Raw genomic sequence first — 72,089 nt, forward strand, 5'->3', positions numbered from 1 at the left:
GAATTTAGTGTTTTAATGAGAAGAAAAAAAATTATTATGTAAAAAAGAATGGATGAAAATGGGGAAGAAATGGCTTTAAATATTTTTGTTATTTACTCTTTCAGTACGAACTTTCTTGTAGAACCCCTTATTTACGTGTGGTAATAAAAATTCATTTAGACAGAATTAAGCACATTTAAAATTACGTGAACCTTAGCAACCCTCTCCTGCTGATAAATTCAAACTAAATGATTAATAACATTTATGACTTTGAAAATTATTTAAATTACATTTTTACGTATTTCGGCCTTGGCACACATTTTCTAGATGCAGTGGTTTTTTTTAAATATTTACTGAATTCTTTCCCGGCGTTAGCTATGGAAAACAAGACTGTCTCTGTTAGCATAAAATGGTTAAATATTGCCAAGCCGACCTGAACGTTTAATTATCATTGAGAAAACACATTTCACTATACGTTTAAGTTATTTGCTTTAGAAATTGAAAGAACCAACAGATTAACAACATCAACGTTAATTATCCGCCTATGAATGCACATATGTAAAACCAGTAATAAAGCCAATCAGCCTCAGGATCGCTGTAAAAGAAAAATATTTCGTAATTCACTGCTAATTTTACCTGCTCCCGATTTACGGGTTTGGTTAATTTTATAGCGGAACAATTTTTTAAATGTGCCGTCGCTGCAAATCGTTCGGTCGCGGCACAGCCCAGCAACACCAACGACAATTGCTAAAAGTGCTCAAAATTATGTAAAGAAATATTATAGATGACATGGGAAAGCTAATTTACATTAGTAATACACAATTTTGATAAATTATAATGTATTTAGACCATAACAATAATTAAAATTACACACCTTTATAATTTCTCCTCTAATGGTGGCTAAAGATAGATACAGACAAAAGAAGTCTACTCATTCATATAATGCTACATCACAGGTTCCTCTCTCTCTCAGCTGTCCAGGGAGACGACAAAGAATGCACATTATGTAGTTCTTTTTATAGTATTGCTGATAACGAATATCTCTTTGTAATCTTACAACGTTATTTTCCTCTGTGGCTATATTTTACATTTTTTCATCGCAGATATTAACATATTTCGTAATTACATTATGAGTATAGAAATATTACAATCGTAAATACATCGAGAATGTTATTACAGAAAATATTGCAAAAATAACCAACGTCCTTTATACAAAATTAAATAATATTTTTTGTTAAACAATTACAGTACATACGAATTGCTTTTTGTTGATATGAGTTGTACGTAGTGTTCTCATTACCGTACACGTTCCTAACAGGCGTGCCACAGTTGTTGTTAAGCAAATGCAAATGTGCACCCTCGAATTCAGCAATTCTGTGTGTCATTTCATTTTAATAATAGTGTGTGTGCTGCCAGGGAACGTTAGAGTGTGCACATACGGCAATCCTTGGAACAAAAATTAAAATGCGATGGATCAGTACTATAATATATTATACTCTTAATGAGAGTAGAATCTGGAGACTCACATCGCATCCATAGATTGTCAAAAGGCGTTCCCTGGAGAAAACAGAAGCAAGCTTTTGGGAATCATGGAAAAACGAGAGTACCTGAGATAGTTAATAAAGTAAAAAAGAATATGTATGGGCACAAAGGAATTCTAATAATACAGGGAAACAGATGAAACAATCAATAAAGATCAACAGTCGAGTCAGGCGAGGGTGTAGCTCTCCATCTACAATTTTCAGAATATACATAGACGTCATAGTTAAAGAAAGAGTCAGTACAATACCAACACACAAACATACCAAAAATACTCTGACGCTCGCCGATCACTAAGTAAATATTCAGAACACGCAGAATTAATCAGTTTCGTAAAATAACATCCAAATGAAATACCAAAGAATACCTTCAAATTTTAGTAAAGAAGCTGAAGTACTGGCATTCAACGGAAAATTTCCGTTACCATCTAAAACAGTATTAGGTGAATAGTCAATAGAATTGAGATTACGTTTACAGTTGTTACGCTGCTACATTAGCTATGAATATGAAAACGACGACAGTGATGGATTATGAATGTACATGTAACACAACACATGGAGCACTGGGTGACAAGGTAAGTTAGAAAAAGAAATTAAAATTGGACAAATTGACGGCCATATCTATGCTAAAGCGCTTCTAGTTAAAATAACTGTTCTTTTTACACACAGAACTACTCAACAGCATAAACTACAATGAATTGAAGTAAGGCTGCGCGGACAATAGACATATAATGAAGAGACTAACTACTCCATGCGTAAGGGTATTTTCAACGGAATCAGAATTTCACCGCATCAGTTACAGCAACATACTATTTCCACTCGCATGACAACTTCGAGGTGTTCCTTTGGGAAGCACATTGTACGATCAGAACGTGTAGTTCGTTGGTTTGACTGGTGATATTCTGCAGATTTGATGACTGCAGTTGCATGATTACTTGAAGTTGACGTGGATGAACTGGGATCCATATTATTCAGCAGGAATGCTCGCTGGAGTTCGTCGGAGGAGATGTGAGTGTTCCAGAGGTAGTCAATCGCAGATAGTTTGGAGAAGTTTTCTCTGTGCAGCGTGGTTTATAATACATGTGAAGATATTATATGTTCAGGATGGATGAAGACAGAGTTGTAGCGGGACATCAAATATTTCTTGATTTAAGTTACACATGTACTGCATCAAGCTGAAAAAGAAAGTAGGAATGACTCACTCCACTGGTGTAGTACCATAGAAACCAGCTCTTCTTCTAGTTGTCACGCTGTAAAACTTTTATTGTGTGGTGGTCTTACATTAAGGGGTTTATACGGGGTGTTCAAAAAGACTCTTCGCAGTGCAATATGATTGTTAGCCGCACGTGACGTGTGATTGTTCTCCTGCCTGGGTTACTTCCCTTCAAGTAGACTCTCCGAACATCCCACTGTTTCCTTATCTCAGTAAAAATGAATTATCAATAAATTAATAACTTGTATTTCACTGAGTTTCATTTCGGTATATTGACTGCGGCATACGGCAGGCGCAGCTAACTATCGTACGGCACTGCGAAGAGAATTTTTGAACACCCCCACTACGCCTTTGCCGCAAGGATGAACCAACTCATATAAGATTCGTTGTTGGTAGGATGGACGAACTTATGGTTTGAATTCAATTGTAGAATTGACACAAAGTAATTGTGATCCTTTACATATCAGTATTGTTATAAATACTAAGGACTGAATTCTTCACTTCGCCCAATATGGTCATTACTGTATGCATTGGCAATACATACTTATCATCAACATGTATCAGCAGGAATATTCCCCCCTCTAGGTAGCTAACGAATATCTGCGGTGAACTGTTTGAAAAATTTCAGGTTGCACAGTTTACCGTTCATGGCATTCCGACTTTCTTTAAAGGCAAATGACAATAATTTATTGTCTGCTGTATTGTGATTATCTGCCTTCCAGAAAATAAAGAAAATGTCTGACTGAGGTATATACTGGAACAGTTCACGATCGTAAGTACTATAGTTGTGCTGCATGCTTTTGAGGGACCTGGAGAAGAAGGTAGGTGCTTCAGCTGTTCCTTCTCGAAACTGATGCATGGAAGCATCTCGAGCGTAGCTTGATGTATCTCATAAGAATTAAGGAAAGGTCTGTTGTTAGATGAGGTAGCTGAGTTGCATTAGCTACTTCTTCTTTTAATTTCTTGATTCATTTGTCGGCTGTGTGAGTCGACGAGATAGGGCGATTAGCCATGCTCTCGGCATTTGAGCATCTTGAGCATGTTAAAGAAAAATTTTTGGATCTCTGCGGTATTTGGTAACAACCGTCTGAAGGAAATCATAGGTCCTAGAAAATAGCGTAGTGCTGCTGCTGTTTTGAGAAGAAGGAAGTCTAGGAATATTTTCGGTTTTCCCTCTGACTGTGAAATTTATTGATGTGACACACGTCAACATAAGAATGATAACTTTTCCTCTCCTAAATTTAATTTTTCCAAGCTAGAGATATGGTGATATTTAGCCAGATGTTCAAGAAGCTGCTGAAGTATTATATAAGGACATGCTGAAAAGTAACGTCTACGAATTTTTTATGTGAAAACTGATATGTTCTTAAATGAAAGAAATGTTATTAAGAATATAAATTTTTAGTCCTCACACCTACGTATTTGCAGCCTTCTGCCGCTAGAAAGCTCAGAATTGTAGCGTCTAACATGACGGGGTGCACCGTAACTACGTCGGTATGTGAGAAACAGCGTGCTGTAATCGAGTTTAGAACTCGAAGAGTTCGTCCACACACAGTGCACCCTCTCCTTCAGCGTCAAAACGACAGAACACACACGAGAACTGCGACATCTGCAGCAATCCGAAGCCCAGGGTTCGCTGTCGTCGATCAACCTCCATCCTCCATCCTGATTTGGCGCCGTTCGATTTTTATCTTTTTCCAGGACTTAAAGAACACATTTGAGGACTTTTTTTTATTGTGAAGGTGTAGTGTAACTAGAGGTAAGGTTGTGGCCCCATCAAAAAGTCAGTCATTCTACAGTGACAGTATCACAAAGTGCTCTCTCTTTGAAAGGAAGGTGTCGACAAATAATAACGCAGACATGAAGACTGAAAATGAAAAATTTTAATAATGTTGTTTTATTTCGAAAGCTCCGAGAGTTGTGACATAAAAATTTTGAAGACCTTACTTTTCAGCAACCCATCCTATGTTCTTAATCCGATGATGAATGTACGTGAATATCATCTAAGTTTAAATATACGAGAGGCACTTCTTTTAAAATGTTTGGATTTAATCGCTGAAATGCTCTAATGCTGAAGGCCAAATGACATTTTAAAACTTCAAGGAGTCCAAATGGTGTCATCACACCTCCTGAAGCACTGGATAGCGCTCTAGCACTATGATAGTATTTAAAACTCCATAATCCCCAAAGGGACGTCACGTTCCATCATTCGAGACTACAAGACCTGCAGCTTTTACAAGAACAGCATATTCCAAGGTAGATCACCACTTCAAATGCAACTTTTGCCTGAGCTAATTTTTCTGGTGCCAACGTGTTGCCCGTGCATGCACTGGAGATCCCGTAGTTGCGACAGTGTGTTGCATGTTATCTTCAGGACAATCTCAATCAGGTGTCTTCGTGATAATGTTAGGACATTTCTTTGACAAGTCTCGATTTTTTTCTATGAGATATCAAGAGAATTAAACTGTCAGTAGGTACTCGTACTTATGCAGAGCCTGCATCAGCGATTATAGATTGACAGTCAAGCAACGTTTAAGACTTAACGTCATGCACCTAACCGTAATGGTTCATATAAACGGCACCAACAACTGGGTGGCGTATATTGCCTCACGAAAGGCCTATGGAAATCCTCTTCGATTTCCGTTTCGAGTGTCAGTAATTTTTTACCATACCTCTGTATTACGGAAACGGTTGCAGTTGGGGTTTATTGTTTCAGAACGTTTTCACGATCTGGTACTGTTAGTGGAAGTACGAGAACGTCTGCTCAGGAATCAACCAGAAATCAAAGATCCAAGTTGCTATCAGTTGTGAACAGACGACGAGGTGATTTAGACCTTTCGCACTGTGCCGCGCCACGTTGGAAGCGTACTAATTTCCCACTGAGAGTTAACGGACTATTTAAATGCAAATGAACATGATGTACGCTATTCTCAGTGCTCTGCTTAACGTTAAACGATAAAGTACATAGCATGTGTCTGTGCACCCCGCGGTAATTTCGTTCAGTTTCTCGATCGTGTCCAAGCTCTTAGCTAATGAATGTGACTCGTTTGTTTTGAAAGCTGCTATTCCAAGTGGGAACGTCTATCATCTAGCGATGACGACGAAATAGTTTCAGCGCTATATACGAACCGACTGGACGTCTTGAAAGATTTTGTCAGCGATAGTAACCATTGCATACAGACTTACATCTTGAATAGCTACTAGTACGCGCATTGGTCAGTAGTCGTAGAAGGAATATGCTTTTTAAGAAATTGTCAACGAATTGCGTCTCAGCACGAGCGTACATACCTCTGAGCTTGATATATGGTCTTTTGCCTTCTTGTTCTTCTTCAGTTAGCAATCATTTCTTTCTATTTTTTGTGATTTTGATTACTGAAAGGCATTTTTTTAAGTCTGCATGTAGAGAAGCTGCTAAGGGTGCGCATAATAAATCCGAAATTAACTCAACAACGTCACTAACAGTGATCTCAAAACGTAATGATATTCAGTCACGTAATTGTTTGTAACTGCAGTAACAAACTGAGATTCCAGTCATCATTTTTCTATTTTTTTTTCTCAGGTAAGGTGGTGTTTTCGCAGCCATTCGTGATATTTCCATATCGGTGTCGTATGATGGTGGGTTTGCCATGAACTCTCATATTTGAATCGACGCAGTAATAGTGGAATAAACTTTTTACTTTTGTGTGTACTCAATCACGTCGCGGGGTCACCAGTGGAGGTTCTGTTTATTTAGCATACAGAACTTCGCAACCACGCAATACTACAATTCATGCTCGTACATTTTTACATTGATGTAGCAGTGGCTATGATAAACATTTATCACTTTTTATTCATCGTAAATGATATTAATGGAAAGACCGCAACTGTCCTACTCTTGATTTAAATGATGAAACACCACACCATTTACATATTGTCTTACGCTTAGCACGACGCGTTTCGAGAATTTATTTTCACTTAACGTCATGCACCTAACCGTAATGGTTCATATAAACGGCACCAACAACTGGGTGGCGTATATTGCCTCACGAAAGGCCTATGGAAATCCTCTTCGATTTCCGTTTCGAGTGTCAGTAATTTTTTACCATACCTCTGTATTACGGAAACGGTTGCAGTTGGGGTTTATTGTTTCAGAACGTTTTCACGATCTGGTACTGTTAGTGGAAGTACGAGAACGTCTGCTCAGGAATCAACCAGAAATCAAAGATCCAAGTTGCTATCAGTTGTGAACAGACGACGAGGTGATTTAGACATTGATGTAGCAGTGGCTATGATAAACATTTATCACTTTTTATTCATCGTAAATGATATTAATGGAAAGACCGCAACTGTCCTACTCTTGATTTAAATGATGAAACACCACACCATTTACATATTGTCTTACGCTTAGCACGACGCGTTTCGAGAATTTATTTTCACTTAATAATCAGAATGATTTGTCGAAACGTCTCGTGATAAGAGTTAAAAGTTCGTAACTGATGCAGTCTTTGAGTATTTAAATCCTATTTCAGTCTATTGTATTGACCTCAAATACTTCCGTCTGCAGCGACATCGTTAACAGGTGTTGTATTCCAGTTTATCAGTGACACCTACACTAACATAACGAAGTGGGTTTTGGACTTTAAGAAAGACAGAAGAAATAGAAATGTACAGGCGACTGCAATTGAATCTTTAAGGAAAGTTAGATAATGTACCCTCACACAGGAAATACGAAACCACATTATCATAGCAGAACTTAGTATATACTTGTAGGAGTAACACACAATTCTGATAGAGTGGTGAGTAACGCTAAGGCTGCCCAGCTGACAATGCATTTTATACATGTGTGATGTTCTCTGTTAATGAATACTAAAATGATATAAGTGGCTGTACAGCTAAAAAGCAATGTAATTATTAGTAATGCACTAACGGAAAAAAATCGCTGCAGCAAAAGGTAATTAATGTAGAGGAATGAATTTATCGAAATACATTTTTCTTGGTCACATATTTCAGTGATGAACTTTGAAACATCACAGATTAATGTAAGCACGAGATGAACCAGTGCAAGCCAAATGCTGGTACATTAATAACTGGTTTAACCACCAGAACGTTGAATGCAAGCATCCAAATGTGCGTGCACTGCTTTGTGCAGTTGCCGGATGTTAGTTTTTGGGACGAAGTTCCATGCCTCTTGCACTAGGTCGTTCAATAGGGGCACGGTTAATGCTGTTTATCGGTGGCGCTGGAGTTGTCGTCCGATGATGTTCAAGATCTACGCTATTGGAGAGAGATGTCGTGATGAGCAGGCCAAGGCAACATGTCGACGCTCTGTAGAGCTTGTTGAGTTACCAAAGTGGTGTGTGGGAGAACGTCATCCTGCTGGAAAACACCCCTTGGAATGCTGTTCGTGAAAGCCAGCACAACATATTGAATCATCAGATTGACGTACGAACTTGCAGTCATGGCGCGTGGGGTAGCGACGACAGTGTTCCTGTTATCATAAGAAATCGCATTCCTGACTTAATTCCAGTTGCCGGTCGAGTGCGTCTAGCACGCAGACAGGTTGACCGCTCAACTCTCCTGCTTCTAACCATCATACGACCGTCACTGGCACCGAGGAAGAACCAGCTTTCATTAGAAAAGGGAAAATATCTAAACGCTGCACTCCAAAGAGCTCTCGCTTGACACTGCTGAAGTCGCAAATGGCGGTGGTTTGGGGTCAGTGGAATGCACATTACTGGGCGTCTGGCTCGAAGCTGTCGTTGAAGTAACTGGTCTGTAGCAGGTCGTTGTATCACTGTCGTGCCAACTGCTGCTGAAACTACCGCAGCAGATGCAGTAAGATGATTCAAAGCCATACGCCGAACACGATAGTCTTCCCGCTCGGTAATGCCATGTGGCCATCCTGAGCCCGTCTTCTGCGACTCTACGTTCTTGTTACCAACGCTGTCAGTAATCATGTACTGTGGCTACAACCCTGAAAATTCTTTATGCATTATTGGTGAATGAACATCCATCTTCTCGTAGCCCTATTACACTACCTCGTTCAGTACCACTGAGGTGCTGATAATGGTGTATTTGTTGCCTTAAAGGCATTCCTGACTAATATCATCTCAGCACGTCCAATCTCAAAGGTATCTAACACGTGCTATCGTTGCAGAGTGTATTTAAAGCAAACCTGATTGGTATCCTCACCGTGGTGCTACTGGCGTCATTCGTAAACGACTGGTGCTAAATTTGAATGAACATCATGCTTTCGATGCAAAATATTCCTACCAACTTTCGTTTATGTCGCATAGCTCTCCCTAGATGTTGTGATCTTTTTCCGTCAGTGTAGTAGAAATACATTGTCTTACTTCGTAGAGAGTTGAAATAACTTGCATAATTCTCATATTCCAAGTGCGAGGAAATCGCTCTGGTGACAAAGTCAAAATGTGCGGTGCCGACGCGGCCTAGCAAAGAATGTTTATTAAATGTGCAGTTTAGAGCTTCAGGATGGCAACAAATCCAAGTCTCAACATACATGTAAATACCCGTACATTTCAAAGTGGGAACACTGAAATTAAACAAATAATAACTTCAAGAGAGTAGATTCACCGATTCGGAGACATCAGACTACAACAACTACCGCATCAATAAAAGCAAAACAGACAGGAAAATTCGCAAATGGTCTTTATTGTGAATAAGGACACCCTTGACTCTGTTACTGAAGTAAATCAAATCAGAAACAGAATAAGGACCTTGCGAACTAAGCACACCAACGAGACACATACTATTATTAATGTTCCCACACCTATTAACAACGAAAATAAAAAAGAACCTGATAAAACAGAAAAAAAATTGTGAAAAATGTGAAATGGAAACGTCCAAAATTCCGAAGGAGGACATATAAATTCTTCTTGATGATTTCAACGCATTAATTTTCAAAGAGAGTATATATAAAAAAAATAGTCGGCAATTAACCTGCACACAAATTCAAGGGCAAGAATTGCGTCATGCTCATCGAGTTATACTAACAAAGTAACCTAAAGATCTTGTTAACATCACTTCGAAAGAATCCTATGAAGCAAACAACGTTGCCATCCCCAGTCTTTCAGCTAGGTGAATTTCAGATAGACCGTGTTGCGATCTCATATGATTTCCATAAACAAATACACGATGTTCAAGTCCGAAGAGGGCCAAATATAGATTCTGACCACTACCTTATCAAAGCCAAGATTAAATTCACACCAAGAAGGAAATGCCGGAAGGAAACGTCACTAATTCCCTAATGTGGTTTGAAAAAAATCCAAGAATGAAAAATTACAGAAGTATGGTGAAAACAACCTACAAACAGCTGGAAATATTTCTTGACAAAAATTATACAGAAACCAAGAGAACTGAGACAAAAATTATACAGAAAGCTAGGACCTGATCCTATTAAAGAAAAATCCAAGCACCCATGGTGGAATTCAAATTGTGATAGTGCAATAGCAGATAGACAACGAGCCCTCTTAAACTATAACTGCAACAAATCAGAAATCCCACAAGAGAAATTTTTTGAAGTTAGAAACCAAACAGCTAAAATATTTAGACAAACTAAAAGAAAATATCTTAATGCACAACTAATCTCAAATGAAGATGACTTTAAGAACCACAAAACACACGAATTTTGTTAAACGTTTGCAAATCAATTCAAAGCACACACAACACGAAACATCTGTTTCAGAAAACAAAATGGAAATTGGCACTAACAAAGAAAATTTTCAAGAAGTTGCCAAACATTCTCAAAACCTCTAAATTCTCCAGATTACAAACAGAACGCTCGAATGAAAACTGCCAACTCAAGAAGAAATTTGTAGTCACATTAAAAAGCTCAAATATAATAAGTCATCGGGGGAAAATGGAATTGTACCTGAACTACTGAAGAACCTTGGTTCAGATACCTTAAAAGAGATCAGTCAAATCATTCAAGAAATTAAGCAGACAGGAAAATTCCAGAGTATTGGAAATGTGCATTAATTCATCTACTGCACAGAAAGGGAGATAAACAGATGCAAACAACTACACAGGCATTTCACATTGCCCGGTCTTAGATAATTTTATTCGTATGTATTCTAAAGAGAGCACAAGATCAGCTAAAGCACACAATTTCAGATGAACAAGTAGGCTTTCGATCTAATAGATCGCACCCGGAACAGATCTTCGGTCTTAAGACAATTTTAAAAATTAAAGCAATCAGGTCGAAACCAACTGTCTGCATATTTGTTGGTTTTGAAAAAAGCGTAAGAATCTGTAGATAGACAATACCTATGCGAAATACCAGGAGAACGCGGACTAAACACCAAAACTCCAAAGCTGATTTAAGAAACACTGGCAGAAGCCAAATAAGAAATTAAATTCATTGATGAAATTTCGGAGCCATTCTTGGTTAAAACATGAGTAAGACAAGGAGACGGGATCTCGCCACTACTATTCAACGTTGTTTTAAGCAAAGAAATGAAAGACTGGGAAATGGAACTAAGAAAACAAAACTTTTGGAAGCCAATCGAATTAGGAAGAGGGCAAGGAAAACTGAACTTTCGGTTCTTAGCGTTTGCAGATGACTTGGCGACTGAAAACGACAGTAAAGAAACAGCAGTGAAATAAATTGCGATGCTCAAAGAATGTGCAGAGAAGGTTAGCATGCAAATCTCCTTTGAGAAGACAGAATTCATGTGTTCAAAGTTAGATATTGCTAAGCTTAAAACAAATTATGGTGAAATCACCAGAGTCAAATACTTTAAGTACATCGGTGAAATTTCTGAGCTAACAGGACTTGAAAAAACGGCACAAGAAACAAAGATTGCAGAAAATCAACAAAGCGTCAGGACTTGTTTCAAATTTGTATAGCAAAAAATGCCTCTCAGAAGGCACTAAAATCAGACACTACAACACAGTAATCAAATCGACAGACACATGCATAAATCTCATTGAATCGAAAACTAGATTTACAAGAAATTAAGAAGGCAGAGAGAAAGATTATTAGAAAAATCCTGGACCACAACACACACAAATGGATAGTGACTGCAAACCATCTAGACAAGAGAAAAAGTATGAAACATCGAAATGTACATCAGAAAAAGACGAAAGAAGTTCTACGGACAACTAGACAAATTGTCTGTTAACAGACTAACTAAACGTCTATTGGACTGTGTGACATCCCTTGATGCATCATTATGTTGGGTAACTGAATTTAAGAAGGATCAGGCCAAAGCAAATTTGAAGTAACATACACATCAGACAAGGATACAATCAGAAGAAAAACTGACAACTGGAAGTTTATTCCTGAGATGGAACCAAAACCATACCGACCAAAGTGGACTGAAGAATGAAAGAAGACCTTCGGGGAGAAAATGAAGAAGCGTTGGGAAAATAAGAAGAACGCTATGAAAGATTGAAAATGACCTGCTAATCGTCCTCCAATGGGGACATTTGCTAATAATAAAAATAATAATAATAATAATAATAATACATATAGGCCAAGGATTGATAATACGGGAATCACATATCATCAGAATGGGAGAAGATGAATTTGTGAACCAGTCGTCAACTAGAAACAAGTAGAAAGACGGGTGTAGACTACCGACAAACATATGGCTTCAGTGAAGACATAACAGGCTGTAAGGCTATTGTATAAAGTGAAGGAAACGAAGTCTGTAATCCTTTTCAAGTCTTTGTTTGGGACTGTGCTACCACAACTGATTTTACGTCAAGTTCCCATGTCATCATCCTCTTTGATACAACTTATTAAAAACAGAAAATTATGTGAAAAACAAAAAAAAACATCAGAAATTATTTGGTTTATATCACCGGTGAACTTCAAAATATGCAATCATTGTTATTATCATGGGCAATTTAACTTTATTATGAGGAATCCTGGGGAAACAAGCAGTTCGCTCTGTCTTACATGACCGCTAAAACAAATTGTATGCTAAGAAGTTGCTGTAAGCCAATAAATAGATATAGATTCTTCTTACAAACTGTCAATGGCAGGTAGTAGCGATAGCAAAAATTAAAATTACTCCTGGTTTAGGAAAGCGAGTAGACCTACAGCGTGTCCAAAATAAAAGCAGCCGGCTGGAGTGGCAGTGCGGTTCTAGGCACTACAGTCTGGAGCCGAGCGACCGCTACGGTCGCAGGTTCAAATCCTGCCTCGGGCATGGAGGTGTGCGATGTCCTTAGATTAGTTAGGTTTAATTAGTTTTAAGTCCTAGGCGACTGATGACCTCAGAAGTTAAGTCACATAGTGCTCAGAGCCATTTGAACCATCAGCCAAAGTAAAAGCAGCTCTGTCCTGTATTCAAAAGGTTGTGAATTTAGCTCTTTCCTTAATAAACGTAAACATGGGCCGTAGTACGCTGTAACGTGATTTTTATTTAATCGTACGATTAGCTACTTTCGACTACTTGTCGCTACTGCACAAATTTCTTACAAGCACATAGCGCAGTAATGTCTTATCTGAATGTGAGATGTGTAAAGTGTTAGTTCTACAAGCGATGCATGTACACAATGTTGTGCTTTTCCATTTTGGTTTTACAAGTGCTTGAGAATGTGTAGTAGTCGAAATTAGCTAAACGCATGATCAAACAAAAATCATGTTACAGCCTACTATGGGCCGTGTTTACGTTTATTGAGCATCTAGAGGCTGTGGATCTCCACAAATACAAAATTTTAATGGTTTTTTTCCTGTTCTCTCGATCTTCCTATCACGTGGCGGACGTGTTTAATGTCGTTGCTTGAAAGTCGTTGCTTGAAAGGTCTGTGGACGGCCTTTCGTTGTTCTTTAAGACATTCAGCAAGAGTTTCCGGTATTCTGTAATGGTGCGTATAGACGGAGCTTACATTCCAGCTGGTTCATTTAAGCAGACGTGGCTTTTCACGAACAGTTCCCGAACACTAGTACTCCTTCAAAACCAAATGGTGGTCCATAATTCTTCAGTTCGCACTCCGAAAGCCGTTGCTATCTTTTGGCAGACACACAATCTGATCAAATGTATGAAGACACTCTAGCGTAACGGGTAATTGATCAGTAGGTGCTACTAAAGATAGACTCGTCAACATAAAAGGAAGCAGAGAGCATTACTTTGTCTGTAAAGAAGCACCGTCAGCAGAATCGGTCGCTCAGCGAAGTTGATCTACTACTTATTGGATGTCATTGGAGAAATAAATCTGTCAGGAAAAATTTCAGCTCTATGGAAATCCGGTGGAAGGGTTTGCGTTTGCCAATGCTTGGAGGACTTTGTCTGCCGCCCTGCTCAGTGCCAATAATGAAGCACGGGGATGTTTTCCCGATCAGGGTGTCGTCCCGCCATCGCGATTAATGAAACTCTGAATGTTGAAGTATAGGAACAAATGTTACATCATTGTGTACTGAGTTCCATAGAGGGAACAGTTCGTAGTCGATGACTGTTTCAGTATGGCAATGCACCCTGTTCTAAAGTAATATATGTGAGGTTTGTTGTCAGTAACATTGCAGAAACGGACAAAATGCTGTGACCAGCGCAGATTCTTGGGCTGAACCCAAAGGAACACGTCAGCAATGAGTTAGAACATCGACTTCAGAACCTAGCGTCCAAAAACAGTACCGTGTCAGGTTTTAGCTTTTGTCATTAGTCGACAGACATTTAAACACCGTACTGAAGGTGTCGCCAGAAGAGTCCCAACCGCCATAAAGGGTAAGAGTGAACATACCTCACATGAATGTCCACTAGCAGGTGTCGAGATACCTTCGATCAGATCGGGTACCTACTGCGATCTCGTAAAAGTCTCAGGCATCTTTCACAGCAAGTGGGCGTTTATCGTTTATTTTCTCATCCCATCCTTCTTCACATCTGGAGTTTTATGACGTTTCATGCTTTCAGTCATTATTTGCAAGAGTCAGGAAAAATAGCTAATAATTGTGAGTGGTTTCTTAAAGGCACCGACTGGCCACCGTATCATCCTCAGCCCACAGGCGTCACTGGATACGAATATGGGGAGGCATGTGGTCAGCACACCGCTCTCTCGGTCGTATGTCAGTTTCCGAGACCAGAGCAGCCACTTCTCAATCACGCAGCTCCTCAGTTGGCCTCACAAAGGCTGAGTGCACCCCGTTTGCCAACAGCGCTCGGCAGACCAGATGGTCCGACGTCATAAATGAAACGGTTCAAATGACTCTGAGCACTATGGGACTTAACTTCTGAGGTCATCAGTCCCCTAGAACTTAGAACTACTTAAACCTAACTAACTCAAGGACATGACAGACACCCATGCCCGAGGCAGGATTCGAACCTGCGACCGTAGCGGTCGCGCGGTTCCAGACTGTAGCGCCTAGAACCGCTCGGCCACCCCGGCCGGCTTCGACGTTATACTATGGTTGTATAAAATGTAGTGCTAACACTACCGTAACATAAAGGATGTGCGTCGGAATGCATGCACGTTTTCTGTAACAGATTGCAGAAGGTAAATTGAAGTAGAATAGTGAACGACGAAGGGTCAGTTGCAGTGTGTACTGTCTCAAATGCGGGACGTCAGTTGAAGCGCCCTAACGAACTACCACTACAGCCTACTGCAGCAGTTTTTGCGACATCGTATCTCGCAATTAGAAGAAAGCGATGGCACCTTCTGGCACTCCATCTCATCACCCTTCACGACAATACGCGATACCATATGGTGAAAACTCGAGGAGGAGCTCCTGAGTACGAGAGTGTGCTAGGTACTGGAACATTCATCGCATTCACTCCTACGACGCTATTACGGTGTATTCGCCTGTTCGTGGCACGCGCTACAACGCGACAGAAATGTTCCGTGCCACATGGCGGTCATTGCGAGAATCGACAGAGATGGACGCAATGACGATACGCGACGCCTTCCATCTGCGTGTGTCATCGAGATGAGTGGCGATTATATCAAGCGAATGTAGTACGGTGAAAGTCTGTCAATAAAGTCTGGTATAAATTATAACAGCGTTGCCACCACTTTTTATCCAACCCATGTAATTCAGCGTGAAATGAGTTGGCATGTGATGTCACTATCAGAAAAATGCATCGGGAATCAGGGTAATCTATAATTTCTTTTAATTTTTACAAACCATCTGTGCCTCGGTAGTCCTACACACGCCTTTCTACTTATTTATAAAATGTTCAAATGTGAGTATATTCCTAAGGGACCAAACTGCTGAGGTCATCGCTCCCTATCCTTGCACACTACTTAAACTAACTAATGCTAAGAAGAAAACATACGCCTTTTCCCGAGGGATGAGTCGAACCTCCAGAGGGAAGGGCCGCGCAGTCCGTGACATGGCACCTCAAACCCCGCGGCCACTCCGCGGGGAACTGGTTCACAGTTGACTACTAGTTCAAAAATCCATCTTCCACCATTCTGACTATATGTGGCTCCCGTATTATAAATTCTTGGCCTAAATTAATATTTATTTCGTTTCAGTGGTCCCACTTTCAAATTTAGGAGTATTGATATGTGTGTTGCCATCTTGAAACTCTAAGGTGTTTAATTTTATACTATTTTGTAGGCTTTGATAATCTTGATATTACTTAATCGTTGTACTCGTTTCTACTTATTGCAGTTGGACTGTCTAATTAAAGTGTTAATCCATAATGGATGTGTATGATAAGATCCTTAATAACACTCCTGTAGATTATTTGTAAACTCTTGGCGCCAAGTTCCCTGTTAAATCTGACCTGTTTTGATAACGTGTATTTATTCTGTACCCTTGTATATGTAGCCGACATATCGGCTGCATTAATGATAAGAAAATAACAAGAAAACTACCTGTAAAGTAATCTAGCGCAACAAATTACAACACGCACACTGTATATTAAGCTTTTTTTTTTCTCACGATGGCATATACTAAATTTAAGATCAGCCAGTACTCCGCATCTACATCTACATGGTTAATCTGCAGTTCACGTTCAAACATTTGTCAGAGGGTACGAAACTCTTCCACTGGTCTACTATCAAATAGCATGTAAGAAAAGTTCTAATTACTGTTGATTTATCACGGTTTCATTTCTGACGTTGTAGATGCAAGCCAGCAAAATAATTTGACACTTGAAAGAAAAATTTGGTGACTTAAACTTCGTGATAGTATTTCGCTGCAGCGAATACTGCCTTTGTTTCAGTATCATTGAGATTCACTTATTTTGCCCGTGACAGTCACTCCTCTATTTAGTAACAAAAAATGAGCAGCCCTTCCTTGAAGAGTACCGACGTCCTCTGTCAGTGCTATCAGCTAAGAATCCCATACCCCATAGCAGTACTTCAAAAGAGGACGGACAAGCGCAGTGTAGAAAGTCTATAAACACAAGTGACTTACGAGTAGTTTCGAAACGTGCAAGATAAGCGTAACTTGAATTTAGATGAAATATACGATGTATATGTATTAAAATAAGGATAAGTCAGCCATGTGTCGAGACCCCCATTGGTTGTTAGCCATGTTAATGTTCTCGAAATCCAACTAATCGAAACTCTGCGACCATAATACGCCCTCAATACAGCTTCAGACTTTTTTATTCATAAAACTATTAGTAGGAATTATCAAAAGCCTCTCGCGAAACACGTTACCTCACGATAGTGCGGGTTCACACAAGGAGTTGTACCTGCATTTCCGCTCATCCGGAGTTATCTCTACATTCTCTGTTCCATCTTAAGAAAATCTATATGACACACCTGTCTTGTGCTCAAACAGTTTTCTGCTCCAAGATTGTATATCCTGTCAGGGTTTCGTCGCTGGAGTACATTTTTCGCCTCCAGAAGACGGATGAATATAGCGTAATGAATATTTATTTCTGTATATAAAGACGAGGAAGTCAGTTGGAAAATTCGGAACGCTGCTTGGCACAATGAAATCCTATATTAAAAATATGGGCTTCGGTAGGACTTCGAAAACATCTCCTAAGCCAAGGATTTAAATCACCATTAATTTTGGTAAATCAGTGTAAAATGATGTTTTCCTTTTTATTAGTAATGTTCACTGTCTGACGAAAAACTAAGGCATGAAGAAGGGGAGGAGGAAACTGAAAGAAACTTCACGGATTGTAAGGGTATGTGAAGTTGTTGCAGTGATTACAAATTCGTGCCAGATTTACGAAGATCTTGTCAGTACGAGACAGTACGTCAGTACGGCGTTTCACCTACTCTGGGCAGGATGCATGCTATTATGCGTTCGAAAATGGTCTCATAGAGCCAAAGTGTTCTCTCCAGAGTAAAGCTGATACCATGGACACTGGCATTGATACCTAGTTGACGTCAAATATGGTTCCACACTTGTCCTGTCGGGTACAGATATGGGAAGCTTGCTGTCTTATCAGAAGTAATAAATGAGGACGTAGGATGTTGTGACGTACCGTTATGCCGTTAGTTTCCCTCTATAATTACCTGCCACGACCTACAGTCACACCAAATGACTACCAACACAACTGACTCCAGGACTGTCACCACTGTGCGTCTCTACAACGCTGGGAGAAAGGGACCACTGCCCAGATCGTCGTCATAGTCGTCGTCGACGGTCACCCGATCTAGTGCAGCATCGTCGTTCGCCGCTGAACGCACAGCGACGCCAGTCAGCAGCACTCACGGCACGACACTAGATGCAGCTGTTTGTGTTATGGTGTTAACGCCAGGTTTCGCTTGGTCGCTTGGGTAATTTCCTGATCTGGTTGCTGCTCACCCCCAACCCGTTACTCTACGCGGTGACACAGAATGCTGCAGAACGTCCACTACTTGATCTTGGAAGGCACTCATGTGAAGGTGTTACAGCAGAACAGCCATCCTCCCTTGTTGTAGCCAGCCGTGGTCGATCAGAATTTTGACGATAAGTATGCCTTAGCCCACGTTCCAACGTTTCATAAAATCTGGTCGTTGTTCATTCGAATGCCCCACAAAAATGAATACTGTACGTTTCGATCACTCATCAGAATGTAAACCAATACCGAGGCTACCCGACGGCTTTTCGGAAACAGTCACGAAACGTATGTAAATGCATATTAAAAGACCCATTTGATTGGAATATTTTAATGATGCTGAGAAATACGACAAACAGCAATACTCCTCGTTTTCGGTACTTGACTAACGCAACCTTACTTTTCTTGATTCGGATTCGCAAGTCTTGTGGAAGAGGAAGGTGCTGACGCATTACGAGCGAAAATATCATGTGGATCGCCAGGGATAGTAGAACTGGCAGCCACCACTACAGGCAGTCCCCATGCTGAGGAAGAGGTCATCGTCAATAGTCTTCCAGCCATTGAAGAAGCATTTGTAGTGCAACACGGGGGCGTTCTGATTTGTTCTGAAGAAACACAGACAGGTTCTCCCCCGAAGCAGACCTTTAGCTAAAACATTATAGATCCTGGGCGTGGAGTGAGAAGGTTCACTTATTAACAGAATGCACTGTTGTGCCAATATGTGTAAAGTTAACTGTTTCTCCAGAAAGCACCGGAAACCAGAAACCAACAGCAGGAAGATGGATTGGTGCACCGCATTTCAGAATCTGAAAACGTGAGATACTGCTGACTGGATTGACTCTGCTAAAAACAAATGTTTGCACAATGTAAGAACCACAAGCATTGACTAACGTATAAACTCGAGGTTTTAGAAAGAAATGGGACGGCAATGTTGATCACAGCCTCATTGGTCACAGGCACACCCACGCACGCACAGACACACACACACACACACACACACACACACACACACACACACACACACACACAGAGTGAGAGAGAGAGAGAGAGAAGTGACCTTTCTCTTTGAAAGGCGATATGACAAACGTTATTGAATAACCAGTTACAGAAAGTGAACTAGTGTATCATAAGGAGAATCTTTATCGTTCGGTGTTCGGAAGATCCGGAACCTAGCCAATCTGATTTTAGTAAGAAATGTAAAGTGGGGAAATGCGTGACTTCTTTCAGATCAACTTTTGATCAGAGATCGCATCATCTCCATCTCGATCTTTTGGAGCCTCCATAGTCAGGCATCCACAATGAGAGCTGTCATAGACACGTTGTGTGAGCTGATGTAGTGGGGACACGGAGAAATTTCGAGCTGATCAGCATTTAGCCACTGATGAGGGTCGGTGATTCGGCCAGCGACTCATTTTTCAGACACTTTAGCTTCCATGTGAAATACAATGGTCAGATCGAGCGGCAACCACGAGACTATGTGTGGGGCTACTTCACGTTTCACTCTGAAGACATCTACACACATCAAAAAAAGTTTCGCATCACCCCGTTTCCCAGAACTCTTGAAGACAGAAGATGACTGTGGGTAATTGTATCACAGATACAGTCACTTTCACTGTGCAGAGATATCACTAAAACCGCCCAAAGAATTAAACAAGCATGCATGAGCAATGCCTATTAGACGGTGGGGTTCCGACAGCCGATCATTTCCAAACGTTCCACCAGGAAGGAGCTACACGGCTGGTGTTGTCTGTAGTTCAACCATGGCTAGACGGTCAATACCGCGGTTTGATCGCGTCCGTATTGTTACTTTGTGCCAGGAAGGGCTCTCAACAAGGGACGTGTCCAGGCGTCTTGCAGTGACCCAAAGCGATGTTGTTCGGATATGGAGGAGATACAGAGAGAGAGGAACTGTCGATGCCATGACTCGCTTAGGCCATTTAAGGGCTACTACTGCAGTTGATGACCATTACCTACCGATTATGGCTCGGAGGAACCATGGCAGCAACGTCACCATGTTGAATAACAGAATATCGTCTTACGACTCAAACTGTGCGCAATAGGCTGCGTGATGCTCATGACGTCCATGGCGAGGTCCGTTTTTGCAACCACGACACCATTCAGCGTGGTACAGATGGGCCCAACAACATTCCGAATGGACCGCTCAGGATTGGCATCATGTTCTCTTCACCAATGGGTTTTGCATATGTCTTCCACTAGACAGTCGTCAGAGACGTGTTTGGAAGCAACCCAGTCATGCTGAACGCCTTAGACACACTGTACAGCGAGTGCAGAAAGGTGGAGGTTCCCTGCTGTTTTGGGGTGGCATTATGTGGGGCCGCTGTACGCCGCTGGTGGTCATGAAAGGCGCCGTATCGGCTGTACGATTCGTGAATGCCATCCTTCGACCGATAGTACAACCATGTCTACAATATATTGGAGGCATTAGTTTTCATGGACGACAATTCGCGCCTCCATCGTGAACATCTTGTGATCACTTCCTTCAGGATAACGACATCTCTCGACTAGAGTGCCCAGCATGTTCTCCAGACGTGAACCCTATGGAACATGCGTGGGAGGGATTGAAAAGGGCCGTGTATGGACGACGTGACCTACCAACCACGCGTGAGATATCTACGCCAAATCGCAGTTGAGGAGTGGGACAGTCTGGTCAACAGTGCCTTGATGAACTTGTAGATAGTATGCCACGACTAATACAGGCATGCATCAACGCAAGAGGACTTTCTACTGGGTAATAGAGGTACCAGTGTGTTCAGCAATCTGGACCGCCACCTCTGAAGTTCTCGCTGTATGTTGGTATAACATGCAATGTGTGGTTTTCAAGACCAATAAGAAGGGTCAAATGATGTTTATGTTGATCTCTGCTCCGATTTTCTGTACAAGGTCCGGAAATCTAGGAACCTAGATGATGCAAACCGTTTTTTACGTGTGTATTTAGACGGCAAGTGTGGCCTATTCCCTTCTGTTGTTATATCAGGACATCAAACAGGCCGACTTGGAGCAGGAGAGACACCACAGGACATTTTTTTTTTCTCTGTCTATACTTTTACAAGTACATTCATTAAACTTTGTCAGCATGACCAGGGAGGATTCAGGATTCACACTCGTAGCAGCGGAAGTTCAAAAACATAACAAAATATTTTTTTTTACATGTCAAATTTCATCATTTTTTCACTTACTATTGGCTACATTTATTGCTATACGTACACTTTTCTTCATAAGTAAGAGAGACTGTTTGATGAATTTTGCACAGCATACAAACCATACTTACAGGTGTCTGAAACTCTAGAATCTATTTAATTTATGAAAAAAATGAATGAGCTGTTACGTTTTAAACTTTATGTTTAGAAAAAAAACAAAATTTGTAGTTAATTATCTCAATTTTTACCAGACTTCTTAATAGATTTGGAAAATTCTAGAGTTTCATACACCTGTAAGTATGTTTTGTATGCTGTGCAAAATTCATCAAAGAATATCTCTTACTTGTGAAGAAAAATGTACCTATAGCAACAAGCGAAAAAATGATGATATTTGACATGTAAAAAAATTTATTTTGCTATGTTTTTGAACTTCCACTGCTATGAATGTGAATCCGGAATCCTTCCTGGTCATGCTGACAAAGTTTTATGAATTTATTTGTAAAAGTGTAGACAGTAGAAAATAAAATGTCCTGTGGTGCCTCTCCTGCTCCAAGTCGGCCCGTTTGACGTCCTACACCCTCCCCCCCCCTCCCCCCCTAAATAAAAATTGTTGGACACTTCAAGATTACAGTCAATTCAGTTGCACGATTACTGTATTGGCATCTTTCCTCCTGACTTCTATGTCCGTTGTGCTAAAGCCTCAATATACTGATGTTCCTACTGATCGTCATTCGCTTTGTCAATAATTTTATCGGAATAGATCAAAATAACTTTGATCCCCGTCTTCTTTAGTAGTCATAACTTTCCCACTCAGCATTTTGGAGGGCATCCCGATATTATTGCTAAGCTTCCTTTGGAGTTTGAAAACAAACCACGTAGCATCTCTGTGTCATTCACAGTGATCAACCAACATCTGATCCTGTCACCTCCCTTATAAGCTGTAGCAGGCCTTGTAACATACTAAACACGAAGACGCTAATGTAGTGCGTTGGCTGTTCTGCTTGTCACAGGTAATTGCTATTCTAATCAAGCTCACCAACTGTATTTATGTGTGCTAAATTACAATTATATCAGACCTCGTCTTGTGGGTTCTTCAATTTCTTGTCAGACAGTGTACGTAGTACTGACTACGAGTAACTTCTGTGAATCATACACGGTACAACATAAATTTGTAGCAGTTAGGTCGGCACTGGCGCGACGTTTAAGCAAGCTGGAAGGTATGTCGCAACGGAATCGGTGTTGTGGCATTGGGAGGGGCCAAGACATTCCCTGGGAGACTCGCTGCGTCTGTCGTTTGACGCGGCACGCAGCGCTCTGCGGCGGCCTTCGGCACACAGCACGCTGCTCCAGGGGGAGACCTGCCGGGCTGGGCGGCTACGCAGCCCGCAGGCGCAGGGAGCAGGCAACCCGCGTGACGGAGCCGCGGTCGCCTCGCGCGCCTCCAGGGGGGGCGGCCGTAATTAATGGATACGGCTGACTCCGCCGCCGCCTCCCGCGGGACCGCCCGCAAACACCGGCCTCTTCCCGGCAGGCCGCGCCACTGTGCGCCCGAGGACGACCTGTGGCTATTAGCCGACACTACATTACCTCTCCCTCCACAATGATGAAGTGAAGCTACCACCACCAGCTCACGGCCCTGTACTCGTCCTGATAGCGGAATGTGTTACGATGTGACTGCTTAGAGGGTAATTTAATAAATAACAGATAAACAGCTTGCATGACGTCGGGCCTTTCAGAAACTGAAAGCACTAGTACAAGCAGAATCGTTAAGCCCCTTAGTGAAACTATGCATTGTTACAAATAAAATGAAAGAAATTATTAACGCTATCTGATTTCGATAATGCAAACATTAAATGGGTAGCACACACTTACCGTTAAGAAGTGCAATTAATGAAATACAGGCTTAGGAAGTAAAACTGAGCATTATCGGATCTGATTATCATCCTATCAAAGTAACTGAAATGTTATGCTGATCTTTCTGTAATCGATGGTAAAAATAAAAGACGAAACATGAAGCCGGCCGCTGTGGACGAGAGGTCCTAGGTTCTTCAGTCCGGAACCGCTTGCTGCTACGGTCCCAGGTTCGAATCTTGCCTCGGGCATGGAAGTGTGTGATGTCCTTAGATTAGTTAGGTTTAAGTAGTTCTAAGTCTAGGGGACTGATGACCTCAGATGTTAAGTCCCATAGTGCGTAGAGCCATTTGAACTATTTTGAACGAAACATGTACAACTAGTGTTTATCCTTTTCACAATCATTCAAATAATTATGCAGTCCGAAAGATTTGAGATGCGTGATCTCTTAAGGAAGACTGAACTCATCGATCTCATACTCTCTACAAGATAGTTTGTGGAACTGGAACACATACTTGTATCTTTCACAGAAACTGTTCACTCAGCAATGGTTGCTGAGACTCACCTTCACCACCCGAAGTTTCCGCGCTTAGAAAGGGTACTTATTATTATAAATAGAGGGGAAGTATTTGAGAACTGAATTACCTCGTTAACATTATCGTGTGCAACCATTAGATACAGCAAAGTCGCATCATGTAATACGTGATCACAAAATTGGAGCGGAGAAGCCACACAGAAAATATAGGTGACAGTTCAATAACTGATTTGAGAAAGCCGAAATTAGAAACAGCTAGTAGAATTAGATTCTACTTTTATTTCGGATAAAATTAAGAAAACATACAAGCCACATGACATTCAACATACAGGTGCAACAGAAGTCGAAAATTCTACCAATCTCCAAGATTCGAATACGTGTGAAAGAAAAAAAAAAAACAAAAACAAAAAACATCCACGGAGAATCAGTAAAATTGGAGAGCATGATGACGAAGCATAATGCTTCTCAAAAGCAGCTGAACGGCAGATACACACTCACACTCGAACCACAAACACTTGGAACTTTTGTAGAAACATGCACCTGAATATAAGCTACGCTTCACATTACATTACAAGCTTACTACGTGAAATTAACGGAAAAATAATTCTTTGCTTGCAAGTACCATTCGTATGATTTAACAGGAAAATATTCCCTATGAGCATTACCTTCGATCTTCGTGTAAATGAAACGTTCTCACCAGTGCTGACGAACCGCTATCGCCGCATCTGACTTGCGTCCAACCATAGCAAACTTCCGGAACGAGTGTCTTTCATATACGCCCGCAAGCGTGAACAGTCAACCGCTGGGGCAATGTTTGACTCACCGCCACCAGTGAGCGGTCAAAGGTGACCATGTTTCTGTCAAGACATCCCAGAAAGATAACTCAAGGAATATGTGGAGTATACATCGGTACTGGTTACGGATCCACTTTTAAAGTAATGAGCAACCATAAATTTCTGAATTACGAAAATGATTGAAAACTGAAAGGGCAGTTTAACACGTAAATTTCATGCTGTGTAGCAAAGATGAGTCGGTACAATTTTTTTTTTCTTTACACGTAATCTCCTCTTACGTCTATGTACATGTAGCCTCTCAACAGAGAATTCTGTACCTAGACATTGAAAACAGTTTTGTATTTTTTCCTTTGCCTCTTCGTTGCCTAAGAGCTTCTTTCATCAGATCAAACAGTAAAGGATAAGGTCGGGGCTGTAAGTAGTATAAGGTACAAACTACTAACCCATTGTGTTAATAATTTTTAGCGTCACTTGTGCCGTTTGGGATCGAGCATCGTTTCGAAGAATAACCACACTTTTCCTCTGCCATTCCGGACATTTCCTCTTCACCGCAAGTTTCACTTCACTCTTGCTTGAGTAGCATATGCTCTTTGCTCCTCCAAAAACTCATAGTAATCGGACCATGGGCATCTCGAAAAATGGCTAACATGACCTTACCACCCGATGGTTGTGTTTTGAATCTCCAAGACAGTCAGGATGTCTCCTCTGCTTGCTTATGTGCTTGCACTCTGTTTAGAAATGTCGCTTACAGGCTTCGTAACTGGTTGGAGAACTGGCCAACATTGCATCAGCTTCTCTACTGACCTCGGTGCAAATGCGAAGCTTGTTTTCTTTGTGAAGAACAGTAAGCTCTCTGGGATCCTAACTTGTAGATATCTTAAAGTAGTTAAGTTTTTTATTTTTGATGGAATCATTCTCTCGGATTTTTCAAGAATCTGTTCAACTGCGAGCAGTCGATCTGGTCATCTTGGAGAAAGGTGACAATACGAACTTGCAACGCGGATGTCGGTAATGGTACCGGATCCCGAAAAAGTACTCGTTGGTTGCGATTTGACATCCAGTTTTAAATTTTTCCTCCTACTCGTAAAAACTCGCACGTATCGCCCAGCTACTGCCAAATGTTTTTTCATCCGAGAGAATATTTCTGGCGGTTCTACACTTTACAAAAGCAAAAATCGAACTAAAGTACGCTGTATTGAAAAGTACTTTCTTTGGGCACATGAGTAATGGTAACTATGACTTTAGGCGTTATATTTACGTAAATATTAATCTAACAAGTCACTAGCATTCCTTGCAAGGTTCTACGCTTGCAATAGGCACATTGGCCGCTGCATCGACTGTAGATACTTTTACGTTCATAGTTTTATAACCCTATATTAATTGTCCAGTATAAATCGAAATATACAGCTAAAAGTAAGACCTAGTATTCGTCAGGCTTACGATACGAGTTCCAGAAGATCATTGCTCCATCGCTTGGAATATTAATTCGAGACGAATGTAGCACTGATGGTTATTACATAGTATCTGTTATGTCACCGTTCCCTACTTGACGCTCAATCAACAGAATAGTTCGCAATAAAATGAATTCGCAAATGAGCAGGTGAACTTTAAGTAACACGATGAACAGTGCATGACAGTACTAAACGAAGAGTTAGAAAACAATGGATTTATACCTTCTGTTGTGAATGACAACTCACAACAACAAGGAGCTGCGAGGTGAAGCCAACCGTGCTTGTTGACCCTCATCACGTAGGAGTATGGACTGGGACGGAATCGAAATACCAGTTTGGATTATTTTATTTTGAGAGGTACCGGAATGAAAATTTTTATGTGGAAATGTAAACTTTGTTAATACTCCAACTGGAAGACAAAGGAATCATGAGTTATGTGCAACTGAAGCCTATATGTTGTGCAGATGCGTGAGTGACGAAGTGATTAATTTGGAGGCAGCTGGTTTGGAGGTGTTTAAGCTAAACTCGAGTGCCATTGAAATGACCATCAGGAAGCAGTGACATTATCGAGAAAGAGATATACTTATGGCCAATAGTCGAGTCCCGTATGTTTCAACGTCACTTCAAAGACATTCAAGGATGGGCAGAAGTGTTGATGTAGTCTTTCTCAACATGACATCTGATACGTTCCACGAGACATCTTGTGGACCTGCACACTCATGCGTAGATCTCTATGAAAGACACAAAGTTGCACGTACAAATGCTCCGGATACATAGCTGTTATATGCAAGTATTCCAGCATACAGTGTAAAATATGCCCCGACCTTGGTCTGTTGGAACTTTTCGGATGTCCTTTATGTACCATATTTTGGACAATTTGGATCCCATTCTTTAAGTGGTCACCGGTTGCTATCACTCATCGTACTTCTATTATGAATTACCGTTTTCATGAGTTTAAGTAATCAGAGAATGCAAAATTACAAATTAAATACAGAAAACACACTCCTCTCATATTTATGTTCACGAGCAAATGAATTTCCGGTTCAAAATCTATATATTCAGATTCGTAAAGTTCATTAAACCCACTTACACCCCAAACAACGAAGTGAAAATTTACGTGATACCTTATTTAGAGACATAAGTCGTGTTTTACTATAAAGGTTGTAGCAGTAGATTCCTATATTCGGTGGAGGAAAACGACCTAACTACGGTGGACTGTAAACACAGCAAAATTTATTAAGTAATTACTGATTTCTAAACTCCTACCGTAAAGTGATAGCTACTTGAAGGCGTGCTCGCAGAAGTGTGCATATTAAAATTAACTTTCTCTCGCCAATATTTGTGATGATGAACACTGCAGTTATTAATTCAGTTACTTGAAGGCAATGATTTAACTAAAGAGTCAAAGTAATGGAAACTTTAAATTCTTATCCTTGAGTGGTTACGTCTGTCGTCAATTTTCTGTTTGTCTGACTAGTAAATTGTGACTATTTAATAAAGTTCGCTAATGGTACCGAAAAGCCACTAATTTAATAAGAGTGTAAGCTGACTACTAGACTCATCGAAAGTCCATAATTTACCGAAAAAATTTCTGGTTAGCGGTCGTTTTGTGCCAATAGCTTCGCAGCGGTGCATCTCCGACCTATGGCTACCACTAAAAGTTTGCTCTATTCGACATCATCTAAAACGTTGTGACAGTATTATCAGACCGTTTCTTTACATCCTGTGCTTTATCTATGTATCTGTCACGCTGCACGTGTCTCACTAAAACTACAGGGCTATTACAAATGATTGAAGCCATTTCATAAATTCACTGTAGCTCCATTCATTGACATATGGTCACGACACACTACATATCCGTAGAAAAACTCATAAAGTTTTGTTCGGCTGAAGCCGCACTTCAGGTTTCTGCCGCCAGAGCGCTCGAGAGCGCAGTGAGGCAAAATGGCGACAGGAGCCGAGAAAGCGTATGTCGTGCTTGAAATGCACACACATCAGTCAGTCATAACAGTGCAACGACACTTCAGGACGGAGTTCAACAAAGATCAATCAACTGCTAACTCCATTCGGCAATGGTATGCGCAGTTTAAAGCTTCTGGATGCCTCTGTAAGGGGAAATCAACGGGTCGGTCTGCAGTGAGCGAAGAAACCGTTGAACGCGTGCGGGCAAGTTTCACGCGTAGCCCGCGGAAGTCGACGAATAAAGCAAGCAGGGAGCTAAACGTACCACAGCTGACGGTTTGGAAAATCTTACGGAAAAGGCTAAAGCAGAAGCCTTACCGTTTACAATTGCTACAAGCTCTGACACCCGATGACAAAGTCAAACGCTTTGAATTTTCGGCGCGGTTGCAACAGCTCATGGAAGAGGATGCGTTCAGTGCGAAACTTGTTTTCAGTGATGAAGCAACATTTTTTCTTAATGGTGAAGTAAACAGACACAATGTACGAATCTGGGCAGTAGAGAATCCTCACGCATTCGTGGAGCAAATTCGCAATTCACCAAAGGTTAACGTGTTTTGTGCAATCTCACGGTTTAAAGTTTACGGCCCCTTTTTCTTCTGCGAAAAAAACGTTACAGGACACGTGTATCTGGACATGCTGGAAAATTGGTTCATGCCACAACTGGAGACCGACAGCGCCGACTTCATCTTTCAACAGGATGGTGCTCCACCGCACTTCCATCATGATGTTCGGCATTTCTTAAACAGGAGATTGGAAAACCGATGGATCGGTCGTGGTGGAGATCATGATCAGCAATTAATGTCATGGCCTCCACGCTCTCCCGACTTAACCCAATGCGATTTCTTTCTGTGGGGTTATGTGGAAGATTCAGCGTTTAAACCTCCTCTACCAAGAAACGTGCCAGAACTGCCAGCTCGCATCAACGATGCTTTCGAACTCATTGATGGGGACATGCTGCGCCGAGTATGGGAGGAACTTGATTATCGGCTTGATGTCTGCCGAATCACTAAAGGGGCATATATCGAACATTTGTGAATGCCTAAAAAAACTTTTTGAGTTTTTGTATGTGTGTGTAAAGCATTGTGAACATATCTCAAATAATAAAGTTATTGTAGAGCTGTGAAATCGTTTCTATCATTTGTAATAACTCTGTACTTAGGAAAAAAGAAAGGAACTCGTAGACGTCTCCTTATACCAGGGCAGGAAAAGTGCAGTATGTGAATTCAATTTGATTTACGAAGGCGGCACAGAATAGTGTTTCACATGTTACCCAGAAAATCATATGCACCTATATTACGTTAATTCAAACAAAAGCAAACTCTTGATCTTGGCGATATAATCGAAAGTAACGTGTGACAGAAACGAAAAGAAGTGATTGGCTGCAACTGTACTTTGGGTGGCCTGGTGGTTTGTTCGTATATAACATAAGCAGGATATTGAAAGATCACACGACCTAATCTCAGTCGTACCACGAAATAGATCTGTCTGCTTATAATCCTTAACTAGTGCGGTGATGCTTTTGTTGCACAACTGATATCGTGGGGTCAACACATCCACTGTTGTTTATTCCTAAATTAAAGTAATGAAAGTGGAACAAACTCTTAAGGTTGAATTAGGGTCTGAATCCAGGTCAGCTGCAATAATTTATTGCAACTGAACTGACTCTCTGCTTCATAAAGTATTGACTGTACACATTCATCGAATGCATACCCACTTACTTCCATTATTCACAAATCTGTGAAGTGCTTTAGAATAGCAAACCCGCAAATCACATTCAGCATTTTTCAGATTAGAGTTCTACAATCGTTGTAAGATGCTGTCTTAGTTGTACTACTACTGAATATCAGATCTCCAGTGTGAGTAATCTTCGCAATTTTGTGTCATGGAATGCAGCTTCTCCCATCAGGGAGTTAATTATGTGCCACGCTCATGATGAAGAAACGCGTACTTAGACGATAAGGTCTTCTGATACGTCTTTGAAGTTTTCTGAATGGTGCAAAGTTTCAGATTCACCCGAGATAATGAAAAGCACTGAATACAAACTCACAAATCTGCGAACTTCCCGTGGCTGCAGGGGTCTTAGAACGGGCTCAGCCTCCGAGCCAGCAGATTACAGTTAGGGACACAAATACTAAACAGCAGAGTTAATTTAAATACATATAAATTAAAAAAATTAACAAAAAATTCATCCACTTCGCTGATCTGATTTTAAGTCCTCTTACTATAGATTCTTACTGTAGATCTCGTTCACTCACTGAACACTGCTACCTTCTTCGTAAGCAGTTCGCAATCTCTTTCAATTGTGGTAAACGTGGCTACATTAGCAGTGTGAGTAATTCTCGTGCTTTTCTAAAGCAGAAGCCGGTTCAAGGCATAACTCAAATATTAGTAAACACAGAAACTGGCAAACCTCACGGATTTTTAGTAGATTTATAAAACTTTCGCTAAATAGTATTTGCACCACTTTCGATACACAATTTGTCAAAACAGTTGCGACATGCAGTTGATGCAAGTTATACATAACAAATACCACTTCAGGTTGAAGTATTCTCTTTCTGATCATTACTTCATTGAATATGGACAATATTTTCATTTTAGCTGGCCGAGGTGGGCGAGCGGTTCTAGGCGCTACAGTCTGGAACCGCGCGATCGTTACGGTCGCAGGTTCGAATCCTGCCTAGGGCATGGATGTGTGTGATATCCTTAGATTAGTTAGGTTTAAGTAGTTCTAAGTTCTAGGGGACTGATGACCTCAGAAGTTAAGTCCCGTAGTTCTCAGAGATATTTCTTTTTTTTTTCATTTTAAATGCTTTCAATTAGTTCTGATTTCACATAACGAGAAAATCCACGTAATGTCAACCGCGATTCTGTTCTAAGCAGTTGACCATTTAAGCTACAGAAAACATATAACTGCCCAGATTCGAAAAGCCAACAGCAGTTCGTCTTTTTCATGGTTTCCATCTATAACTCACACCCTGCGCAACGGACCCAAGGCAGTACCTGAACGCTTATAAGAACGATTTGTTATTCCACCCATCTCATCTACTCCTTGGCGTCTCCATTGGTACTTGATCGGAAGTCAGATGGTGTTTTAGACTGTGGAGAACTCAAGAAAGTAAACCTCAAAGTTGTTTGGACACATTTCCAATTCCTCGCTTCGAAGATGTATTATCCAAATTAAAATGTTGTGATTGTTACATAGGGTCAATATTTCCGATGCCTGTTTTCAATCACAGTATCAGCTGTTACTATTTTACACACATTGCTTAGTTTATATTAATATCAAAGGCTCGTGTATCTAATTTCCAATGTCCCCTCCGTTTCTCAGCTTTATTTAAAACAGCTGATTTGTCATAATCCTGTACCTCACAGTTATTTTGACGACTTTATCAAAGCTGGCAATGCATGAAAACTTTTGCAGATCCTTCACATATTTCTTAGTACATTGCAGAATGTCGGCCAGAAATACAGTCTAATTAAATGGGTTTTCTTCCCACTCTCCTTGGTATACGTTGGTTTCCAGATCACTAATCATCCTGCATGTCTCGACGGTTAAATAATTAGGTGCTAGTACATGATTTCCTCCTCTCAAGCTGAAGGACCTACAGTCCATTTTAAAAGTAAACAGCTGTGGTATGGTAACTGCCAACATAGCACAAATCTTGCACGCATGTAATGTACTTCAGAAACATGGTGCAAAATACATTTCGTCACTGGAGTGTTGGAATGCGTTTTGCATTCTGAAACTCTGCACAGTGTCTGAATGTGAACTACCTATGGAAACCAGACACTAGCAACTAATGAGTATCAATATGGCATTGAGAAATTTTGTCAAACGGTGAAAAACATGATTCCGAGCAACCCACAGTGATCAAACCTTGGAGTTGGAAGTCACCCCAGCAGAATTACACACAACCAGAAAAATGTTACTGGTAATTATTTGTGCTATACGCTTGACATTCTTCAAGTGTGGTGGCGATATAGATTAAAATGAAATTAGAAGTAAAAACTTCAAGCAGCCAAAATCGCTATATTGCCCCATTTCTTTTGATTGCCGATTTCAGAAAACTACGTTGCATCTTCGGATCAGTAAAACATTAGACCGAAATTGTAAAAACTATAATGTCAGATACAAAATAGCGTGACAGACTTTACGTAATATGGATTCCAGTACGCTCGGAAATATTCTCAAAAGCTTGCAATTGTGTTGCAGGGAAATTTGTGTTGAAAAATATCTGTTAAGAAAAAATGCGCTACATTGCCCCATTTCCGAGTTATTTAACGTTCGATTTAATCAGCGAGCACATTCAGACAGCTTGTCACAGACAGTGTCGCCAAACTAGTTTTCCTTTTTGTTTCCTCTTACCGAACAAACGTAACTCTTACTCACTTAGTTTAAAATTATCGTTTTCGAAAGAGGCACATTTCAACCAGTAACAACAAGTAGAAACTCACGGACCCATTGTCTGTGCATTACCTCATTTTATCGCTTGTAATTGTTTGAATTTGCGTGCGTAGTGACCTGATTGGATAACTTCAACACTAAATATTTTAAAAAGGACTCTAGGTATAAAATTTTTTCCTTAGCTTATGTTTCTCAGCACAACCTGCCCTGCAGTACACTTACAAGCTTTTCAGACTGTATACAGCCACCCTATGTACCACATACCATTGGCAATACACATCAATGTATCTCGACCGTTTGCACATGAAGACATAAATCATAATATATCGCCATGTCAGGTATAAAACAATCACTACTTAAAATGTCATGGATGTTGCACCGGTTATACGTAGTCATAATCTTACAAGAGCTGAATGAAGACTGAGATTCTGAAAAACATATTACTGATGTTATCATCAAAGACCAGTAGGCACTGCAGTAGTAACGAACAACAATACTCTGAGGTGACAGGCATCTTGTGATTACTCCTTATATCATTTTGGATCTCCTTTTCGTCAGCGTACTGCAGGATATCGACGTGACATGGACTCAACAAGTCTTTGGAAGTCCCTTGCAGAAATATTGAGCCATGCTGCATCAGTAGCCTCCCAAAAAAGTGGAAGATTTTTTGCACGAAATGACATCACAATTATGTCCAATAAATGTTCGGTGGATTCATGTTGGGCGACGTGGGTGGCCTAATCTTTGATGGAATTGTCCAGAACAATTTTGGCTCGATGACATGGTGCATCGATATCCATAAAAATTCCACCGTTATTTGGAGACATGTAGTCCATGACTGGATGCAAATTGTTGCCAAGTAGCTGAATATAATCATTTACAGTCTAAGTTCGGTCCATTTAAACACAGCCCACAGCATTATGGAGCCACCAACAGCTTGCACAATGCCGTGTTGACCCCTTGGGTCAAAAACTTCGTGGGATTTGCACCACACTCTAACTTTACCATCAGCTCGTACCAACTGAAATTGGGACTCATGTGACCAGGTCACGGCTTTCCATTCACCTAGGGTCCGACCGATATGGTCCCGAGCTGAGGAGAGTGTCGTGATGTTAGAAACAGCACTCGAGTCGGTTATCTGCCACCGTATCCTATTGACGCCAAGTTTCACACCACTGTCCTAACGGCTACGTTCGACATACGTTCCACATTGATTTCTGAGAGTATTTTACGCAGTGCCGCTTTCCTGTTAGAGCTGCCAACTCAGTGTAAAGGTCTCTGCTCTCTGTTGTTAAGTAAAGGCCGTCGGATATTGCGTTGTCCTTGCTGACATGTAATTTCTAAAATTTGCTGTTCTCGGTACATTCTTTATACTGTGGATCTCTCATTGTTGAATTCCCTAACGATTTCTGAAAGTAAATGTTCCATGCGCCTAGTTCAAACTACTATTCTGCATTCAAAGTCTGTTAGATTTAGTTGTGCGATCATAATAACGTTGGAAACATTTTCTTAAAAATCACCTAACCACGAATGACTGCTTCACCACTGTAGTTCCCTTTATGCCTCGTGTAAGCAATACTGTATGTGCATATGAGTATATCGCTTGTCACCTCAGTGTATATAGTTTAGGCAAAATGGCATCAAAAAATTACACAATGCAATTACATAATTTGTCTGTAAGTATAGCATTGAGTGATTGAAATCACAGTACGTTACAGAATGATTTCGTCTAAAATTTTGAAGTTTTAGAAAAAAGAGATTTTAAAAAATTTTTTGATAATTTTATAACATCTTATACAGAAACAGAAGGTGCTGTACGTTCGTTATCAATCCAGTTATATTTCAAGCTCATGTAGATACCATATCTACAAAATAACTTACTGGAGATCACTTAGAGTGCAGATAACGAGGATACAGGACAATATAGAAAGTATATGCCATGTTATTGTAGGCAACACTAGGAAAATTACTGGTTTATTCTCAAAACACCATATCCAAATTCATTTCTTATAAACCACCAATATCATAGTACGAGAACTGTGTACTACATAAACCATGGCTCAGTGTTTAGGGCCGGCCGGTGTGGCCGAGCGGTTCTAGACGCTACAGTTTGGACCCGCGTGACCACTACGGTCGCAGGTTCGAATCTGCCTCGGGCATGGATGTGTGTAATGTCCTTAGGTTAGTTAGGTTTAAGTAGTTCGAAGTTCTAGAGGACTGATGACCTCAGAAGTTAAGTCCCATAGTGCTCAGACCCATTTGAACCATTTTCAGTGTCTAGGTGTAGTATAATCAGACATGTAGACACGGAAAGGAAACATTTAGTTGTTCCAGTTCTTAACAGCCACGAACAAACACAGTAGCAAAGCAGAAAATGTAGACAGTATATCTCCACCAGGTCTGTTTAACAAGAATCGTTCCAAATTTATGTGTTAAGAATACTAAAACCATGGAAAAATTAAATGCACAGAATCCAAGCTCTGTCAACTGGTACTGTAACTATGTCATTATATTGCAAGTTATTATATAGATGCATCACTTAACTTGGTCTTACACGAGATGGGTACCATTCTAAACCTAGACCTCGAACACCATAGGACATTGGCACCTAGGCTTTGTGTTACTCTGCTCTGGGTATGTAATACCGTGTTGTGTACAGGCTGTTAAGAATTTAACAATCGTCCCGTATGTTAATCTAGTATTTAATTATATATACTTCTTCGTTGCTTCTGTTATTACTTAAACATGGAGCGATCTGGTATTGCTTATTCCACTGCAATATTTCACATTGCACCTCCTGTCCGCTCAACTGTGTATGCAAGAGTGTATATCAGTACCTAGATATGGCGCTATACTATGTGTTTTCATCACAGGGAGCGTTTTTGTTCCATACGTCAGTTGTACAGAAAAAGTTTTAACGTATATGTGCTTAACATAGACTTCGAGTACCCACATGATGTAGCACTTACACTCAGTGCCAACGAATTATTTCTTACAACATTATGTGCTCTTTTTGACCGTATTTCCCCTGAATGCAGTATTTCGGCATACTGATTGGTATGCACAACACCACAGATGTGCTTGCTACTGATAATGACTCAACGTACACTTTAATTACGAGGAGGACACATAAAGTACAGTAACTTGAAATTAAAGAAACTTCATCCTAAGGAAGAAGGATGAAAACAAGCGAATGCAAGGCTCCGCTCAACCGTGGATGCTCAACCGTGTCCGAGAAAAAGACGATCAAAGTTATCGAAATACTTTATGTGCTTCTTAAAGGATCAATCGCTCAGTCGAAATGACCGTGCAGTGGTTAGCCCAGCTCTTTCACACTTCTGTTCCCGTCTTCGAAATCCGACTGCTACTTGTATTTTTGTCTTCATTTATGTATCCACGTCCGACGAATATTAAAATAATGTTGTCCTCATTCGTCCACTCGTTCCAGAATGAGATTTTCACTCTGCAGCGGATGTGTGCGCTGATTTGAAACTTCCTGGGAGATTAAAACTGTGTGCCGGACCGAGACTCGAACTCGGGACCTTTGCCTTTCGCGGGCAAGTGCTCTACCAACTGAGTTACCCTAGCACGGCTCACACCCCCTCCTCACAGCCTTACTTCTGCCAGTACCTCGTCTCCTACCTTCCAAACTTTACAGAAAACTCTTCTGCGACACATCACAGTTTTCGTTCGGATATCGTACGAACATAACCATGTGTAGTCCGTGCAATATGCATGGCATTTTAAGTAATGATTTTTTTGTACCTGAGATACCAATGTACTCCGGTTTTCATGTGCTTGAAATGTCTTTTCATGATGCGACACGATGTAATGTGCATGATTGAGATTCATTGAAAGTATTTCGTATGGTATTTGTTATACATCCACATTATATGAAAATCTATCACACCTTAATATATATGACCCAACTGTGCTTACAATTTCGATCTAATACTTTACAGCTCCGAAGATAGCAACATAATTTTCTGAAACCGGTAATCAAAATACCTGCTGTATTAAGCGATTCAGGCAGTTTCAAGTATTTTCTTATAATTTGAATTATTTATAATATATCAAGTTCCACGTATGTGTTAATGCCGTCAATTCCATCTCATCACAAATCAGGCTCTTCTGTTGGCACTGTTATTGCTATCTACCATGTCCTTTGAAGATACGTCGGTGTATGAGATAATAAGTTCATTGCACCCGTAAAAATGCTATTAACTGCCAGATTTGTAGGGAATAGAAAGTAGAGTCATTCTATAGAAATGAAAATATTGCAGTGGACTGTATTAAGTGGATCATGTACTTTGTGACATTTCCAAAGAACCACCTGACTCAGAGGTAGACATTTCGATTCCTGACATACCAAGTGACGTGACGCTCTGGCTCCTGCAATGGACATACATTCGACATTAGCGAACTTAAATCCCCGTTCCGACTTCCAATTTGGAGTTTCCATAGGCTCCTATGTATCTATTAAGAAGGTTGATTTCATAGTTTAGGACCGACCTTCTTCACCACATTTGCCCTATTCGGGCAGATGTCAGAATCATTAACTTCCCTAAACGTCGGTGTTACAGTGTTTGGCCAGCAGCGGGAATCGTAAAGTTTGGCGGAGCGTCTAATGCCTTTCAACGAACTATAAGAAGCACTACATTATTTCGCTCTTATGCTGGGTGTTTAGAGATTAATGTACAGCAATGTTACTGAAACCAAGGACATACGAAAATTCCTGTGACATGAATCCGAAACCCCTTAGTCATGGAGCTACGTCGGTTCATTAACAATGCTACATACGTTGCGTTTACAATAGCCACACATCACAAAATCTTTTCCATCACCTCGGTTCCGAGAGTTCCGGAAACTGTACAAAAAATTGGAATAGAGACCAACATAAACATTATTTTCGTTCTTTTTATTGCTCATGAAAACCACAGATTGCATGTTGTACAACTATACAGTGAGACCTCCATAGATGATGATCGAGATTGCTGTACACACCGGTACCCCTAATACCCAGCAGCACGTCCTCTTCCATTGATGCAAGCCTGTGTTCGTAGTGGCACACTATCCAAAACTTCATCAAGGCACTGTTGGGCCAGATAGTCCAACTCCTCAATGGTGATTCGGCGTAGATCCGTCAGAGTGGTAGGTAGGTCAGGTCGTCCTTAAACAGCCCTATCCAATCTGTCCCAAACATTTTAGATAGGGTTCATGTCTGCAAAACATGCTGGCTACTCTAGTCGAGCGATAACATTATCCTGAATGAAGTCATTCACAAGATGTGCACGATGGGGGAGCGAATTGTCTTCCAAGAAGACGAGTGTCTCGCTAATATACTGCCGATATTGTTTCACTATCTGTCGGAGGATGGAATTCACGTACCTACAGCCGCTACGACGCCTTCCATGACCACCGGAGGCGTACGTCGGCCACACATAATACCATCCCAACACAGCAGGGAACCTCCACCTTGCTGCACTCGCTGTACAGTGGGTCTAAGGCGTTTAATCAGACCGGGTTGCCTCAAACACGTCTCTGAGGATTGTCTGGTTGAAGGCATATGCGACGCACATCGGCAAAAATAACGTGATGACAATCCTGTACGGTCCATTCGGAATGTTGTGGAGCCCATCTGTCCGTGCTGCATGGTGTCGTGGCTGCAAAGATGGACCTCGCTATGGGCGTCGGGAGTGAAATTGCGCATTATACAGCCTGTTGCGTCTAGTTTGAGTCGTAACACGACCGACGACCATTATTCAACATTGTGGCATTGCCGTGGTTAGTGGTCATCCACTGCAGTAGTAGCTCTTGGGCGGCCTGAGAGAGGCATGTCATCGACAGTTCCTGTCTCTCTGTATTTCCTCCATGTCCTAACAACATACCTTGGTTCACTGCGAGGTGCCTGGACACTTCCCTTGTTCAGAGCCCTTCCTGGCACAAAGTAACGATGCGGATGCGATCGAACCACGGTACTGACCGTCTTGGCAACACGAGCCGTGTACCTCCATCTTGGTGGAATGACTGGAACTGATCGGCTGTCCTCCGTCTAATAGGCGCTGCTCATGCATGTTTTTATACATTCTTGGACGGGTTTAGTGACATCTCTGAACAATCAAAGGGACAGTGTCTGTGATACGATATCCAAAAACTTTTTTTGATGAGTGTAAATGTGTAAAAATTACTCGACGAGTCCAGCTCCTGCTTTAGCGTATATACTGAGCCTGTTACAGGTTTTTCTGCGCTGTGTTGAAAATTCCTGCTGTGCGTCGTATTTGGTCAGATTCATATTGGCTCTGAGCACTGGGACTTAACTTCTGAGGTCATCAGTCCCATAGAAATTAGAACAAGTTTAACCTAACTAACCTAAGGACATCACATACATCCATGCCCGAGGCAGGAGGGGTAACGGTCGCGCGGTTTAAGATCTGTAGCGCCTAGAACCGCTCGGTCACCACGGTCGGCGTCAGATTCATATTTCATCGGTGCATTGACATTTGACTCAGGAGAGAAAGAAGAGTACTTCAACGATTTTAAATACCCCCACACTTTAAAGTAATTAAATTCGAATCTGGTAATCGTGCAAGGCGTGGAACTCATTTCCATTGGCCAAAGAGAAACTGGTTATCAAGATACCGGCGAATTCTTAGAGCGATATGAGGAGGAGCGCCATCATGCATAAACAACATTCGTTGGGTGATGTCCAGAGGTACGTTATCAAGTAAATGGAGCAGTTTCCGAATAAAAACTGTGGGAAGATATTTACTGTAAGATGGTTGAAGAAGTGGGAGCAAATAAATAGTCGTTAATGATTATTTATATAAGGAAGAATGTAAGCCAAAATGTACGTCTCTGGAGCGCTCCAAAATATTGGATCACTATATGGATCTCCATACGGAACTTTCTACACTCCTGGAAATTGAAATAAGAACACCGTGAATTCATTGTCCCAGGAAGGGGAAACTTTATTGACACATTCCTGGGGTCAGATACATCACATGATCACACTGACAGAACCACAGGCACATAGACACAGGCAACAGAGCATGCTCAATGTCGGCACTAGTACAGTGTATATCCACCTTTCGCAGCAATGCAGGCTGCTATTCTCCCATGGAGACGATCGTAGAGATGCTGGATGTAGTCCTGTGGAACGGCTTGCCATGCCATTTCCACCTGGCGCCTCAGTTGGACCAGCGTTCGTGCTGGACGTGCAGACCGCGTGAGACGACGCTTCATCCAGTCCCAAACATGCTCAATGGGGGACAGATCCGGAGATCTTGCTGGCCAGGGTAGTTGACTTACACCTTCTAGAGCACGTTGGGTGGCACGGGATACATGCGGACTTGCATTGTCCTGTTGGAACAGCAAGTTCCCTTGCCGGTCTAGGAATGGTAGAACGATGCGTTCGATGACGGGTTGGATGTACCGTGAGCTATTCAGTGTCCCCTCGACGATCACCAGTGGTGTACGGCCAGTGTAGGAGATCGCTCCCCACACCATGATGCCGGGTGTTGGCCCTGTGTGCCTCGGTCGTATGCAGTCCTGATTGTGGCGCTCACCTGCACGGCGCCAAACACGCATACGACCATCATTGGCACCAAGGCAGAAGCGACTCTCATCGCTGAAGACGACACGTCTCCATTCGTCCCTCCATTCACGCCTGTCGCGACACCACTGGAGGCGGGCTGCACGATGTTGGGGCGTGAGCGGAAGACGGCCTAACGGTGTGCGGGACCGTAGCCCAGCTTCATGGAGACGGTTGCGAATGGTCCTCGCCGATACCCCAGGAGCAACAGTGTCCCTAATTTGCTGGGAAGTGGCGGTGCGGTCCCCTACGGCACTGCGTAGGATCCTACGGTCTTGGCGTGCATCCGTGCGTCGCTGCGGTCCGGTCCCAGGTCGACGGGCACGTGCACCTTCCGCCGACCACTGGCGACATCATCGATGTACTGTGGAGACCTCACGCCCCACGTGTTGAGCAATTCGGCGGTACGTCCACCCGGCCTCCCGCATGCCCACTATACGCCCTCGCTCAAAGTCCGTCAACTGCACATACGGTTCACGTTCACGCTGTCGTGGCATGCTACCAGTGTTAAAGACTGCGATGGAGCCCCGTATGCCACGGCAAACTGGCTGACACTGACGGCGGCGGTGCACAAATGCTGCGCAGCTAGCGCCATTCGACGGCCAACACCGCGGTTCCTGGTGTGTCCGCTGTGCCGTGCGTGTGATCATTGCTTGTACAGCCCTCTCGCAGTGTCCGGAGCAAGTATGGTGGGTCTGACACACCGGTGTCAATGTGTTATTTTTCCCATTTCCAGGAGTGTAACTAAGAATTTTCGACTCATGATTACATCGACTTTTTGTAAGATTTGTTTTCAGGCTCACTTCGGCACATTTATAGACACTAATTTACAAACACACTGTAAAGTCTATCAAGTGCTTCTTAGACTTCAGCAAAGCCTTTGTTACATCGACTACGGCATATTCCATGCCAGACTTAACAGCTGCGTCCCTCAAAGACCTACAAGAATGTAAACTGTTATTTCTTATTCACCTGAAAAAGAAACTTGTACAAACACTTATACTTCCAATTATTAATTGCAGTGCAATGGGTTTCCTCATATCTGACGTCTTGCCAACAGTACGCCATAATCGGCATCATAACGTTAATATGGAGGCAAGTAGTGCCTGGCATCCACAGGGTTCGGTAATAGGTCCTGTACTCTTTTCATTGTACATAAGTAATGTGTTATTAATCTTGTCCTATTGCAAATACCGCTTGTACGCCGATGACGTCCAGTTACATTTAAGTGAAAAATCTGTGAACCTCAAAGCAGCTATCAAGAATGTCAATACCGTAGTTTGTGCACTATAAAAATGGGCGCAGGATACAGGGTGAAAACTCAACAAATTCGAAACCCAAGGGGTACTGTTTCCTCACTGTAGGATTATCGAAAATATCGGAGGCCCAATCATCTTTAACCTTAAATGCGACGTGTATGAAATTCTCTCCATTAGCAAGGGGTCTAGGAGTAATAATAGCCTACGTGGTAATCCAAATTGGACTCATTGCGTAACAGCAATGTGCAAAAAGGCAGCAATAACTCTCAAAGACCTACAAAAATATAAAATGTTCTTTCTTATTCACCTAAAAAAGAAACTTGTGCAAACACTTATACTTCCAATTGATTACAACATCTTTAACCAACAGGCCTTCTTCAGGAAAGCTCACCGCCTCTGGATCTTATTATGAACGCCTGAGTTCTTTATTTCTGTGATATTCGACTGTGTGATGGCATTTCATCATCATATGCACGCCTAACAAGGCTGTGTGCAGACAATCGAAGAGCTTTCCATACTCTCTGACATCGCTACTGTTCTGTTGTATGAACGAACAATGTCCCTCATATCTCTCCTTCACCTTAAAACTCTTGTCTGAAGAACATGACAGAAACCCCCATCAGAACAAAATCCTTCCTGACCCACTCCATTGTCCAGCATCCTTCTCGAAGCCTTTCTCAGTAGCAGGAACCCGACTCGCAAACACCCTTCCGCATTATACAGTGCTATAGAACTAAATAATATCTTCAACTTCAGAAGGCAGGTCATAAAATACCTACTAAAGCAACAATAAGATTACTCTTGTCCCTGCACGCAGTAGACAGCCTTGTACATCCCTCTTTCCAACAAGACCTACCTTATTTCCCAATATTCTTAGCCCACGTAGTATCCTTAAATCATCTTTTCCCAAATCTAGCTACATCAGAAAACATCTGTTTTGTAGAACTATAAATACTTCTTATATCTGCCAGTATCATTATTATTACTGTCACAATTGTTGTCATTATTATTATTATGACTTCTTTCCTTTCCCAGACGTTATGTCTGGTTAAAAATGGAAAGTGACGCGGACCTTGATCAAGCGTGACTTCCTTTTAACTGTACGGTAAATGTTACTTTGCATTTAGGAACTTTCGTGTAATTGAACATGTATCAATAATTACAGATTTCTGTAGTTGTATATATACGTTTGGATGTAGCTGTATTGTGTTGATGTACTGGAGGATATTGTGTGGTATGACTCCTGTAGTTGATAATATAATTGGCATAATGTCAACTTTATCCTGAAGCCACATGTCCTTGACCTCCTCAGCCAGTTGGATGTATTTTGTAATTTATTTTTCCTGTTAACTTCTGTATATTTGTTGTACTGGGTATGGATATTTCGATTAGTTGTGTTAATTTCTTCTTTTTATTGGTGAGTGTGATGTCAGGTTTGTTATGTGGTTTTGTTTTATCTGTTATAAAGGTTCTGTTCCAGTATTATTATTATTATTATTACTTTTAATGTTATCACTCTTAGTGGCTGCAGCAGTACAAGTAATGCCATTAATAGCTTCGTTCATTCATAATCAGTACAATTTAACCATACTGAAACTTCAGACTCTCATATCATTTTAATACTAGGTGTCATACTAAAATTTTTATTTCTTACGTAACTGTGAGGTAAAAGATATTGTATATGTGAAACCCTGGTCCTGTGTAATAGTGCAAGATGGCTTTGATCAGATGAGGTTAAATAAGTAAATAAATAAATTCACCATTGACTTGGAAGATCTCGTGCAACGATGCACTCTTGCAAGCACTCATCCTATCAATGTATACGAAAGACTTAACACTAAGACGTTGCACTAATAGTTCCCAAAGGAGAGATGGTCGTTGTGTGAGAGTAGCGACAACCTTCTTAGCGAGAGAACAGAGACAATAGTGTACTACCTTTCAGATGATAGTTGCCTTTACCTACTACTGTCGTTGTTCTGGTGCTTGCTAATGTAAGGAAAAACGTTTTTCCAGTATCCAACCAGAAGCACGTCAACGTATCAGAACTGGAATAGCAAGCCGGAATTTCTGGAATTCCGCGGTGAGACCGGGAACTGGCGGCGGCGTGGGCTGACAGAGGGTTACGCCCAAACCCAGCGGCGGCGCTCACTCCGGGCGGTGCAGCGCGGGAAGCCCGCACGGCCTCCGATAAATCCATTAGTCTAGATCTGCGGGCGCGCTTTCCCGGGATTTAGGCGGCCGCTGCCTCGCTGGCTTACTGTCAGCCGCGGGCGACCCCGCTCAAGCGAATCCACTCCGCACTCATCCGCTGCAGTCGCTCACAATTTCACACGAACGTACATTTCCTTACCTAGAAATTTGCTGGTGTCCTAGTTTGCTTTCGCAGACACTGAGCTCTAGTTCGCTTGCAGAATTTTCATCCCAAGTAGCAGACAGACGCCAGACTGCAGATGGTGATGATTTCTTTCCCTTCCTTCCATTTTATATACTTTAGTTGTGCAACAACACGCATCAAAGTCGTACAGAATAATTTTCAGCTTCATACCGGCATGGCGCGGATAAATAACATTTGGTTATAATACTGTCAATATCGATAGTTGTGCAACAGCACTATGCTTAAGATTGGGCGGTTAGAACAATTACTGACCTGGTAGTGAACTGAATTACGTAAAAGGGAAATTTATTGAGGATTTTAAAAAGAGATCGATTCATAAGACAGATCGTGAGTCATCCAGGATTTGGGAATTTGGTAACGGAGGAATGTGTGTAAATATTGTAGGAGAGACCAACGACTGAATGCAGTAATCAGTATCAAATGGAGGCTGTTTGCAGCAGTTATGCAAAGGTGAAGAAACCTACACGGTCGACTTGTGTGGGCAGCTGCTTCCAAGCAGTCTTCAGATTGAGGGCCACAACATAACTGTGATATTAATATATGACTTATATTAACGTAAGTTAAGTGAAATCTGTGGAGCAGTTTTCTCTTACGCCTTTGTAAAATAGTGTGGTATAAGATTCTTGTTCAAATGCGTTGTAGTGCCTGTATAGGTATATGCTGCCTTCCTTAACAAAGCGCCCTTAATCACTTCCCCACAAGACCCTTCGATGGGCAGCCGTAACGTCATCGTTCCACAACACTCCATTATCGGCACCTCCCAATACTACGAAGAAGTAACTCGCAATTTTCAGCAGGTCTTACACCGCAACTCTCAGCGGCACATACGTATGTAGCATATCAGCGTAGCTGCATTTCAAGACTCACATAAAATAATTGATGTACATTCTAGTTCCCATATAGGTCATCTAGCTCTAATAAGTACTGTGTAGTAGGTCTATTTTCTTGTTCGTTCGAATATACACTCTAAGACTAAAAGAAGTGCACTACGAAAGAATTATCCGGTTGGAACAGAAAGAGTTAAATGAGATGTACATGTACACACAAGCAAATGCTTACAGTTGCAGAAAAATCGGATGATTCATTGAAGAGAAACAGCTTTACAAACTGAGCAAGTCAATAATGCCTTGGACAACCACTGACCCCATGCAACCAGTTATTCGGCTTGACGCTGATTCATAGAGTTCTTGTATATTCTCCTGAGAGATATCGTGTCAAAGTTCGTCCTATTGGTGGGTGCAATAGTCAAAATCCCGAGATGGTAGGAGGAGCCTGCCCATAATCGTCTAAACGTTCTCAATTGCGGAGAGATCCGACGAACCTACTGACCAAGGTAGCATGAATACAAAAAGTAGAAAATCTCGCCGTGTGCGGAAGGGCATTATCTTGCTGAAAAGTAAGCCCTGAACGGCTTGTCATGTATGACAAAGAAAACGGTGCGTAGAATATCGTCGACATACCGCTACGATGACAACCAAAAGGCTCCTGCTGAGGAAAGAAATGGCATCCCTTACCAATTCTCCTGGTTTTCGGACCGTATGGGGCAGATGACAGCCTGGGTGGTATCCCACCACTGTTCAGGGCGTCTCTAGACATTTCTTGGTTGGAATCTCATTGAGAGGAGTAGATCTTCGTTGGTGAGTGCCGCTTCGAATTGAGCCCCGATGACTGACGGTAAGACCTGACTGTCACCCGCCATATGGCCCAACAATCAGGAGTGATGGTATGGGATGACATTTCTGTTCATAGGAGGACACCTTTCATAGTCATCTGCGGCATCCTTACAGCATAGCAGTACATCCACCATGTTCTATATTGTCCTCCTGGCAAGCCATACTGTGCTTAAATTTCTTCAAAATATTGTGCGACCGCGTGCGGCGAGAGTTTCTACTGCATATCTTCATGCTTAGCAAACAATACCTTGGCCAGCAAGTTCACTGGATCTCTCTTCAATTGAGAATGTTTGGAGAATTAGAGCTAGTGCCCTCCAAACAGCTCGGTATTCTGGCGACCTAACTCGACAGTTGGACAGAATTTGGGACAATATCTCTCAGGACGATACATAACAACACTGTCAATGAATGAAAACCCAGATAAATGCTTGAACGAGGGCCAGAGGTAGATGAACACGTTATTGGTTTGCACAATTTGTGAACGTCTTTCTCTTGAATAAATCATGCGGCTTTTCTGACATTGTAATCATTTGTCAGTACGAGTTGATCATATCTTCTGCTTTCCGTCCCACTCGGATAATTCCTTCGTTGTGTGTCGTTTTTTGCCTTTGTATTGTAAAACTGATACTGCTGATTTCTTTTTCTTTGCTTTAAAATATGTGGTCCCCTGTTGGCATGTTCTTATTCAAGTAATCTGAAGGCGACAGATTTCGTAAAGGACGGGCGACCAGCAATTATAAAAATGGCTTACAAGACAGGTGTGCCATTACATAATTTAACACTGAATGTTCGTTCAGAGCTATGCAGCCATAACATCACATTAAAAAACACAATACACACCAACAATTATACAACGGCGTCGAAATTGGAAAGTAGGCCGACCCCTTTAGTGGATGAGGAGGCCTGAAGTGGAGTTGTCGCGGCCTAAAATTCGAATCAGATTTGTGTGGGTCGGAGCGGCGCATGTTTGCTAGACAAGCACTCGGAGCTGCTTGTGCTGGGTCGAAGTTGACCACGCCGTGATTCCATTTGCGTCCTAGAGGCGGCAGCTGTGTCATGCTGTTGAGTTGCCTGCGGCGGCTTGTGGCGATGGCAGTGTCATCCAGGGAGCGAATCCCGGTCTCTGACGTCTCACTGGCTGTATACCCCGAGGCAGACGCCAAAGGGTCTGCTGGCTACAAGGGGCTTAACTCGACTCTCGGTCCACCGAAGCTGATGCTGATGGGCTTGGCTGTACCCTGACGGACAATGAAGACTTCGCTAAGGATTGCTGACAGAGCTCCGGCTGCCCACAGGGAGGTAGTCCACTGCCCAGCAGTCACCGGTTTGGATCCACTTGTTACTATACATCATACAGAAGTATATCCCTTCAGGCCAGAAATAGAACAACAGTCGAAACTGTGGGTGAAAACTTATCGTATATGCAATATAAAAAGAGAGACCACTTTCATCTATGAGAACGTTTACAGCGGTGTTTCCTGGTCACAAAATGGGCTCCACGTAATGGCGTTCACGGAATTCGAACATATATGACTGAATAAATGATCCTACACAATATTTGACAATCCAATAGTCCTCATTAAAGTACCTAACTACAAAAGTGCTGCCGAACTGTAGACTTTCAGGCACTATATTTTCCAACATCCATAATTTTCATCAAATTTTTTATTGACTTTCATCTACTCCTGCAACGGAAGTCAGTCTGGAAGCTATCACCAGTGAAACAATGACGGTATGACAGTTATGGGTGGGTAATTATCGAAGATTTCAGAATACGTGTGGCCTTTACTCAGTTGATGAAACGCTCGGTAACGAGCATTCAACCTTATCCTTTCGTCATCCGTCTATGAGAGTTATTAAGTGCAGAGAAATTTATTTGCCTCAATAACCACTGTCAAGCGTATCGATCATAATAAATTGACGCTGGTAACTAGTCACGTACAACACTGCTATAGTTGTCCAAAGGCACTAAGGTGTGTGAAAATGAGGGATTGTCCAGCCCAGTGGCCTAAATAAACAAATTTTTGTAGGAGTCGAATTTAATTTTCAATTGCGTGTGTTAGCATAAAAAAATAGCCTTTTGACATAAAGACTCAGACTCTCTCCTTCAGGCAAAGATGTTGTGTGACAAAAGGAACCAGTCTCTCATTCCAGGAAAATATGTTGCGTGACACAGAAACGCAATAACGCTCTTCCAGGCAAAGATACTGTACGACATATGGACGCAGACGCTGTCCCTCAAGTCCAGGCAAAGAAGTTGCGTGCTTCTAACTTATTTCCAATTTCAGTTAAAATCTACTGCTCACTCTATTAAATCCTTCCTGCACCTATTTCTCAGGAACTAATTTAACTAATTTCATCTACATTTTAGCTCATGTGTCTCCCAGCTGTTATCATTCAGTTGCAAAGGTTGTGATCGCTGTTGACCGAGTTCCACATTAGAGTAGGAGCAGGTTTACTGGAGGCTAACATCAGCCAGGCATCTCATATGACGATACCTCCGTCTTCCTCTATAATTTCTATCGTGTACAGCTCCTTCTAGTAGCGTGAAAGTTAATCCGTAATGTCTTAAAACATGTGCTACCATCCAGACACATCTTCTTGCCAGTGTTTTCCACATGTTGCTTTCTTCAGTGATTCCGCGGAGATCCTACTCATTCATAACCTGATCAGTCCATCTAATTTTCAACATCATTCAATAGAACAAATCTCAAACGCTTTCATCCACCCGTCTTCCAATATTCCTGCACTACATGATCCACTACCACACAGTATTGTGCTCTACACATACAACTCCACAAATTTCTTGCTCAAATTAGGGCATATGTTTGATACTAATAGACTGTAGAAGGTAAAACAAGGAATATAGACATTGGATCACATCCAGAAAATAATTGAGAATGTAGATTGCAAGTGATGATCTGAAGTGAATAGGTTGTCACCTGATTTTATCATTAAACGTATTTCTGATACTCCTCATTACTTTCGTCTTTCTTCGGCGTCCTCTCAATTAACAGTGTTGTTTATCAGACTATAGATTATTTGCAACAGATTCTGTAATTCTTCATCGACCAACCTTATCATTGCATCATTTCATATTTAATTTCAACATTACTTCTAAAACTGTCTGTAATCTTCATTACTGTTTCTTCAATGTTTAGATTGAGCGGTAAGGATGGAAAACTGGGTAATCGTATTTTACTCGTACTCTTTTTAAACCGAACACATCTCTCATAGTCTTTAACTTTTATTCCTCCCTGTTGGTTGTTGTACATATTGTATAGCGTACTTCCATTTTTCGTCGAGTTCGAACACGCTTTTTTTTAGGCTGACAAAGCCAACGGACGTGTTTCCTTTTTTTCTTTAGTCTTCCATTCACTGTCAACGGCAACGTCAGACCCGCCTTCCAGTACGTTTACTTTTCGGGAAGGTAAGCTGATCGTCTTCTTGGAGCTTGTCTCTTATCTTTTCCATTCTTCTGTATATTACTCTTACCAACAACTTGAATGCTGAGACGTGAAGTTCTTTGTGCGATTTTTCTCGCTCTTATCTGCCCTTGGTATCTTCAGGATTGTTTTGGTTAACACTGTATTCTTACGGAGTTTGACGGTGTGTCTCCACGGTCATGGATTCTACACACCAACTTAAATTGTTGTTTGGCTGCCTCGCCCCTGATGATTTTATAAATTCCGAACGAATGTTATCTATCACTCCTGCCTTATTTGATATAAAGTCTTCACTGAAACTCTGCTTGTAATCCAGAATGAATTTCTCACTCTGTACCAGAGTGTGCGCTGGTATAAAACTTGCAGGCACATTTAAACTTTGTGACGGACCGGGACTCGAACCTGGGGCGTTTGCCATTCGCGGACTACGCAAGTACACTCACTACTCGTCCACACAGCTTTACTTCCGCCATTTCCTCGTTTACTACAGTCTGAGAAACTGGCGGGAGTAAAGATGTGTGGACGGGTCGTAAGTCATGCTTAGATAACTCAACTGGCAGATCACTTGCCTCCCCCCCCCCCCCCCCCCCATGAAACGCCAGGGCCCTGAATTCGGTGCCACACACAGTTTTAATCTACCAGGTATTTTCTAATTGAAATACTGGATCTCTAATGTTTTCCATATTGAGTAGCACTTAATACTCTGTCATCAGGCACTTCCTCCATGTAGAGACCTTCAATGAACTCTTTCCACCTATCTGGCCTCTCCTTTTAGCTTTAACAGTGAAATTCCCATATCAACCGTGATTTTGACTCCCATGCCTTCAAATTCCTGCAGCTATTACAAGTAGATCTCCCCCCCCCCCCCCCCGCGACTAGCGCTTCCTATTTACTCCATTACCGAATGATTTATATTGCCCTATTCTTCTCTTTACAGTCTTCCTTCGTTCATCAATTAAAGAGTTTGTTCCTCAGCTGTTGTCAATGGAAGGGAGCAGGAGTGGAGTAAAATGCAATGGCTAGTAGGGGATCGATCACATCTACTGGGAGCCAGCGTCGGGCTGCCATGAACTGTGGCTGACAGACCTTCGATCCATCGATGGAGTCCATCAATGGCAGGACAGCCGAGCTTGTTTGGGTACCGCCGGGCATATCCCAGGACGAACAGCTATCAAATCTGTTCTGTGTAGACGGAGGATGGACGGCCGCCGTCGCCATTTGGATAGGCAGCAGCGGTAGAGCAAGAGTGGCTGCTGAAATCGATCAGCAAAAGCGGAAACAGCCCGCAAGTTGGAGATCAAATACGGCTTTTTGGAGACGGGAATAATAACGTGGCGGGGTGGCGAAGCAGAGGGGCTGGACGAGAGCCAAGACTGGGTGTGGCTGGCTGTCAACATGTGGCATCGTTCTGGCTGAATCAGCTGATGATGTTTTTTCTCTGTACATTCAGAGGAGACGGCGCAGCTGGGAGTGTCGAGTTGCTAGGGGAAGAGTGGTTCTCAAGGTGATCACTGGAGGACAGTTGGTAGTGGTTACTTGTGCTCAGTTTGCAGTGGTTACTTGTGCTGACTTCTCACCTTTCTTGTCATACTCGAACAGCCAAGGTTTTCTACTGACAAATTATATTGAGGCCGCTATTGGACGTGTAATTTCAGGAGCGCCTCAAAACCGTTATGGAGTGCTTCATCTGCGGAATCGTATTTTAGAGATTCGTTTTCTAGTTTTAATTGATGTTGCTTATCCTTGTGTCTTTCGAATAGCGTACATCTGGTTAATGTTTTACTGTAGATTTCTTGTCTAGCCGTTTCGTCTGGCTGGTGTTTCTTTATGTTGTCAGTCCTGGCTGGGTGTCCATTTGCTTCCCTTTTGGTAAGTCTGTTATCATTGTAGGTGAAAAGTGGTGTCCCTTGATCTCAGTGGGGCGACGTACTGCTATTTGATGCTCTGCATTAGATTCAGGCTTCTGACATTGAAAATTAATTTCTGCTCATTTGAATGTTGATTATTGCTGTGTGTCGAGAGTTAGTTTTATTGAATATTACTTCACTGTATCAGGTATTAAGGTCGTATTACGAACTGTCTGATAGTTCTTGGTTCTCATGCATATGCTCTCATTTATTTTATGGTTGACATAAATTAATGAAACTAATTTTTATTTCATCAAGAGTTAACGACTACACAACTCTCAGTCTAATTCCATTTATCCATTATAATTTGCCACAAATTTCTTACATAAACTCGATATCCATACCTATATGATTTCAGTGCGAATGATGTGTTCTGTACTACTGATAAATATCAGTTACAACTCGATCCAGTTGTGGAAGGTGCAGTGAAGGAGGAAAATGTTAGGCCAAAAACTGTCACTGTTTCTTCTTTTGGATGTTATCCACAGTCGCAAGGCTGTAGCCGTGGCTGAAGTCAATAGATTTGATAACGTCATGCTATTCACATTTTTACGTTGGCTCAGGTTTACTTTTGAGTCAGATGTGAAGTAAGGGTGACTTATTTAACTTGTTGAAGAAGAGGTTGTAACTACGTGCACTGTACGCATTATTTAAATTTAGAATTAATAAACTAGTGTACAAATGACAAAATAAAGATAACAGAGGTTTACGAATTACCAACAAATTTCCTGGCGAAGTCGATAAATACTGCTTAAAATACCCTTCCCTGAGAACAAGGGAAGACCTTTCGAAGTACTGGAATAAGCTTATCTGTCATTTGAAACGTTTGAAGTTGTGTGTTGTGACCTTGTCCTACAGAACATTAAACGTTTCAAGCCATGTCAAGAGTATACTAGCTAAACTTGCTATGGAATAACGGTATTATTGAAATATTTGAAGTTGTGTGTAGTGATGTTTTACTACGTAACACGAAACGTTACATGTCATGTCAAACGCACGCTAGTCAGTGACTCTTTGGAAGCCTTTCTCGATGCAGCTACTCTACAATTCTGAAACAGTGGCTTTCAAATTTACGCCATTCCAACAGGTTTTCCAGAGATTTCCCTAAATAGTGGCACGTGAATAGAATATTGGGCAAGACACCGGCCTACTAATTGCACAGTCTTGTTCTGTTCGATCCGGAATATCTTTGTTGTTAATGTCTGAAGCAGCTGCCTGGTTTGACATCTGACAGCTTTCGTAGCTAATGGTTGGCTTATTATTACGATATAAGTCCTGTTCTGTTCTGTAGAAATCAAGAAATAGTCACTCTACAAAAACTAATGTAGTTGGTGTAAAGCTAGTAGCACTACTTCTTCCAGTGGTGAGTAAACAATTGAAACCAGGCGGGGAGACGCAGTTATAAGACACTCAGGTAGAATTCGGGAGGATGTCTGTAAGATGAAGGTTAAAATCTCCACTAGGCCAATGACATTTAGGATTCCCATAGTTTCCCTACCTTACTTCATCCTACTGCCGGGAAAGTACGCGACAGATTTTTTTCCCCCGTTTTCCCCTCTCCGAGTTTTGCTTCATCTCTGATGATGTCACTGTCGACTTGTGATTACATCGTAATCATATATTTTTCCTTTAAACAATTTACCTGTTTCCCCGCAGTTTCTCAGCGTAGCATGCACGCTTGTATTCATAACCAAGGTTATAGCAGCAATCTTGCTTAAAGTACTTCTGCACATTCAGTTCGCAACTTCCTACGTATTGACAGAATTCCACTGGATCGACACATTGGAGCAATTATATGTTGTACTGTACAGAAATGTACATTTGTTTGTCAGGTTGTGCTTTTAATCCGAATTTCGATATTTCATGTGTCACTGATGATCTTCAAAGCTTTCTGCAACTGCGTTCGAACTGACCATCACAACGGTTGTTATAGACACTATAACTTCTAAATCAATTCTTTCAGTGATGACATCACCTCTTTTATTCCAATTCGCACTCAGATTTAAAGATAAAATACGATAGAGAGTATTTTATGTATGAATCCTGCATTCAGCCTTTGTTCAAAGCCACTTTTCTACTACATGCAAATTAGGGAAATGTAGTAGCAGATTTGCGCAGGTGGATAAGCTAATCTATTAGCGAGATATCTTAGTTGCGAATCTTTCATGCGAATGGAAATATTGTGAGGGTCTTTCTTACACAAATAAGCATGTGAAAACACATCTTCCATCGACTAGCATAAAGGAGGTTTCAAAGTAAAGAGACGGAGAAAGGTTAAAAGAGAGTGTATTGAATTCGAAGAAATGTCATTGCCGACAATAATTTATCGGAAAGCTATCTTTTATTGTGAAACAGTGAGAGAAGTAATCATGGGAAAGAATTTATTGCCAAGACGTAAAGCGGCCGTCGACGACAACGGCACTCGTGCACGAGGCTTCCTCCTTCTTCTGTCACTTTTTCTGTTCGGGCGGCGAGCGGACAATGAAAGCAATCTCTGGCAATGCGGCGCGGGCAGCGCCCTATCGATTTCCGGCCGACAGAGCGACTAGCCGTACCAAGAACGGCAGTCGATAGGCACCTGTCGACCGCTCGAAACCATCGTTCGGCTCGACGCCTGGAAAGACGTAGCTTATCCGTGAGGAGATGCTTACCCAGTTTCTATGCATGCCCTTTCAGGAAGGTACATACGTCTCCGAATACCACAATAAAATATACACAGCTTTATATGCCAATAACAATCAGCAAAAACTATACAAAAGGTAGTTTTCGTCCTTTGCCAAATAATACTACCCCAATGCAATGGTGTCGTTGATAATGGTTAGTGTCACAAAGCTTCAGAATGGGAAAATATACTTAAAAGAATGGAAAAACTTTTACCATATTCAATATGTAGAGTAATGTGCTTACTGGACAGGCCGAACTTGCTCCATTTTCGATTTTAATATCACTAAGTTCCGTATCGTTTAAGTTTTACTGTGTCTGCTTTGTTGATTCTTATGATTTTTCGTTTTAGATTTTCAGTAAGGTGAGAACATTCCAGTTGCCCCTTTCAGTCACTTGAATGAGGTTCTGTGTAATATATGTGTAGCTAGTCCAACACTGTAGTGTAAAAGTGCCGCGTATTGTCAGCAAACTAGAAGTTTTACATTTAAATGGTCTGCAATATTCCTTTCTCTCAGTGCAGAACTAGTTAGCTAAATTCTCTTGTGCATCATGCTAGTCCAAACCATAGACTCTGCCACTTTATGACGAAAGTTAGAATGACTGAGTCATTCTTTGTTTGCTTTCTTCTCATTATTCCGTTTCGTCTTTATGATAACAACTTTTTGTTCGGCGTTTAACTTTAGAGACCCTTTTCTAGTCCTTTGCATGAAGCGTTCCGATTCCAACACAAAACTAATTGATATTCGGACGCTGAGGAAGCCTTGTGTGTCGCCATATCATTACTAACGCTAGCGGATTTTAATGTTTTATTTGTGCTTATACGGTGGTTAAAGCCGCGTAAGTGTTGATCAATGTTGCACGTATCCCATAGTGTATACATGCGTCCAATCTGCAATAATTGTTCATGAACTTACACTGTGTGAGACCCTTATTAGAGACATTACTACAAGTTTGAATCAGCTCACAGTGTTGTGTGGACCAAATCATGCTGTACAGAAAACTATTTTCCATATGATGTAGTAGCTCCGTTACAGCTATGTACACAAGGTGGAACGGAACAATAGCACAACCGTAGACAATATTTTTATTCATCCTTCGTTATTAGGCGGGTAAAGGGTGAATGGCCTTTCAGCACATGATGCACAAATCTTAACACTAAAACGTTTTAGCACTCAAACAAATGTTGTATGTAATCACAGACTATGTAAGAAAGCTAATCCAGTGGCAATAGAGAGTTTTTTAAACCTGATTAAGGAACAAGATGTGCAGGATATTTATAGTACCAGTGACAAAGATGTCAAATGTAATCCTTTCCTTAAAACAGTTCTCATGCTTTTTGAAAGTTGCTTTCCATTACGACGTCCTAAACAGAGTGCTAACAGTAAAGGGCAGCCTGGATGGCTCACTAGTGTGATAAGGATATCATGTAGAACAAAGCTAGGATTGTATCAAAATGTAAGAAGTTGTCACAATCAAGCTACAGTAGCCCATTACAAACAGTATTGTAAGGCGCTACAAAATATTATTAAGAAGGCAAAGAGTACGTGGTATGCTAATAGAATAGATAATTCCAGGATAAAATTAAAACCATATGGTCAGTCGTGAAGGAAGTGTCTAGTCAGCAGCACTAGGCCCACGATATAACGTCAGTTCGTAGTAAAAACATATCTCTTACTGATAAGTGAGATATATGTACATTATGTAACAGTCACTTTCTTAATATTGCTGTTGAATTAAATGAAAACGTAGTATCTATGGAGAATCATGAAACTTTCTTGGAAAATGCCGTTCCCAGATCGATGTCCGAAATACGCCTCTGTGATAGCGACAAGGGTGAGATTGGGTCAATGATTTAATCACTGACGACTAAGGACTCTCATGAACATGATGATACGGTGGAGTGCCTAGCGGAATATTAAAGTACTGTGCTCCACATTTCAGCCCTGTACTGTGGCATATTTGTAAATTTTCCTTTACGTATGCTCAGTTTCCAGAAATATTAAAGTGCTCAATAGCAAAGCTGGTTTATAGAAAGGGAGATAGCGATAATGTAGACAATTTTAGACCTATTTATATGCCGCCAGTGTTCGCTAAGGTGATTGAAAACGTGTGTATACAAGGATATTTGATTATTTCATTTAACTTTACTCGCTATCAAATGTACAGTACGGTTTTAGAAGTTGTGTAATAGCTCTTTTCTCTGTGAGGTACTGGATGGATTAAACAAAACGTTTCGAACGCTAGGCATCTAGTTTGATTTAACTAAGGTGTCTGATTGTGTTAATTACTACATATAGCTCCAGAAGTAGGACCATTATGGAATACAGGCAGTAGCTCACAATTGGATCACCTATTTCTTTAACAACAGACAGCAAAATGTCATTATTCACAGTGCTGAGAATGTTTATGATGTAGGGTATGAGAGTGGGGAATGTTCAAATGGGGTGGTGGTCCCTGAGGGAACTGTGCTGGAGCCACATCTGTTCCTAATTTAAATAAAAGGTATGCCCTCTAGTATTACAGGTGATTCTGTTTCACGAAGACACTAGCTCTTTAGTAAGGGACGTTTTGTGCAGTATTGGCATTGTTTCAAATATTTCAGTTCATGACATAAGTTTATGGTTTGTAGAAAATAAACTTTTGCTAAATCACAGCAAGCCCCAGTTTTCAGAGTTTCTAACACACAATTCAACATAACCCGACCTTTTAATTTCACAGAATGGGCACATGATTGGTGGAACTGAACAGTTCAAATTTCTAGGTTTTCAGATAGTGAAGTCTCGTGGAAAGCCCACGTTCATGATCTTGTTCAAAGACTTAATGCTGCCATTTGTACTTCTAGAACGCAATCTGAAGTAAGCGACACTTCGACACGAAACATTGTCTACTTTGCTTATCTTCATTCTCTTATGACGTGTGGTATTATATTTTGGGTAACTTTTCCAATTCTCAAAGGATATTTTTGGCACAGCAACAGGAGGATTGGGCAATAAGTGGTTTAAGTTAGCTAACCTCTTGTCGACCCCTCTCCATTAATCCGGGTATTCCAACATTGGCCTTTCAGTATATATATTCTTTATTGCCATTTCTTGTTAAGAATATCACCAAGAATTAGCAACTTTTACTCAGATAATACTAGGCAGAAATGCAGTCTGCATTTGGAACACAGTTCCTTCACTTTTATGCAGAGAGATGTGCAGTATACTGCTGCATCTATGTTCAATAAACTACCACAAGATTTCAAAAATTTTAGCAGTAACCCACGAGCTTTCAAATTGAAACCAAGAGTTACCTCTGCTCTGTTGAGGAGTTCCTTGAAAAATTAGGCTGATTCCTGTGTTATATTGTTGACTGAGTCTACATAAACTTATGGCTTCTAATTTTTTGGGTTCATAAAAATTTTATTTTATTTGTTATTATTTTTGTGTTGTAATTTCATGTACTGACACATTCGATGACTGGAGATTTGCTCCTCAGTTTGGTCCTATGGCACTAGATACGTAAAAGAAATAAAAAAGCAAAACCACTAACCAAGAAATCCTGTCAGGGAGAAGGCGATATTGTTGAAGTCGAGTATCATTAGGTCAAACTTACACAATCTGACAATCTATAAGACAACGATGCTGCTCAGGTTGGTCCTACGGAAGTAGGTGTGTAAAATAGATAAAAAAAAGCAACTCATATAAACCACTAGCCAAAAAATTCTGTCAATGAAAAGTTGATATTGTTGAAGTGGAGTATCATTTGGACGAACTTCCGTAATCTGACATTCTGTACATAACGATGCTGCCTCAGTGTAAATGCCAGTGGCCCTATAAATAAGAAACTGAACAAAATTCGTCCTTCCGTCTCCCATGTCCCCCCTCAATGACGAAGTAAGATTTGTGAGCAAATGGAAATCATCATTCACAGTTTTGTGTTCGGAAATACCGCCAGAGTATCAGAATATTTGCGTCGCAAACTGTCATTTATAAACCACAAAACACTCAAATTATATGGTCGTGAAGCAATGTATACATCTCGAGAAGCTTCGATATCCATGCGCTAAAAAAAATACTGCGACCTATATATACGAAAGCATGACAATCAAATCGATGTGGAGAAAACTTTTATGCCGTATAGAATGTAGCTGACTCGCTCTGTAAGCATTGAGTGGTGATGGTTTAATCTTCTCGAGACATCCGAGATGCCACCCACTAAATATTCGAATAATTCGTAAGCCACGCATTTCTGGCTATATCTCCATCTAAAAGCTGTTGGGTTTCATTAAACCCAGAATCGTACACAGCCAGTGGTGTGTCATACAAAAGCAGCTGTTACTACATAATTGGACCAAGTTTCTAACCGGAAAATACTTGTGTGCAGTTGAAACTGAAATCAGGTATCCTTTGCATTAGTGTAATTTGTATAATAAAAGCTGTCTTTTGTGAGAAAAAACGATATTAGTCACTTGCTAAATTATGAAATCTTGTGTTTATTTTATCTGAGTGCTAAAATATTTACACAGCCATTAAAAATGACAAACTTGAGCTTTTAATAACCATTTAATGTTGAACGTTGAATGTGAAAACAAACACCCTCTCCCCAAACTAGTCATACACTTCATCTAGAGCTTCATAAGAAACTGGAACTTGTACACTTACAAAATTGAATGCTAGTGTCACGTGAGGTGTCCATACGTACCTCGGTGCTCACCACAAACCATAACTCCGCCGTTGTCTTTCCTCCACATTTCTCAAAAATTTTTATTTACAGTATGGGAGGAAATGTCATGGTAAAACGTCGTACACCAGCAGATGGTAGTAACGTTTCCATTTTTGGATGCTCAACTTGGAATCAAAGCTGTTACGACTCAAGTAAAGAATAATTTTTCATGAAAGACCCTCTGTTTGTGTACGATAGGAAAGAAAATTAAAAAAAAACGCGGGACAATGAGTGGTTAATGTGCAAAACAACACATTGCGGGTTCTGAACTCTCTAATGTTTTTACTCATGATACAGAACGTAAACTACTTTAAATGGTTCGGCCTTTATGCAACCGTATTTGAAGCTCACGTCACATAATCACTAAAAATGCCACTAGAATTACAATGGTACGCGACAATGGTGTCAATACGATAGTTTACATGGGGAAGAGAGACAGACTTGGATGTATTATGGAAGAGGAATACCGACTTGTAAGTAGCCAAGTTCGGACCTTATGAAAAACCTACTTAATACCAAATTTTCAATCATTTTCTTGAAAGGAAAATACCTAACCGCGCTATATTTTTTCTTTCCCTGGGAATTCGGGTGTTGGGTGGGGGGCGGGGGGGGGGGGCGGGCTCCTTTGATATGCCTAGCATCCAGGTGTAGCGAAGTATGTGTCAATATGAAAGATACAGTAGGCCGAACGTATTTCTAATAGAGTATTTATTGCTATCAACATTAGTGTTCTTGAGGTTGTACCCAAACGAAACGATTTCCTTGTTACAATACACACAATTTATGCCATGGCTGTGTAACTTTGTAACAGTAAGACACAACTGCCTTGAACGGCCGCACGAGTACCTGACAGAAATTCAACGTCCTGGCAACGTTCCAGTTCTGGTTGCATCGGAAAATTTTAGAAGCTTTACGTAACGTAGACACCATTCGTGTACAGCAATGTGTAAGGTGGTCACGTCATTTTGATTTTTGTATGTCATCGAGTTGCAAATTAGAGAGAGAGAAAGAGAGACAGAGAGAGAGAGAGAGAGAGTTACGTTACTGTTAGACAATCTTTAGTATTGTCGTGGCACAATCTTCGCTCTGTGCAGTCTGATACATTTTTAGTTGTGTGGTAGATGATAGACGTATTTAGTAGCGCTGTGTGCACTTGTGGTTGTATGTGTTAGATGAAGAAAGGACAGCGGGAATGAGTATGGTAAGTACATTGAAAAATGAAAGGAATATAAATTTTGAATAATGCCATTACTTTTGAAGAGAAGACGTTTGAGGTAAGACTGCAGCACTGCGCAGCTTGGAATGATTATTTTCAGCTAGGTAACTGGCTCCGAGCCGAGAGAAGACCACCCCACTTCCCTGAGTCATGGATTTGCATACTGTTGCATTTTTACAGAAATTCTCTGTTAACTTTGTTAATAGTAGTATTGTTCAGAATAAGTTATGTGTAAACATCACGTGAAGTATTACTCAGTCTTTTTGAACATATATTTCATTCTATAAGCGTCGTCTTGGCTGATTAGACTTACAGAATTCAGTACAACTTAGATTTTGAGCATGTAGCTACATACTAATCAGAGAAAACAATGTCTTTCATCAGTAAGCAAGAAAATATACGCTACCACAAAAACAAATCACAAAAAGTTCAGTGAAGTTCCAAATATTAAAAGAGTGTGCCATATACGAAGTAGTAATCAATGCTGAACCACATATTTGCCAAAACATAATTTGCATCCGATAATTATAAACTCCCAATCAAGGAAGTAACTGTGATGTCTTAAGTCATGTTACTTTGATTTACCAATGATGTCTCACCACATGTTTTCGAAAACGTATCTTTTATGCTTATAAACACAAACTAATGGTTATAGTATACTGTACTTTGGGACTCTGTACAATGAAAGGTATGTACAAATTCACAAATGACATCCAAAGTAAACAACTGTAGTATTATTCAAGTATATTTATAGAAAGTAATAAAATGGATTACAAAGTATATTGAAAAACACATTTTAGTGTAATTTAAAGAAGTAACATACATAGTAAATAAAATGTATTACACAGTCATAGGAGTTTACTTTTCATTAAACATTTAAAATAGTTTCTATTCATTGTTAGGCATGGGAAAATGTTACAAGTAGTAAATTGTGTTCTTGTTCGTTCTGTGCAGCCTGATCTTCTACATTTTTGCCAGACTTTAACATCAGAAATTGCTGGCATGTGAGCAGATTTTGATTTTCTAACATTGTCGTGAGGAAGTAGAACAGGCCCCTTTCTTCATTTTGTACTTGGCTGTACTTCTTCATCTTGTTCACTGTCTTAGGCATTGTTTGTTAGTTCCTTGCTATTACTGTAGAGAAGTGCTTTCCCAAGCATAAGTTTGTGCTTTCTTAGTAGAAGAATATTTTTTGGAGGACCCTCTTTAGAATTTGGTCCATTCTGAATTGTATCCAAGAAATACCTACTGGCATTTTAGTGAAATGAAATATACTTCTAATAGTCTATTTATTGGTTCTGGTTCTCGTGGGACATTATGAGAGCATTATGTCGAAGAGGTCCACTCCTTCCATTTTAGCATTGTAAGCTTGGATGGTCATTGGTCTTTTGACTTACCATAAGCACTTACCATAAGCACTTGTCTGTTGGGTCCACACCATGGGTAGAAGACATCACCATTACACTCTTTCTATTCATCCATTTAATTAAACATATATTTCCATCATAATGGACAAGCATATCTGATAACCTTATGCCTTCCTTAGTAAGCTCCTTGTCAGTTTTCGGTCTGGCCTTCTTGTATATCCTGTTTTAATGGATAATGTCAGTTGAAGTGAAACCTCTTTTCAGAAGCTCACACACCAGCTTCAGACTGGTGAAAAATCTGTCATGATAGATTGAAGGTGCAGGGGTAAGGCTGTCGGTCAACTGGATTACAGCCGATTCACCAAAGCCAAATCTTTGGTTAGCATAATCAGGATATGTGGTCCTCCCCTGATAAAATGTCCACCCCAAGTCCACTGGGATTTGCAAGAACAAACACTTTCAGACCAACAGGATTTGGCTTGTCTGGGCAGTAGTGCTTCAGACTACTTGTACCGAAAAATGGTTCAAATGGCTCTGAGCACTATGGGACTTAACTTCTGAGGTCATCAGTCCCCTAGAACTTAGACCTACTTAAAACCTAACTAACCTAAGGACATTACACCTATCCATGCCAGAGGCAGGATTCGAACTTGCGACCGTAGCGGTCGCACGGTTCCAGACTGTAGCGCCTAGAACCGCTAGGCCACTCCGGCCGGCTCCGAAAAATGGTACCATCATCTCATCTACTGCCACATCTGCCTCTTTTTCTTACTTCAAACACACTTATCTAATTTTTTATCAGTTGGCGTAACTTCCATAGCCAGTCCTTTTTTCTTTGTTCTGCTTTGACGTCATCACCAAACACAACTATGTAACTGGTCCTAATTACGAAGAATCTGTATCAAGTCATGTTATCACTTATCACAAGTATTCTCCACCTGTTATCACAATACATACGGACAATAGGATATTGTACACAGCTCATGATCAGGCATATGCCAATAAACATCTTCAGTTCAATGAAATCTAAACCTTAAGTCATTCCATTCGTTTCAGTGTAGGTTCGACAGGTTTTCTCAGCTATTATTTGCCATATGTCATTGTCCAGGTACTGTCTAAAACTATCAACGTATTTGTAGTTGCTAGTGTCTGTTGGAGGCGGTGTTGGTTGGTAAATTGTTACTGAAGCTGGGTTGAAAGATCTTCTTCGCCAGTGACACCTCACTGTAATCAGAAGTGGAATCTACAATTGAAAATAGATTGTTAATGCGTCAGGATTGGCCAGGAGGGTAAAGCAGTAGTTACTAGTTCAGGTAAAAAATCAAACACAGTTTTGACTGTATGAAGTTTTAACGGTGTAAAAAGAAAAGGCAGACCTGGAGAAGCCGCCGAGACTGAATAGGCAGCCGCCCAAGAGAGCAGGTGAGGAGGGCCTCTGGTCGGTTTGGAAGCTGCCAGCAGAAGAGAGCGAACGGTGTGACCGCTCCCGGCAGCTAACCGCCTTTCCACCCCCACTTGACCGCCTCCAAGCCTCCCTACTGGTAGGTGAGAAAAATAAAAATCAAATTTTTGTACTAGTACATCCATTCAGTATCGGCCCCCGCTGTAGAAGATTAATTTAATTTATTTGATTACATGTTCATTCTTGGTTATCCGTTCATACATTAGCACTTATTACAGGAAGGGGGAATTCTTTGCAAAATTTTGGTACAGTGAAATTATTCTTTAATTGTTGTTCTACAATTTGTTACCTCAGATTACTCCTCTGATTCTTCACTGTCAGATTCGTTTTAATTTTTATTCTGTTGCAGTGGCACAGTCACTATTTTCTGGTGCAACCATTTTCTGAAACATCATCACCGTCAGAAATATAACCTTCAGACTCATCACAGCAGTCTAGCAATTACTCCAGATACGGTAAAATTTCATAATCGAAAATAAAAGAAATTACCACTACTATATTTACATATTCCAATGTAATGGTCACTATAATGATTATTAACTATATTAGTAAATGTTTCATAACTGAGACAAACAGTTTTGTATATGAAACAGTAATGTAAAATTTCACTAATGACATCAGTTAATCTGATTCCCAAAGTACAGGATTCTGAAACTCTCGACTATGAAGGTAAATAACTGTTCTAAAACTGAACACAAAGTTATTCTTTTCTTTTTAAAATAATCCTCAGACATGATATGTAAGTCTTGTTGTGTCTTATACACTAAAACTGAAGTGATAACTTGTAATTCACACTTACCTCGAAGGATGTTTCTTTCACGGCGAGAACTAGTTGCTGCCATTTTCTAAAATATTGGTTTAGAGAGACACTGTGAACAGAATATAAGGTTCAAATATGCAAATGCTTCCTAGATGTCAGCAGTAACTGTTGTGTAGGGAAGGAAAGACTATTTCATGCTGCCATCCGATGGAGAATTTTTTGAATTTTAGGTACAGTAAACTGTACTAAGTGTCCCAGGAGGTTAAGTATAGTATTGTAGAGAACTCTTAAAAGTCATTTAAGATGTGTAAGTAATCATGAAAGTCGTGTAAAGAGGACACGAAAAATGTAAGGAAGAGCCAAGAAATATTTAGGTAGGGCAAAGATGAGAAATAGCTCGGTAGGACAAAGGTGACAAATGGTTAGGTAGGGCAATGGGGCTAAATGATAGGAACTAATGAGAATGTATGAAACATGTGACAGAATGAGGTACAGAGTACAGTAAAGAGTGGTATTTGTTGAACGTTTGATGAAGGTATAGGCAAAATGATTAAAAGGCTAAGGAACTAAAAGTTAAAAAATAACTAGATAGCATGCTAATTACTGCTCATGTTTGGTATAATGATAGTTTGACGTTTAACTGACGGCATAATTTACTGTGTGATGTGAACCTTGGTTACTCTCTAATCCATATTTTCCCTATTATATATTTGTATTCTCCTAATCTGTGTGTGTGATGACTATTCTTATGTGTCTATTTCTTGTGTATGATCACTAACCTTATGTGTCTCTTTGTACCTTACATCCTATACTTTTGTGTATTTTTATGGCTATTATGCATACATATTTCTTCCAGTAGTTTTGAATTTTGTTTAGGTCTTATCGTGCCTATTACTGTACACTGTTTCACATGGTAGTTTTGTCTGATGCTTCTGTAATTCATTATTGTAAAACCACGATGCTATTTTTTCTTAGGGTTTTTACATAGACTTAGAAATCAGTAGTTACCATCACACAGCAAGTGCATTCCGTGTGTACAACGATGTAAAATTTTAGTATGGCTGTCTTAATATAGGTAGTGGTATTTTATAATTTAACAAACTGATAATTCACCACGAATGATGAAAACTTGTCAAGGTAGAAGAAGTAGATTTCTAGAAAACTTTTGACACCGTTCTTCACAAGCGACTTCTAATCAAGCTGCGGGCCTATGGAGTATCGTTGTGCGACTGGATTCGTGATTTCCTGTCAGGAAGGTCGCAGTTCGTAGTAATAGATGGCAAATCATCGAGAAAAACTGAAGTGATATCAGGTGTTCCACAGGGAAGCGTCCTGGGACCTCTGCTTTTCCTGATCTGTATGAATGACCTGGGTGACAATCTGAGCAGTTCTCTTAGGTTGTTAGCAGGTGATGCTGTAATTTGCCGTCTAGAAAGGTCAACCGAAGACCGGTATCATTTGCAAAGCGATTTAGAAAAGATTGCTGTATCGTGTGGCAGGTGGCAGTTGACGCTAAATAACGAAAAGTGTGAGGTGATCCACATGAGTTCCAAAAGAAATCCGTTGGAATTCGATTACTCGATAAATAGTACAATTCTCAAGACTGTCAATTCAACTAAGTACCTGGGTGTTAAGATTATGAACAACTTGAGTTGGGAAGACCACATAGATAATATTTTGGGGAAGGCGAGCCAAAGGTTGCGTTTCATTGCCAGGACACTTAGAAGATGCATCAAGTCCACTAAAGAGACAGTTTACACTACACTCGTTCGACCTCTGTTAGAGTATTGTTGCGCGGTGTGGGATCCTTGCCAGGTGGGATTGACGGACGACATCGAAAGGGTGCAAAAAAGGGCAGCTTGTCTTGTATTATCACGTAATAGGGGAGAGAGTGTGGCAGATATGATACGCGAGTTGGGATGGAAGTCATTAAAGCAAAGACGTTTTTCGTCGCGGTGAGATCTCTGTACGAAATTTCAGTCACCAACTTTCTCGTCCGAATGCGAAAATATTTTGTTGGGCCCAACCTACATAGGTAGGAATGATCATCAAAATAAAATGAGAGAAATCAGAGCTCGAACAGAAAGGTTTAGGTGTTCGTTTTACCCGCGCGCTGTTCGGGAGTGGAATAGTAGGGGGATATTATGATTGTGGTTCGATGAACCCTCTGCCAAGCACTTAAATGTGAATTGCACAGTAATCATGTAGATGTAGATGTAGATTATGTACTGAAGTATTGTGTGTCACATGTTGGCATACTTCACTGTTACAAGCTACAACTGAGTTTCATAAGGAACTCCTTGATACTAAAAGATAGCTTTGAAGTCATCAATGGATCTACTGTCTGCTTCTAGCAGATACTGCAACATTTTACTGTATGTGCATGTGAGGGGTTGTCAGCTGAAAACTGTGTTTAGTCTCACTGAGTCTGTTACAACATAACTTCCCAAGACAGTGACATTATTGCAATGAGCTAAAGAAAGTTTGGTCCCTTGTGACAAGGACACTCTTCTACCTTCTTTTATTGTGCAAATTCATACTGCTATATGTGAGTGTGTTTCAGAACTGTAGGACTTGTGTAATAGACACTCTGAGCTACTTCCTGCATGCTAAAAAAGCTGTGTAGTCAGCAATACAAACGTGTGACTGCAAAATATCCCTGTGCAGAATGTTCTCATAGACATCATGAAAAACTGAACCAGTGATGAATTCTGTTGATTAACCATTTACATGTCCTTAACATGGTATTAATCTTTTCCTTATAGTTCCTTGAATCACATTCTTGGCAATTTCTTTCTTTCTTTACATTTATAAGATGTTTTGTATGTTCCTATCCACAATGTTTAGAATATTGTCCTAATCCCATTCCTATTTCAAATGACCCTCGTACAAAATCATACTGCGAGAAGGTGAAGGATATATTAGGTGGTCATGTCATTTTTATTTCTGTATGTCGTAGATTTGCACGTTAGAGAGAGAGAGAGAGAGAGCAAGTTACGTTACTTTTAGACAATGTTTTGTCTTGTCGTAGCCTCTGTGCCCTTGTGCTGTCTGATACATTCTTAGTTGAAGTGTGGTAGATAATGGACGTATTTAGAAGTGCTGTGTGGACTTGTGATTGTATGTGTTATATGAAGAAAGGATAGTAAGGATGAGTATGACAGGTACACTGCAAAATGAAAGGAATATGAATTTTGAATAATGTCGTTACTTCTGATGAGAAGAAGTTTGAGGTTAGACTGCAACACTGCTCAGCTAGGAATGATTATTGTTAGCTTGTTAACTTGCTCGGAGCTGAGAGAAAGACTACCCCACTTCCTTGAGTCATGGATTTGCATTTTAATTGATTAAGTTGTTTGATTTTTACAGAAAATCTCGGTTAACTTTGTACCTTTTCTTGAATCATTATTCACTTCGTCAAGCGTAGTACTGTTCTGACCAATGTTATGTGTAAAGATCATGTGAAGTATTACTCAGTCTTTTTGAATATATGTTTCGTTCTAAAATCGTCGTCTTGACATATCGTTTCATAGGAATATTTAAACCCACAGCTTATGATGATACATTAACACATGGAAAAGTTTGAATATGTATCTAGAAACAAGTGTCTATCTTAGCCACTGCCTGCTTGGCATTTGCTTTTTGCTTTCGAGAAATCTGCAACAATGTTGTCAACAATCGAGGTAAGTGGGAGTTTTATCTAGGTCCAGGTAATGGTTTTACTTCCGTTTCGCATTTAATACAAAGTCAACCTCTATTTAGATCAGTTATATTTCAATGCATGTTACTTTCTGTAAACTTGAGCTAAATTCCAGAGAGATACAAATTAGTGGGGATATTACAAATGATAATCGTCTCACTCTTAATGAAATGGGCAGCTTTCATATCCATTCATATGCATACATCCGTGCTTGTTACGCAGATGAGTTCCTGGTTCATCACGAAGTGCAGCTAAGCGCCTGAGCGGGCTGCAGATTTACTTCTATGAACTGTAACTAGCGCTGTGTTATAATTAGGAGCAAATGTTATCGAAAATACGACATGCTACAAACTGGATTGTAGGGGTCAAGTAAATGTAAAGATAATTTCAAACGAAGTTTTCTATTGCCATAAACTTAAATGTGAGCTATTCAATGATTTTATATTAGCGTTAGTGGAACATATTAATAAAGGAAATATTTGGTGTGTGGAAATACCGCATTGGAAAACGATGTTAGAGAGAACACTGTAAGACTCTTACTTTCATTCTATGATATCATTTATCAAAGACAAGAATTTATTAGTAATAGTTTTTGGGGGAATATTTACATTTACACTTTATTCTGTACTACCTGAAACGTGACATTTTCCTTCAAGTTATTTTCTATTCCAACAAGTCTTTTACTTTTGTACGAACTGCGGTGCTGAAGCATTACTCCTTTATGTAAACAAAACATAGCCAGTTAATGCATAGTACATTCCGAGAAGACGTGGGATTTGACGTAGAGTCTGTTAACAGTAACCATGACGACCGCGCGGCTCCCCCCGTAGGAGGTTCGAGTCCTCCCTCGTGTATGGGTGTGTGTGTTGTCCATAACATTAGTTAGTTTAAGTTAAATTACGAAGTGTGTAAGCTTAGAGACCGATGACCTAAGCAGTTTGGTCCCATAAGAACTTATCACAAATTTAAATTTATATGCTATTCAGCCACATTTTGTAAAAGAGAAACATTAAGGGAGAGAAGAGAGTCTAAAGGGTTAATGTAAATACTATGGAGTTGTGTCGGTATTAGTCAACGTTAGTATGCTTTAGCGCATCACGTTCAAATACAGATATGAAACGTCAGGCGTGCAGTTATAATATGTCAGGCGTGCACTACACTCTGCAAGCTGCAACTTGGGCAGCAGATCATGTGTGACATGCACATGTCAGTGTTTTAGGATAGAGAAATTCCTTCACACACCCTATTATCTGGGTTCAGTTTATATACAAGGAAGAATGTTATCCCCATTAATTAAAGAAAAAAGCATTCGTCATAGCAGACTGGAGGAAGAAACGGTACTATGGACAGAAATCTAGTTGAAACCAAATGTTTACAGCAATGCTATTCTAAATTCCGATCGGAAGGTATATCGCAAATATTGGGGGAACACCATTTGTGGAAGCGTGTTTGTAGCAATATAAGATGCTATTATATTTTGTGAAGTTACTACAGATTCCAAGTCCGAAATTATTTGGACGAAGATAACCACTAAAGTTAAAACGAACACGGTCAGCGGATACTTTCAGTGACCCGATGCCTAAGGAGCAGTAGTGGTGGAAAGTTTGAGAAGCGACTTGAAGAAGGTTTCGCTTAAATTTTCTGATATTGTCATTGTAATACCTGGAAATTTAAATTTACCAGCTACAGGCTGGGAGACTTAAGTGATTACGGCAGGTAGTAGTGACTGGGACTCGCGTGAAGTTATTCTAAATGCCTTATCCGAAAATTACCGAGTTAATCAGAGAACTGACTGGTGCAAGTAACGTATTAGATTTGCTGGTGGCAAACAGACCCGAAACTTTCGGCTCACCATAGAACTGGGAAACAGCGATCATAATGATGAATGGATTAACTGCACACGGCTGTAAATAAGAATACGAAGAAATGCAGGAATATCTTCCTGTTTAGTAATAGTGACTAGAAACAGGTTTCAGATCACCTGAGCAGTCAACATTTAAATTTCACCTCCATAACCAACAGTGTTGAGTTTCAATGGGAAAAATAAAAGACTTGCGCTGTTATATTTGACCACCAACGACACCTGTACAACTTTCTCCATACGTTGCAAGTGTTTGCCGTGGTCAAGACCGTTGTAGTTGTGAGTGCATTATACCGGAGCTAAATGAATGCGAACGTAGACATCATGTTGTTGCTTTTACGGTGGCCACTTCTGTAACCCAGGTAGGCTATATATTTGGTGTTCGATAAGGTGTCTGTTTGAACACCAAACATTAAGGCTGACAGGGTTATGGAAGTGCTATCAGAAGGAGCAACAATAATATGTCTGCGTTCGAATGTATTTAGCTCCGGTATAATGCACTCACAACCACAAAAAACACTATTTTGACCATGGCAAACACTTGCAAAGTGTGGAGGACATTGCACAGCGTGCAAAGAGAACGGAAAAAGATCTTCTACTAAGCCACAACGCCGACGAAAATGTATATTCAGTGGTGGAGGCAGACGATAGTTGAAGAGAATTCTGGCGATATATAGGAGGACGAGAGCTGCAAAAGTCACTGGAGGAATGAATGACCCACTCGCGAACCCTGTTAACATCAAAACAGCATGATGGGAACTCCATAAGCAGGGAACTGCAGGGCGAACGGGAACACAAAACCATTCGTCACTGATCCAAATGACTGTACCAGCAAAACGTGGTGCCGAAGCCATGAAACTTCGATTATGGAGCGATGTAAGGATGTCATTTCATAGGATGGGTCTTATTTCAGATTGTTTCGAACTTTTGGCCAAATGTACGTTCTAAGTATGAACATGGCGCGGGTTTCGTTGATAATTTGGGCACCCACATCGTAGTATTCCATGGGGTCCTCTATTGCTCTGCAAGATGGTGTTACTGCCAAGGATTATGTGACCATTTTCGCTGATCAGGTCCTTCGCATGGTACAATGTTTGTTCCCGAATGGTGATGCTGTATTCCAAGATGACAGAACCTCAATTCGCACAGTTCGCATCACGCAGGGTTGGTTTTGTAATCACGTGGATTTTGTCACATTTCCTCTGACCATAGCAGTCACCAAATCTCAATATCATTCAGCCTTCGCTGTCTATTTCGGAGAGAAGCGATCGTGATCGCTATCTACGTCCATCATCGTGACTTGGACTTGCCATTATTTCGCATGAAGAAAGGTATAACATTCCCTTGAAAACCATACACGATCTACATCTACATCTACATTTATAATCCGCAAGCCACCCAACGGTGTGTGGCGGAGGGCACTTTCGTGCCACTGTCATTACCTCCCTTTTCTGTTCCAGTCGCGTAAGGTTCGCGGGAAGAACGACTGTCTGAAAGCCTCTGTGCGCACTCGAATCTCTCTAATTTTACATTCGTGATCTCCTCGGGAGGTATAAGTAGGGCGAAGCAATATATTCGATACGTCATCCAGAAACCCACCCTCTCGAAACCTGGACAGCAAGCTACACCGCGATGCAGAGCGCCTCTTGCAGAGTCTGCCACTAGATTTTGCTAAACATCTCCGTAACGCTATCACGGTTACCAAATAACCTTGTGACGAAACGCGCCGCTCTTCTTTGGATCTTCTCCATCTCCTCCGTCAACCCGATCCGGTACGGATCCCACACTGATGAGGAATACTCAAGTATAGGTCGAACGAGTGTTTTGTAAGCCACCTTCTGTGTTGATGGACTACATTTTCTAAGGGCTCTCCCAGTGAATCTCAACCTGGTACCCGCCTTACCAACAATTAATTTTATATGATCAGTCCACTTAAAACTCGTTCCGCACTCATACTCCCAGATATTTTACAGAAGTAACTGTTACCAGTGTTTGTTCCGCTATCATATAATCATACAATAATAGACCCTTCTTTATATGTATTCGCAATACATTACATTTGTCTATGTTAAGGGTCAGTTGCCACTCCCTGCGCCAAGTGCCTATCGGCTGCAGATCTTCCTGCATTTCGCTACAATTTTCTAATGCTGCAACTTCTCTGTATACTACAGCATCATCCGCGAGAAGCCGCATGGAACTTCCGACACTATCTACTAGGTCATTTATATACACTCCTGGAAATGGAAAAAAGAACACATTGACACCGGTGTGTCAGACCCACCATACTTGCTCCGGACACTGCGAGAGGGGGGTAAAAGCAATGATCACACGCACGGCACAGCGGACACACCAGGAACCGCGGTGTTGGCCGTCGAATGGCGCTAGCTGCGCAGCATTTGTGCACCGCCGCCGTCAGTGTCAGCCAGTTTGCCGTGGCATACGGAGCTCCATCGCAGTCTTTAACACTGGTAGCATGCCGCGACAGCGTGGACGTGAACCGTATGTGCAGTTGACGGACTTTGAGCGAGGGCGTATAGTGGGCATGCGGGAGGCCGGGTGGACGTACCGCCGAATTGCTCAACACGTGGGGCGTGAGGTCTCCACAGTACATCGATGTTGTCGCCAGTGGTCGGCGGAAGGTGCACGTGCCCGTCGACCTGGGACCGGACCGCAGCGACGCACGGATGCACGCCAAGACCGTAGGATCCTACGCAGTGCCGTAGGGGACCGCACCGTCACTTCCCAGCAAATTTGGGACACCGTCTCCATGAAGCTGGGCTACGGTCCCGCACACCGTTAGGCCGTCTTCCGCTCACGCCCCAACGTCGTGCAGCCTGCCTCCAGTGGTGTCGCGACAGGCGTGAATGGAGGGACGAATGGAGACGTGTCGTCTTCAGCGATGAGAGTCGCTTCTGCCTTGGTGCCAATGATGGTCGTATGCGTGTTTGGCGCCGTGCAGGTGAGCGCCACAATCAGGACTGCATACGACCGAGGCACACAGGGCCAACACCCGGCATCATGGTGTGGGGAGCGATCTCCTACACTGGCCGTACACCACTGGTGATCGTCGAGGGGACACTGAATAGTGCACGGTACATGCAAACCGTCATCGAACCCATCGTTCTACCATTCCTAGACCGGCAAGGGAACTTGCTGTTCCAACAGGACAATGCACGTCCGCGTGTATCACGTACCACCCAACGTGCTCTAGAAGGTGTAAGTCAACTACCCTGGCCAGCAAGATCTCCGGATCTGTCCCCCATTGAGCATGTTTGGGACTGGATGAAGCGTCGTCTCACGCGGTCTGCACGTCCAGCACGAACGCTGGTCCAACTGAGGCCCCAAGTGGAAATGGCATGGCAAGCCGTTCCACAGGACTACATCCAGCATCTCTACGATCGTCTCCATAGGAGAATAGCAGCCTGCATTGCTGCGAAAGGTGGATATACACTGTACTAGTGCCGACATTGTGCATGCTCTGTTGCCTGTGTCTATGTGCCTGTGGTTCTGTCAGTGTTATCATG

Source organism: Schistocerca piceifrons, chromosome 5 (genome assembly GCF_021461385.2).
Source record: "Schistocerca piceifrons isolate TAMUIC-IGC-003096 chromosome 5, iqSchPice1.1, whole genome shotgun sequence".
In the NCBI taxonomy this organism is placed as follows: domain Eukaryota; kingdom Metazoa; phylum Arthropoda; class Insecta; order Orthoptera; family Acrididae; genus Schistocerca; species Schistocerca piceifrons.